Below are 72,089 nucleotides of genomic sequence, written 5' to 3' on the forward strand. Positions count from 1 at the left end.
CTTCGTGATCAGGGTACCGTTGTGGTTAGCTCTCCCTATCTCTCTAGTCTCCGTGATCAGGGTACCGTTGTGGTTAGCTCTCCCTATCTCTCTAGTCTCCGTGATCAGGGTACCGTTGTGGTTAGCTCTCCCTATCTCTCTAGTCTCCGTGGTCAGGGTACCGTTCTGGTTAGCTCTCCCTATCTCCCTAGTCTCCGTGGTCAGTGTACCGTTCTGGTTGGCTCTCCCTATTCTTCTAGTCTCCGTGAACAGAGTACCGTTCTGGTTAGCTCTCCCTATCTCCCTCGTCTCCGTGATCAGGGTACCGTTCTGGTTAGCTCTCCCTATCTCTCTAGTCTCTGTGATCAGGGTATCGTTCTGGCTAGCTCTCCCTGTCTCTCTAGTCTCTGTGATCAGGGTATCGTTCTGGCTAGCTCTCCCTGTCTCTCTAGTCTCTGTGATCAGGGTATCGTTCTGGCTAGCTCTCCCTATCCCCTTGTGTCTGTGATCAGGGTACCGTTCTGGTTAGCTCTCCCTTTCTCTCCAGTCTCCGTGATCAGGGTATCGTTCTGGTTAGCTCTCCCTGTCTCCCTCGTGTCTGTGACCAGGGTGCCCTCCGGGCTAGCTCTCTATCTCAAACGTCTCGCTGGTCAGAGTGCCGTTGTGGTTACTCGTGTTTGTTTCCCCATTATGTGTGTATATTTTCTATAATTTGGGAGCTTGTCATGGTCCTATTTATATTAGCGGAATTAACATTCAGGAGAATATTACAAAATGAAAATGTTTCTAACCTTTATTACTCCGATCTTTGTTGTCTGATTTTCCCATCATTAACATCAATTTAATGACGATTTAAACTGATAACATTATACCTTAGCCTAAGTGGATAAGGAAATCGTTCTGGCTGTATAACTGGCAATTAGCGCAGCGTACTGCGCAGTCTATACGCTCACTCTATACAAACGCTAGTAATAGCTATCGATCGTACACGTAGATAACATCCTCGGATCGAAGTGACAAAATTAGGGTTAAATGAGAAGCTAAATAGGTTGCTTGTCATATTTGGTAAATTATAATAGATTTCCGTAATTGCAGTCATTTCATGATTGGTTGGTTGCTTTTTAACAAAATTTTAACTTGTAACTGACAGGGCGGCATAGAGTCTGTACACATCTCCACCCAAACACACAACGCTAAATTCCACCCAATATATGAAGCAATATCCTAACCACCAACCCCCCAACCTCCCCCCACCCCCACCCCCTCTCCCCCTACGTCATTATGGCGCCCTACTAGTCGGCGCCATCAGACGTCTTACGGAAACACAGACGCACGCCAACAGTCTTGTGCTGGCAAAATAACAATGGCGGTATTTTCAATTTTATTTCATGCTTTTGTGAATTTACAATACATTAGTTATCCATTCATAGTGAAATGTGTCTCTCATCACAGGTTCACTGCGTGAGGAATGTAAACTCTCTTGGCTTGTGGTCAAAATTTGTCTTTTCATCGTGACATTGAAAACAGTTTGTAAGAGAGTGAAAATTTATCCCTGTATATATGATAAGACTCCTTTTATGGATTCAAATTAAGGTCTTTCTAGTACAATCGAGGAGATTAACAGTGACATTTTCAATAAGTGCGAAGGAATACCCAATATAGATCAGGGCGGGGTCGATTCTGAACTACTATACAGATCTTGTGTGAAACTTGGTGTAGAACCCAAGATGTGTGTATCTCTGTTGTGTGAGGGACATCTGGTGTGTGTCCACGGTATGTGAAACTCCTAGTGTGTGATATCCCTGGTGTGTGATATCCATGGTGTGTGATATCCATGGTGTGTGATATCACTGATGTGTGATACCCCTGATGTGTGATATCCCTGATGTGTGATACCCCTGGTGTGTGATATCCCTAGTGTGTGACACCCCTGTGTGATATCCCTGGTGTGTGATACTCCTAGTGTGTGTGACGTCTGATGCCTGGAATTAGAGTCTCTCAAGGGCAGGGTATACCATGCCTGCGTGTTTCATATTTATTTGACAATCCATGTGTTTTGCTATGCGTAACACGGTTGATATAATTATTACCTTTGAGAAACTTCGTAAAAGGTAAAAAGTCAGAACTTTTCGTAACAACAGTAAGATCAGTGCCTTTCTATACAAAATAAAAAGTAACATCAAAGTCAAGAGAAAGCAACTTTCCATTCAACGCCAGGATCAAAACCCCTCTTTGCAAGGTCAAGGGTCAGGAACTTTCCATTCAACGCCAGGATCAAAACCCCTCTTTGCAAGGTCAAGGGTCAGCAACATTCCATTCAATATCAGGATCAGAAACTCTCTTTGCAAGGTCAAGGGTCAGCAGCTTTCCATTTCATATCAGGATCAGAAACTCTCTTTGCAAGGTCAAGGGGCAGCAGCTTTCCATTTCATATCAAGATCAGAAACTCTCTTTGCAAGGTCAAGGGTCAGCAGCTTTCCATTTCATATCAGGATCAGAAACTCTCTTTGCAAGGTCAAGGGTCAGCAGCTTTTCATTTCATATCAGGATCAGAAACTCTCTTTGCAAGGTCAAGGGGCAGCAGCTTTCCATTTCATATCAAGATCAGAAACTCTCTTTGCAAGGTCAAGGGTCAGCAGCTTTCCATTTCATATCAGGATCAGAAACTCTCTTTGCAAGGTCAAGGGTCAGCAGCTTTTCATTTCATATCAGGATCAGAAACTCTCTTTGCAAGGTCAAGAGTTAGCAACTTTCCGTTCAATGTCAGGATCAAAACCTCTCTTTGCAGGGTCAAGGGTCAGCAACTTTCGATTCAATCTCAGTATCAGAAACACTTTGTACAATATCAAATATGATAACCTTTCTATGGAAATAAAAATTGTTAGAGCACTTACATTCGAAAACATGCAATTGTTAGAAACTTCACATACAAGGTCAAGAGTCAGAACCTTTCTATTTAAAGTCAGGAGTCAGAATCACTAAAGGCCATAATTATAGGGGCACTGTATGTACAAGGTTAACAATGACGGGATTTCTAAAGGTAACAGAGCTGTAGGCACCAATTGTAATCCGTGTAGAAAGCTAAGAATGAGGACATTTCCACACAAGGTCAAAGGACCGGAACTGTAGACACATCCTGTACAAGGTTAAGGAGGAGAACATTTCTACACAAGGCCAATGTACCGGACCTGTAGACACATCCTTTACAAGGTTAAGGAGGAGGACATTTCTACACAAGGCCAATGTACCGGAACTGTAGACACAGTCGGTACAAGAATAAGGATGAGGACATTTCCACACAAGGTCAAGGGACAGGAACTGTAGACACATCCTGTACAAGGTTAAGGAGGAGGACATTTCCACACAAGGCCAATGTACCGGAACTGTAGACACATCCTGTACAAGAATAAGGAGGAGGACATTTCCACACAAGGTCAAAGGACCGGAACTGTAGACACATCCTGTACAAGGTTAAGGAGGAGAACATTTCTACACAAGGCCAATGTACCGGACCTGTAGACACATCCTTTACAAGGTTAAGGAGGAGGACATTTCTACACAAGGCCAATGTACCGGACCTGTAGACACATCCTTTACAAGGTTAAGGAGGAGGACATTTCTACACAAGGCCAATGTACCGGAACTGTAGACACAGTCGGTACAAGAATAAGGATGAGGACATTTCCACACAAGGTCAAGGGACAGGAACTGTAGACACATCCTGTACAAGGTTAAGGAGGAGGACATTTCCACACAAGGCCAATGTACCGGAACTGTAGACACATCCTGTACAAGAATAAGGATGAGGACATTTCCACACAAGGTCAAGGGACAGGAACTGTAGACACATCCTGTACAAGGTTAAGGAGGAGGACATTTCCACACAAGGCCAATGTACCGGAACTGTAGACACATCCTGTACAAGAATAAGGAGGAGGACATTTCCAAACAAGGTCAAAGGACCGGAACTGTAGACACATCCTGTACAAGGTTAAGGAGGAGAACATTTCTACACAAGGCCAATGTACCGGACCTGTAGACACATCCTTTACAAGGTTAAGGAGGAGGACATTTCTACACAAGGCCAATGTACCGGAACTGTAGACACAGTCGGTACAAGAATAAGGATGAGGACATTTCCACACAAGGTCAAGGGACAGGAACTGTAGACACATCCTGTACAAGGTTAAGGAGGAGGACATTTCCACACAAGGCCAATGTACCGGAACTGTAGACACATCCTGTACAAGAATAAGGAGGAGGACATTCCCACTCAAGGTCAAGGGACCGGAACTGTAGATACACTCTGTACAACGTTACGGTAATAGAGGTAACAGCCTGTTTATAGCACTATCCAGGACCTTAGCTTTACAAAGGTTAAAACCAGTTTATACCAGTGACCGAGACCTCGTCATAACATCGGTTAAAACCAGTTTATACCAGTGACCGAGACCTCGTCATAACAGCGGTTAAAACCAGTTTATACCAGTGACCGAGACCTCGTCATAACAGCGGTTAAAACCAGTTTATATCAGTGGCCGGTTACAACCTGTTTATATCACTGGCCGGGATCTTATGACAAACATAAACATGTTGACCAGCTTTGTGTTTTGAAGTGAATGACTAGGGAGAATCTTTCAGACTTCACCAATTAATCGTCACCGCACGGAAGTAACATATACTCGCTCAACAACTTGCTATCATTAAATTTGATCTAGTCAACATTTTGGCAGGGGCAGTCAGACTCGGAATAGACCAGCTTCACAGCATGTCCATGTCTGACAAAATTGAAGCCAACTCGTTATCGGGGTCCACATTTATTATGATAATTAGTTAATGCCAAGGTGACATACAAGAGAATTTAACGTTGTTGAACAAATCTAAATATTGCTGAAAACGAATAATTATCTCCACTTTACCTCGATGTCTGTTCATGGTACATCTATGTTTTCTTTCCTTGAAGAAACGCCATTTTTAGAATTATGAATGGTATTCAATGTCAACGTTGACTTCCCGAAGGTGCGGCGTTGTGAGAATTATTAATGATATTCAAAATGTCGGCGCTGTGAGCATTCCAGGCGTTGTGTTTACTTTCAGAAGGTATGGATTTGGGTTTGATATCCCGATAATATGGCGCTGTGTTTAAGTTCTGAAAGTATGTCACTGTGTTTGAGCACTCAAGATATGGCATTGTGTTTGAACTCTGAAGGGATGGAGTTGTGTTTGAACTCTGTAGGTATGGCACTGTGTGTGAGATCTGAAGGTGTGGCGTTGTGTTTGAGATCTGAAGGTATGGCGCTGTGTTTGAGATCTGAAGGTATGGCTGTGTTTGAGATTTTAAGGTGTGGCGTTGTGTTTGAGATCTGAAGGTGTGGCGTTGTGTTTGAGATCTTAAGGTGTGAAGCTGTGTTTGAGATCTTAAGGTGTGAAGCTGTGTTTGAGATCTGAAGGTATCGCACTGTGTTTGAGATCTGAAGGTGTGGCGTTGTGTTTGAGATCTGAAGGTGTGGCGTTGTGTTTGAGATCTGAAGGTGTGGCGTTGTGTTTGAGATCTGAAGGTATGGCACTGTGTTTGAGATCTGAAGGTATGGCGCTGTGTTTGAGATCTGAAGGTATGGCTGTGTTTGAGATCTGAAGGTGTGGCGTTGTGTTTGAGATCTGAAGGTGTGGCGTTGTGTTTGAGATCTTAAGGTGTGAAGCTGTGTTTGAGATCTTAAGGTGTGAAGCTGTGTTTGAGATCTGAAGGTATCGCACTGTGTTTGAGATCTGAAGGTGTGGCGTTGTGTTAGAGATCTGAAGGTGTGGCGTTGTGTTTGAGATCTGAAGGTGTGGCGTTGTGTTTGAGATCTGAAGGTGTGGCGTTGTGTTTGAGATCTGAAGGTATGGCACTGTGTTTGAGATCTGAAGGTGTGGCGCTGTGTTTGAGATCTTAAGGTGTGAAGCTGTGTTTGAGATCTGAAGGTATGGCGCTGTGTTTAAGCTGTGAAGGTATGGCACTGTGTTTGAGATCTGAAGATGTGGCGTTGTGTTGAACTCTGAAGGTATGAGGCTGTGTTTAAGCTCTGAACGTGCGGCGCTGTTTGTATTCATTTACGTTGCCTCCGCCCGCTAAGATTCGAACCCAGGATTTCTAGCTTACTTGCCTAACCCGTGTGGTTACTTCGTTTCCTCTTCCCCTAACGACTACCTTTATCTCACCGTCTCGCTTCCCCTAAACGGTTACCTCATTTCCGTCTCTTCTGTAGTTACCTTATAATCAAGGTTACCTCCTCATACCCCCTTTCCTGTGCGGTTACCCCATAGACTCCCTCCCCTATACGGTTAACTCATAACTCCCTGCCCTGTATGGTTACCCCATTCCCCATGCCTTGTCCGGTTTCCTTTACGCTTGTCTCATTATCTCTGCCTAGTATTTTTTCCTTCCCTTTGCAGTGTATGATTACCGCAATCCTCATTTTAGATATACACAAATAGATGAAGTTAATTCTGTCGTGGTAATATTAGCTTTGTGTGATGTATAGAGACGCATCTTTTCTACATTCCAATGTAAATAACAACGTAAATGTTGTCGCGCAGTCTGTCAAATAGTCCGGGTTTTTTCTTCTTTCTTCCTTTTTTGTGGTCCGTTCATCATAGCGAGGTTATATAATCACAAATAATTCCCTGCTGAAGGGAGTTTTGCATAATTTCTGTTGTAATAATTTTGCAGTTAAGTAGGATGAATGTGTGTTCAGTCATACGGATCGACGCCGCTGTGATATTAACAATACATATCGCCGCACACCCTTCGCTTTATCCGCCTACTTCATCGAGAGATTAATTATAGTTCCAGAAGAGACGCTGCTTATTTCTAAAAAAAGACAACTTCTTAACATTAAAATTCACTTTTTTATTAAATGTTATTTTTACATTGATATTAAAATCTCCTGTCTACCGAAATAGTTTACTAGTTCCTTTGTTTTTTTTCTTGAAATCAAAATTGGATGTTAGAGTGAGTGAGCTGTTTGAAACTCTTTGCGTCGTGTACGGATCGGTGACAATGAACGTCTGACATCGGTCGATACATTATTCACAATGTCCCTCGATCCATCAGCAGGATCGCCATACAAACAGAATACCAGGTATTTTCGTTATTTTACAATTCACTATCATGTCACATGACATGTTGATACTAATCGTCTTCTATCATACTTCCTAGCAGAAAAATGTACTTGTTGTCCATATCGTCCCAGTTAAGGACAGTCGTGGTGTCCGTGCATCCCTGTCCACAGTAAATGCTGTAGTCCTTGTCTATGACAATATATGGTGTCTATGTCGTCCCTGTCAATGACAGTATATGGTGTCTATGTCGTCCCTGTCTATGACAATATATGGTGTCTATGTCGTCCCTGTCTTTGACAGTACATGATGTCTATGTCGTCCCTGTCTATGACAGTATATGGTGTCTATGTCGTCCCTGTCTATGACAGTATATGGTGTCTATGTCGTCCCTGTCTATGACAGTATATGATGTCTATGTCGTCCCTGTCTATGACAGTATATGGTGTCTATGTCGGCCCTGTCTATGACAGTATATGGTGTCTATGTCGTCCCTGTCTATGACAGTACATGGTGTCTATGTCGTCCCTGTCTATGACAGTATATGGTGTCTATGTCGTCCTTGTCTTTGACAGTACATGGTGTCTATGTCGTCCCTGTCTATGACAGTACATGGTGTCTATGTCGTCCCTGTCTATGACAGTATATGGTGTCTATGTCGTCCCTGTCTTTGACAGTACATGGTGTCTATGTCGTCCCTGTATATGACAGTATATGGTGTCTATGTCGCCCCTGTCTATGACAGTACATGATGTCTATGTCGTCCCTGTCTATGACAGTACATGGTGTCTATGTCGTCCCTGTCTATGACAGTACATGGTGTCTATGTCGTCCCTGTCTATGACAGTACATGGTGTCTATGTCGTCCCTGTCTATGACAGTATATGGTGTCTATGTCGCCCCTGTCTATGACAGTACATGATATCTATGTCGTCCCTGTCTATGACAATATATGGTGTCTATGTCGTCCCTGTCTATGACAGTATATGGTGTCTATGTCGTCCCTGTCTATGACAGTACATGGTGTCTATGTCGTCCCGGTCTATGACAGTACATGGTGTCTATGTCGTCCCGGTCTATGACAGTATATGATGTCTATGTCGTCCCTGACTATGACAGTACATGGTGTCTATGTCGTCCCTGTCTATGACAGTATATGGTGTCTATGTCGTCCTTGTCTTTGACAGTACATGGTGTCTATGTCGTCCCTGTCTATGACAGTACATGGTGTCTATGTCGTCCCTGTCTATGACAGTATATGGTGTCTATGTCGTCCCTGTCTTTGACAGTACATGGTGTCTATGTCGTCCCTGTCTATGACAGTATATGGTGTCTATGTCGCCCCTGTCTATGACAGTACATGATGTCTATGTCGTCCCTGTCTATGACAGTACATGGTGTCTATGTCGTCCCTGTCTATGACAGTACATGGTGTCTATGTCGTCCCTGTCTATGACAGTACATGGTGTCTATGTCGTCCCTGTCTATGACAGTATATGGTGTCTATGTCGCCCCTGTCTATGACAGTACATGATATCTATGTCGTCCCTGTCTATGACAATATATGGTGTCTATGTCGTCCCTGTCTATGACAGTATATGGTGTCTATGTCGTCCCTGTCTATGACAGTACATGGTGTCTATGTCGTCCCGGTCTATGACAGTACATGGTGTCTATGTCGTCCCGGTCTATGACAGTATATGATGTCTATGTCGTCCCTGTCTATGACAGTATATGGTGTCTATGTCGTCCCTGTCTATGACAGTACATGGTGTCTATGTCGTCCCTGTCTATGACAGTACATGGTGTCTATGTCGTCCCTGTCTATGACAGTACATGGTGTCTATGTCGTCCCTGTCTATGACAGTACATGGTGTCTATGTCGTCCCTGTTTTTGACAGTACATGATGTCTATGTCGTCCCTGTCTATGACAGTATATGGTGTCTATGTCGTCCCTGTCTATGACAGTACATGGTGTCTATGTCGTCCCTGTCTATGACAGTATATGGTGCCTATGTCGTCCCTGTCTTTGACAGTATATGGTGTCTATGTCGTCCCTGTCTATGACAGTTCATGGTGTCTATGTCGTCCCTTTGAAACAGTATATATTGTCCAATTTGTTCCTGTCCATGACAGGAACATGTGGTTATTGTCCACATCCATTAAGTAGGTTATATTCGTGTTGCTTTGTCCGTGACATTACGTGATGTCCATGTTGTCCCTGTTTATGACAGTGCGTGATGTTCATGTGACAGAATTTGAGATTTCGGGGTTTTGGCAGATTTTTAGATATTGGTGCCACCAGAGGACAGAACGGCTGTGACTTATTTACAGATATTGGTGCCGCCAGAGGACAGAACGGCTGTGGCTGATTTACAGATATTGGTGCCACCAGAGGACAGAACGGCTGTGACTTATTTACAGATATTGGTGCCGCCAGAGGACAGAACGGCTGTGACTTATTTACAGATATTGGTGCCGCCAGAGGACAGAACGGCTGTGGCTGATTTACAGATATTGGTGCCGCCAGAGGACAGAACGGCTGTGGCTGATTTATAGATATTGGTGCCGCCAGAGGACAGAACGGCTGTGGCTGATTTATAGATATTGGTGCCGCCAGAGGACAGAACGGCTGTGACTTATTTACAGATATTGGTGCCGCCAGAGGACAGAACGGCTGTGGCTGATTTTTAGATATTGGTGCCACCAGAGGACAGAACGGCTGTGGCTGATTTACAGATATTGGTGCCACCAGAGGACAGAACGGCTGTAGCTGATTTATAGATGTTGATGCCACCAGATGACAAAACGGCTGTGGCTGATTAATAGATATCGATGCCACCAGAGGATAGAACGCATGTGGCTGTTGATAGATGTTGATGCCACCAGAGGACAGAACGCCTGTGGCTGATTTAAAGATATTGATGCCACAAGACTACAAGGCTATTTTCCCGATCTTTTAATGTCTAAACACAATTAATAAAGCTATGGTACTATTACAAACAGAAAAGCTACTACAACGGGATCAGTATCACCCCCACCCTTAACTCTATTCAGTTTACAGCCTTGCCGGGATCATATGTATTCGAACCAGTCCCATTTTCGATGACCAAGGCCGTTCCAATGTTTACCTGCTGAAATGGTGAGAACGGTCAGGGTCATTTTGAATGAACCTACACCTGTATCCGGGCTATCTGACATGCTGTAATAAACCAGCCGTGTAATCTCTAGTGAGGGTTAGCAACAGGTCAACTTCCTAGTCAATGAAAACATGTTTATTTCTCCTAATCTAAATCTGAAACAGTAGGGGGTATACAGCGGGGTCATTAACACAGCAAGCTCGACCTCTGCGTGTATATAGATAGCGGCTTATTGTTTCTGCCTTAAATATACCATCAACATACATTTGTAAATATAATGTTACTTATAGCTACAATATACATCATTGTTTATAGGTACACGCTAAACTTATAGCTACAATATACATCATTGTTTATATATATATAATGTTAATAATGTTACTTATAGCTACAATATACATCATTGTTTATAGGTACACGCTAAACTTATATCTACAATATACATCATTGTTTATATATATATAATGTTAATAATGTTACTTATAGCTACAATATACATCATTGTTTATATATATAATGTTACTTATAGCTACAATATACATCATTGTTTATAAATATAATGTTACTTATAGCTACAATATACATCATTGTTTATAGGTACACGCTAAACTTATATCTACAATATACATCATTGTTTATATATATATATATATATATATAATGTTAATAATGTTACTTATATCTACAATATACATCATTGTTTATAAATATAATGTTACTTATAGCTACAATATACATCATTGTTTATATATATAATGTTACTTATAGCTACAATATACATCATTGTTTATAAATATAATGTTACTTATAGCTACAATATACATCATTGTTTATAGGTACACGCTAAACTTATATCTACAATATACATCATTGTTTATATATATATATATAATGTTAATAATGTTACTTATATCTACAATATACATCATTGTTTATAGATATAATGTTACTTATAGCTACAATATACATCATTGTTTATAGGTACACGCTAAACTTATATCTACAATATACATCATTGTTTATATATATATATATATATATAATGTTAATAATGTTACTTATATCTACAATATACATCATTGTTTATAGATATAATGTTACTTATATCTACAATATACATCATTGTTTACTTATAAACGACGCGTATAAGACATCAAGATATACATATTTATATCTACATGATAACATTGTTTAGATTTACCGAATACCGTTATAATCGTCAACAAAATGATGTTCAGGTTCGCTTAACATTTTGTAAATAAACAAGTTATGTAGATGTGTTCGATAGTATTTAAACTCGTCTACATACTTAGTCACGTCACGTGACAGACAGGTATTCTTTACGTGTCCTCTCTCCGTTGGCATTTTGACAATTTGGAACAATAGTGGTATCACTTGTCCTTGAACCCTCCTGTTCGCTTGATTTTATATCGGTGGTATTGGGCTAACTTCACATGTGTTCACTAGTTTGAATATCAATAAGATTTATCAACGTGTCTTGTTTTTATCATTTCCACTTTCGATTATTTGGATAGCATGAAAAGAATATGGACAAAATTTGAAGGACTATATATTGGTCTTCAGAAATTAGGCGATCTATTGTGACGTGTGTCTTAATCACTTGTTTCTATGTCCTTACGTACGTGATATCTATTGTAACTATGTGATATCTATTGTAACTATGTGATATCTATTGTAACTATGCGATATCTATTGTAACTATGCGATATCTATTGTAACTATGTGATATCTATTGTAACTATGCGATATCTATTGTAACTATGTGATATCTATTGTAACTATGCGATATCTATTGTAACTATGTGATATCTATTGTAACTATGCGATATCTATTGTAACTATGTGATATCTATTGTAACTATGTGATATCTATTGTAACTATGCGATATCTATTGTAACTATGTGATATCTATTGTAACTATGTGATATCTATTGTAACTATGTGATATCTGTTGTAACTATGTGATATCTATTGTAACTATGTGATATCTATTGTAACTATGTGATATCTATTGTAACTATGTGATATCTGTTGTAACAAAAATGAAAACTAATCACATTAATAACCCCACAAGGTGATCTTCCCCCGCGACCTAGGGAAGACACGCGTCCGCCATATCGAGAAAAGCTCTATAACACTACGTAACCATTCGAGACAACAAAACCATTCCTTAACCCAAACACAACCTAGGTTTTATCATTTCATGTCAATATTTACGTTTTGAAGCCTAGGGGTAATGCAGAGAGGTTTCCTGAAAACTTGTAAACAGCTGAGATGTGACCTAGATATGTCTGTAATATCTCTAGACAAGGTTGGGTACAAAACACACACTCGTGTCAACAACACGGGAACTCGACATACCCAACACTGGATTACTCTGGATTAGAGGTTTTCTATTGTCAAATCCTGCAGGAATGATTTCCTGAATAATGCTTCTGACTTGATTTTATAAGGATGAAAGCAAAATCATCATCATCATCATCATCATCATCATCATCATCATCATCATCATCATCATCATCATCATCATCATCATCATCATCCGTCATGAAAAAACTACATTCATCAAATACGTGACCGTTTCCGTACCCTACATCGCCTTAGTGGTATATCAATGTTTGGTCATTATTTTTCTCTACAACACCTGTCACCTTCAAATGTGTCAACTTCTTTACTTTACAACACCTGTCACCATCAATTGTGTCCACGACTCTACAACACCTGTCACCTTCAAATGTGTCCACTACCCTACAACACCTGTCACCTTCAAATGTGTCCACTACTCTACAACACATGTCACCTTCAAATGTGTCCACAACTCTACAACACCTGTCACCATCAAATGTGTCCAATACTTTTCTCTACAACACCTGTCACCATCAAATGTGTCAACTTCTTTACTTTACAACACCTGTCACCATTAAATGTGACCACTACTTTACAACACTTGTCACCATCAAATGTGTTCACTACTCTTCAACACCTGTCACCATCAAATGTGTCCACTACTTTACTCTACAACACCTGTCACCATCAAATGTGTCAACTACTTTACTCTACAACACCTGTCACCATCAAATGTGTCCACTAACTTACTCTACAACACCTGTCACCATCAAATGTGTCAACTACTTTACTCTACAACACCTGTCACCATCAAATGTGTCAACTACTTTACTCTACAACACCTGTCACCATCAAATGTGTCCACTACTTTACTCTACAACACCTGTCACCATCAAATGTGTCCACTACTTTACAACACCTGTCACCATCAAATGTGTCCACTACTTTACTCTACAACACCTGTCACCATCAAATGTGTCAACTACTTTACTCTACAACACCTGTCACCATCAAATGTGTCCACTACTCTACAACACCTGTCACCATCAAATGTGTCCACTACTTTACTCTACAACACCTGTCACCATCAAATGTGTCCACTACTACACTACAACACTGTCACCATCAAATAACTACACCACACAACACCTGTCACCATCAAATGTGTCAACACCTGTCACCATCAAATGTGTCACTACTTTACTCTACAACACCTGTCACCATCAAATGTGTCCACTACTTTACTCTACAACACCTGTCACCATCAAATGTGTCCACTACTCTACAACACCTGTCATCATCAAATGTGTCCACTACTCTACAACACCTGTCACCATCAAATGTGTCCACTACTCTACAACACCTGTCACCATCAAATGTGTCCACTACTCTACAACACCTGTCACCATCAAATGTGTCCACTACTCTACAACACCTGTCACCATCAAATGTGTCCACTACTTTACAACACCTGTCACCATCAAATCTGTCCACTACTCTACAACACCTGTCACCATCAAATGTGTCCACTACTTTACAACACCTGTCACCATCAAATGTGTCCACTACTTTACAACACCTGTCACCATCAAATGTGTCCACTACTCTACAACACCTGTCACCATCAAATGTGTCCACTACTTTACTCTACAACACGTCACCATCAAATGTGTCCACTACTCTACAACACCTGTCACCATCAAATGTGTCCACTACTCTACAACACCTGTCACAATCAAATGTGTCCACTACTTCCACTACTCTACAACACCTGTCACCATCAAATGTGTCCACTACTTTACAACACCTGTCACCATCAAATGTGTCCACTACTTTACAACACCTGTCACCATCAAATGTGTCCACTACTTTACAACACCTGTCACCATCAAATCTGTCCACTACTCTACAACACCTGTCACCATCAAATGTGTCCACTACTCTACAACACCTGTCACCATCAAATGTGTCCACTACTCTACAACACCTGTCACCATCAAATGTGTCCACTTCTTTACTCTACAACACCTGTCACCATCAAATGTGTCCACTACTCTACAACACCTGTCACCATCAAATGTGTCCACTACTCTACAACACCTGTCACCATCAAATGTGTCCACTACTTTACAACACCTGTCACCATCAAATGTGTCCACTACTTTACTCTACAACACCTGTCAACATCAAATTTGTCCACTACTCTACAACACCTGTCACCATCAAATGTGTCCACTACTTTACAACACCTGTCACCATCAAATCTGTCCACTACTCTACAACACCTGTCACCATCAAATGTGTCCACTACTCTACAACACCTGTCACCATCAAATGTGTCCACTACTCTACAACACCTGTCACAATCAAATGTGTCCACTACACTACTTTACAACACCTGTCACCATCAAATGTGTCCACTCTACAACACCTGTCACCATCAAATGTGTCACTACTACTGTGTACTACTACAACACCTGTCACCATCAAATGTGTCACAACACCTGTCACCACTACTCTACAACACCTGTCACCATCAAATGTGTCCACTACTCTACAACACCTGTCACCATCAAATGTGTCCACTACTCTACAACACCTGTCATCATCAAATGTGTCCACTACTCTACAACACCTGTCATCATCAAATGTGTCCACTACTCTACAACACCTGTCACCATCAAATGTCACAACATCAAATGTGTCCATCAAATGTGTACTACTACAACACCTGTCACCATCAAATGTGTCTGTCACCACTACTCTACAACACCTGTCACCATCAAATGTGTCAACCTGTCATCATCAAATGTGTCCACTACTCTACAACACCTGTCACCATCAAATGTGTCAACTACTTTACTCTACAACACCTGTCACCATCAAACGTGTCCCTTACTTTACTCTACAACACCTGTCACCATCAAATGTGTCCACTACTTTACTCTACAACACCTGTCACCATCAAATGTGTCCACTACTTTACTCTACAACACCTGTCAACATCAAATTTGTCAACCTGTCACTTTACTCTACAACACCTACAACACCTGTCACCATCAAATGTGTCCACTACTTTACAACACCTGTCACCATCAAATGTGTCCACTACTTTACAACACCTGTCACCATCAAATGTGTCCACTACTTTACAACACCTGTCACCATCAAATGTGTCCACTACTTTACTCTACAACACCTGTCATCATCAAATGTGTCTACTACTCTACAACACCTGTCACCATCAATTGTGTCAAATACTTTTCTCTACAACACCTGTCACCATCAAATGTGTCCACTTCTTTACTCTACAACACCTGTCACCATCAAATGTGTCCACTACTTTACAACACCTGTCACCATCAAATGTGTCCACTACTTTACTCTACAACACCTGTCACCATCAAATGTGTCCACTACTCTACAACACCTGTCACCATCAAATGTGTCCACTACTTTACTCTACAACACCTGTCACCATCAAATGTGTCCACTACTTTCATCAAATGTGTCAAATGTACTTTACTCTACAACACCTGTCACCATCAAATGTGTACAACACTACAAATGTGTACTCTACAACACCTGTCACCATCAAATGTGTCCACTACTACTCTACAACACCTGTCACCATCAAATGTGTCAACACTCACCATCAAATGTGTACTCTACAACACATCAAATGTGTCACCATCAAATTTGTCCGCTACTTTACTCTACAACACCTGTCACCATTGAATGTGACCACTACTATACAACACCTATCACCATCAAATGTGTCCACTACTTTACTCTACAACACCTGTCACCATCAAATGTGTCAACTACTTTACTCTACAACACCTGTCACCATCAAATGTGTCCACTACTTTACTCTACAACACGTCACCATCAAATGTGTCCACTACTTTACAACACCTGTCACCATCAAATGTGTCCACTACCTTACACTACAACACCTATCACCATCAAATGTGTCCACTACTTTACTCTACAACACCTGTCACCATTAAATGTGTCCATTACTTTACAACACCTGTCACCATCAAATATGTCCACTACTCTACAACACCTGTCACCATCAAATGTGTCCACTACTCTACAACACCTGTCACCATCAAATGTGTCCACTACTTTACAACACCTGTCACCATCAAATGTGTCCACTACTTTACTCTACAACACCTGTCACCATCAAATGTGTCCACTACTTTACTCTACAACACCTGTCACCATCAAATGTGTCCACTTCTTTACTCTACAACACCTGTCACCATCAAATGTGTCCACTACTCTACAACTGTCACCATTAGATGTATGATCACTACCTTTCTCTAGCACACGTGTTCATTATTAGAAGAAAGTCGAATCGTGTTTTTAATGTTTTTATTTGCGATTTATAAAAATAAAATCAGTAAAGACAAAATAACCATAAATAACAACAAAATAAGATCACCGTTCACATCGTAGTCCTAGTATTCCATTCTCACCAATCGAGGATGTTATAGTCTGTTTCTGATTTCTCCAGGTACTTCAGAACGATCCGTACCAAATGGAATGTTAGGATTCATCTACGAGCATGCAACCCTTAATCCCACGAAAACTGGTCCAGACCAACGCTTAACGTTGGGTGAGGTGGATAGGGTCATCGTAATTCTCATTGCCCAAATATTCAATTATCTTTGAATCCAGTCGGATCCAGTGTCGGTTACATGACGTCATCAGGACGTTCGTCTTGCTTTAATAAGCTCTAAACGTGAAATATTTTGGAACTCCTCTCGGGCGTTCCAGAATGTATTGAGGCAGTGTTTTATCGCACAGCGACGTACTCTCTCTTATGGGAACAGTTACTCCACACATCGTCCACATTTGTTCCACACCTATGTCTACGTTCTGCCTTTGTAAATGCGCACTTTGGGAATCGTTGGGACATTACATTACCTCGAAAGAGGAAACTACAGATCGAGGTCAACAGGATTGGTCTGAAATGATATTTGAGAGAGAGAATGTATATGAAAATGACCAAATCAGCAATGGAATAGGAGTATTCTGCCCGCGTGCTCATATTGACACGATCAGTGGTGAGACAATGATGCGAAACTGGAGTGGTCAGGACGAGCCTGATGCGCGGGCATCCATTCAGGTCATATGGGACCGTGTTGACAGGACGGCGCCACTTCCTTGAGATCAGAGGTTTTCCTATGAGGAACCACTCGAAAACTGAAATAAATAGTTTTTCAAGATCAGAAACTGTATCGCCAACACAAAAAAACAAGATTATCATCACGAGAAACATGTTTGGGATATAAGAAACAACAATTTTGTCAACACGAGAAACAAGTTCATCAACACAAGAAACAGTCAATAAGGCTTCATTAGCTTCTAAAAATAATTGAAGGCAGTCACGAGAACTGTCTGTATTACTACCACTGTAAAACACTATCCATCCTTACATCGGTGGATACTATGATAAACGATGTCATGGTGTGAATTACTTACAAGCATCTTACCTAGCCATTAAACTCTTTTCTAACAATGCCTCTCCTCCGGCTCTTCGATCTCTTCTTGTTTTTTCGTCTCCTACTAACACTCCGACTTTTCCTCATGCACTGTCTCTTGCAATGTCTGCGTTTCCGGAAGTAGTTACCGAAAGAGGACTTGCAAGCCTTGACCCTTACGCACGAGCCCTTTTCAAGACTGAAATGCCACCTCATAACGGTCCTGCCTCTGCATCGGCTGGAGTCTTCTAATGCGAGAAGGCATATGTTGGTCTCGTTACTGGTTTCTCTGGAGGGTATGCGGTTGAGGTTGGCAAAATTTCCTTCAAAGTAAGATAGGAAAACACTAACATTAGAGACATGACAGGAGTTCTACAAAAATATATTTGCATTTGTATTTCACACTGAAAATTATATGAATTCAAATTAGATATCCCCGAGGATACACCCAAGGATCGGGGCCTCTGTCACCCCGAGGATACACCCAAGGATCGGGCCTCTATCACCCCCGAGGATACACCCAAGGATCAGGGCCTCTATCACCCCGAGGATACACCCAAGGATCGGGGCCTCTATCACCCCCGAGGATACACCCAAGAATCGGGGCCTCTATCACCCCGAGGATACACCCAAGGATCGGGGCCTCTATCACCCCCGAGAATACACCCAAGGATCGGGGCCTCTATCACCCCCGAGGATACACCCAAGGATCGGGGCCTCTATCACCCCCGAGGATACACCCAAGGATCGGGGCCTCTATCACCCCCGAGGATACACCCAAGGATCAGGGCCTCTATCATCCCGAGGATACACCCAAGGATCGGGGCCTCTATCACCCCCGAGGATACACCCAAGGACCGGGCCTCTACCAACCCCGAGGATAAACCACAGTATCGGGGCCACGATCAACACATTCTTTGCTAATCAGGTACAGCCGTCCAAGGACGGAATGTTGGAAAATGTACTTTTCGTTTCCTCGAAGAAAACACATTCCGCTGAAGGTCAATGAAATAAATGTTTGTGTCATACCGTGGGTTGAGTTCAATGTTTTTGTTTTTCGTGTAAATGTTGGCGCTGATTATTGCGTAGGATGTGCCCAGTCATGGTATTGTGAGAGAAAACAGAGATGTTTCGCGTGCCTTTCATACCAGGTGATGGAGCGATTTTTTAATGTTGTTTCTGTATTAGTCAAGTTGGACACACATGAGTACATTTGATCCATTCAGTTTGACAAGACGGATAAACACCAACCGGCAAAAATAATAAACAGAAAATTACCACGCGGTCAGTCATGATGGTTATGCTTGTTCTGGTCAGTAAATGTCCAGTGATGACCAAGGGATAGAGAATGACATGGCAAATAATCAAACAGCGAAAAACAAACCTACGTCTCAATTTGAGTGAGAAATAGTGTTGCCACGTTTTTATTGAGGTTACAATCAAGTCAGGTTTGGGTTGCGACCGTAAATATTCAGAGGTTAAACGGTACAGCTTTCATCTTACTTTGCTTTTGAGTGTTTTTCGCCTTTTTAAAATTTTATTTTCATATTTTGTTTGTTTCTTTGTATGTGTGTGTTTATTTATTGTTTTTTTTTTTGTGCATTTTTTCTTTGTTTTTTGTTTTAATTACAAAGCAAGATTTCGAAACATAAACAATTATATATATATAATGTTTAAGTAAGATGAACCAATATAAAAACAATGCTGGGATATATCTACCTTTTTTCGATTTCGATGAAATGCATGTCCTTTTGCAATCTTTCCGACGTCTGAAGTTATTTCCTGGAGTTTGGCATCCACGGAACCTCAGGCACATCCCCTTGTTACTGTTAAAATAGTATCTTTTCTCCTTCCGGTCACACTTCCACGCTTCCGGTGGAGGTTGATCTACACATATATCTATGACGTCAGCAGTACCAGTGCCGCTGATGGAGGTACTGGAATCTTGCTGTAATCCGTCGATATTGAACACCTCATTGGTAATGGCTGACAATCCCATATTGTGTGCCATGGTGTTAGACAAACCACTTGTGGCAGATTTGTCATCTGTGAAAAAAAAATGTATAAAATGATTAATGAAAGCTAACATAATCCCATAAGTTATGCGAGTGCCCACCTGAGAATGAAATAGAAGCTTAATTGGAAGGAGAAAGGAAAACACGTTTATTACATACAGACCTTCAAGATGTTAATTATACACAAACTTGGATAATTTGAACATGTCTGAGATTTTTGCCGTGTAAACAGACTGACTCTCCATTACTGAACGTTCCGGCAGCGTCACAGACCACCAGACATACAGTGTATATGTTACGTAAGTGTTTCTACTTTATAGACATGCGAGATATTACTAATTTGGAGTGAAGGGTGTTCTGCTGAAATTGCTACACTACAAGTGCAAAGGTCACTCACTCCTTTTTTTCGGTTCTACTGACCTTCACACGCAGCCTCATGGTTACAGTGTCCTCCGCGACAGTTTTTGGCTTTTTTTATGACACATACCGTTCCCTCAAAGCAAAAGACGTTCTGAAAGAGAGAAAAGTACACCTGTCAAATACAGATTCTTGTTCATTGCAGAAGGTGTTATCGAATGACCAGACGTCTGATTAAGTTGTCTAAAACATGTCCGGCTGGTCACTCTGTCCACCTGGTATCAGAGGGAAGTACGTCACCTCCGCTACATATAACAATACCCCAGACAGTGTGCGCTGTCAGTTGGAAATTGATTTCTAACACAGTTATTGGGCGAAAGGCTGCATGTAGCGGTCAGATGGTGTGACTGTTTGTAGACAGGGGGCACTTTGTACACGGCGGACCATTAGTAAAGTCAACATTGTGACCGATGCAAAACACGAGAGAAATTCAGACGTAAAATGCCTGACAAGGTCATGAACAAAACATTTCTTCGCAACCCCGCGAGGTCAACAACAGGGGACATCTAAGCACTTACGAGACGAAGTGAATTAATTTCGGATTAAAAGACGTGGCAATTTTTATTTGCAACAGGTTCGAGCCCGCTAACAATTTGACATGTATGGCTGTTTTACGGTAAAGATATGCGGGTCTGCATTATGGTTATACACAAAGATTTACTCATTTCGACATTGTAGATGATCACCCATCAACAACCAATGGGCCCTAACCGCTCTATACACCGGTACAGTCATACAAGAAATAAATTACAGGTATATATATCATCGTAACGGGGACCAATTTGGGGTCAAATCAGTGCACTTGCGTATAAGCTTAATAATCCTATCAAGAAAGTTTCCCCCGTGGAGGAGTCGAAATAAGGGAAACAATAAGCCGATTATCATACGTCACTGGCTGTCAAAACCAAACAAATCCGTTTAATATAATCAAGTTATTTAAAATGCAGATTTGCACAGGAGAACCATCCCTTGCGTTTACCAATAGATCATCATCGTCGCAGATATAATTATGTATTAATCCTGGATTGAACGACAGAGAAACAATAGTAACAACGTCTACAGAAATAATCGTGTAGTCTATCACAGAGTGACAACAGATATAATCGTATAGTCTATCACAGAGTAACAACAGAAATAATCGTGTAGTCTATCACAGAGTAACAACAGAAATAATCGTGTAGTCTATCACAGAGTAACAACGTCTACAGAAATAATCGTGTAGTCTATCACAGAGTAACAACAGAAATAATCGTGTAGTCTATCACAGAGTAACAACGTCTACAGAAATAATCGTGTAGTCTATCACGGAGTAACAACAGAAATAATCGTGTAGTCTATCACAGAGTAACAACGTCTACAGAAATAATCGTGTAGTCTATCACAGAGTAACAACAGAAATAATCGTGTAGTCTATCACAGAGTAACAACAGAAATAATCGTGTAGTCTATCACAGAGTAACAACGTCTACAGAAATAATCGTGTAGTCTATCACAGAGTAACAACGTCTACAGAAATAATCGTGTAGTCTATCACAGAGTAACAACAGAAATAATCGTGTAGTCCATCACAGAGTAACAACGTCGACAGAAATAATCGTGTAGTCTATCACAGAGTAACAACGTCTACAGAAATAATCGTGTAGTCTATCACAGAGTAACAACAAATAATCGTGTAGTCTATCACAGAGTAACAACGTCTACAGAAATAATCGTGTAGTCTATCACAGAGTAACAACGTCTACAGAAATAATCGTGTAGTCTATCACAGAGTAACAACAGAAATAATCATGTAGTCTATCACAGAAAAACAACAGAAATAATCGTGTAGTCTATCATAGAGTAACAACGTCGACAGAAATAATCGTGTAGTCTATCACAGAGTAACAACAGAAATAATCGTGTAGTCTATCACAGAAAAACAACAGAAATAATCGTGTAGTCTATCACAGAGTAAGAATGTCTACCTGATTATCAGCAGAAGTCTTTTGCTTACGTGCCGATGTGTATTGACTACCTTTCTCGGTAGGTGAAAATCACATTAAAGCTTTGATAGCACTAAATACATGTCTCGTGTCGAGCACACCTGAGCTCTCGTGACAGGAACCAATCAGTGTAACCATTACAACGTTGATACAGGTAATAATTATCCCATTATAAAACCATATGGTGTGAAACAAGAGAGGCTATTCTGAATGGCTTTCCATTGTCTCTCTTCTGTATGCACTATCCCTCTCCATACCTATCAAATACCTCGACACATATTTATTTAATTACTTGGGTTATAACACTGGAGACGGTGTCCGAACAGGTGCACGAGGAAAATCATGGTGTTCAACATTAAGTGCAATCCGTCAATAATAGCTACAGGGGTTAAAGGAGAAACTATCGTAATTGTGACTGGGCATACCAAAGACGTCTCCGCATGCAGGTGCACGTGGTTGTGTTGATATATCTCCTAGATGAAAGGAACATTCAAATATAATACTATGCATCACAGTGCTGTGCGAAAGGTTTTATTTATATCTACATCCGTCTTCAATGTCAATGTGGGGCGAAAACCCGTTTGAATTACATATGAGTAACCTTAAACTACATTCGGTATTGCAACGTCTGAAGCAGCCCCTCGGTCGGTCTCGGTTTGATTGAAAGAAGGGTTGTTGTGAAATCCCATTGTGACTAATACATCACTATAAATATTTTCTAATGTAACTTTACTCGATCTGAATTTCCTTTCAACCATTCTGCTTTAGAACGTTATCATTACTGTAAACACCATCGTAAGCGCTGCTGTCTCTCTGCACGCGGGTTTCAACACTGGTAGAGTTCTAGCCTACATTCGCTCATGCCTATAAGCTTAGACCCAGTCCCACACTCTCATTCATGTCTCAAACATTAGCCGATCTCCCAGACACACACTCTCCTCCATGTCTCAAACATTTCCCGATCTCCAAGACACAAACTCTCCAACATTAGCCGATCTCCCCGACACACACTCTCATCCACGTCTCCAACATTAGCCGATCTCCCAGACACACACTCTCATCCACGTCTCCAACATTAGCCGATCTCCCAGCTACACACTCTCATCCACGTCTCCAACTTTCATCCCCCTCTGGTTTACATTACACAACTAGTCTATTATTGTAACAGAGGAGCAATCCAAATGCCCCATTGATAAACTATATTTAAGTATTTATCCCCGCCCACTCCTATTGCAATTTAATGCTGGGTTTTCGTTTTTCCGAACACCCTACTACATCTCCATCGTCTTATCTAGGATCTCAAGTGAAAGATATATATGCAAAAACAAAGCGACGAAATCCCATATACAGAACAAAAAAAATAAGAAATTTTCCTTCTGACATCCGAAATATCTATCTTTCTTGAAGAAGATCGTTATCTAGAAAATTTGAAATAACAATGTGAAATCAACAATAGTAAAGTGTTTTTTTTAAGTTGATGTGAAGATCTGTACCCAAACTTACAACTCAAACTATTGACAAGCAAAAACATCGTCACAGGCAACAATGGAAACAACATCGAACCACCTACCATTTTCTAGTCTAATTCTGTCCACGTTACAACGACCTCAAACTATTCCTGTCAGCATCAAGATGTTTACAAACTATTCCCGCCAAATTTACGGTGGTCACAAACTGTCCTTGTCAACATTACGACGTTAACAAACTATTCCAGTTAACATTACGACGTTCACAACCTATTCCTCAAAATCATGGCGTCCACAAACTATTCTTGTCAACATAACAACAACAGACATCTTATTTTTGTTTACATCACGACGTCTATAAACTATTCTTGTAAAGGATCGGTTCTTATAATGTCCACATACCAATGAACTCCTTACAGTATCTCCCCCAGACGTAACTGTAGTGAGCTACACTTACCCTACATGGGTTCTGACATTTACAGATAGGCCCTCCCTCCACGTCCGTGTCGTAACCGTATGGACATTGTAGTCCGCATTTCAGCTTGAAGTGTTTCAATGCCAAGGATCCACGACCGGGAAAACTGAGGACGACGGCAGATGAATAAACAGGATACAAGACCGTCTGTCCAAAGAAAGTATTACAAATACATTGTAGTATCGACTGTTAGTGCAAATGTCAAAATGGTTCTAGACAATTTATTGCACAATTTCTTCAAATGAGATTCTTTTATAAAAAGCCTAGTTTTGATAATTTTAATGAAGCTTGCAGTCAAGGCCATGGGCTGTGTAACAGTAGCATGGTAACGGAGCAATGGCTAAGCTACAAGTGTCCAAACTCCTGACGTAACTAGGTCAAGGAATACAAAATATTTCGAATGTAAACAATCAGGGATAGGTGTCCCTAATACAGCTATTATGCACTGAGGAAGAGGTGCTTATAATATTATTGTTACACAATAAGGGTGAGGGGCCCCTGATATTGATATTACACAATAACGGAATCTTCATGTTACACAATAAGCGTCCCTTTACCGAGTTCACACAATCGGAGAGAAGTGTCAATAATATTAATGTCATACAATAAGGGAAATGTGCCCCTAATAGTTATATACACAATAAGGGACAGGAACCCCTAATAGTGATATACACAATAAGGGACAGGAGCCCCTAATAGTGATATACACAATAAGGGACAGGAGCCCCTAATAGTGATATACACAATAAGGGACAGGAACCCCTAATAGTGATATTACACAATAAGGGACAGGAACCCCTAATAGTGATATTACACAATAAGGGACAGGAGCCCCTAATAGTGATATACACAATAAGGGACAGGAGCCCCTAATAGTGATATACACAATAAGGGACAGGAACCCCTAATAGTGATATTACACAATAAGGGACAGGAACCCCTAATAGTGATATTACACAATAAGGGACAGGAACCCCTAATAGTGATATACACAATAAGGGACAGGAACCCCTAATAGTGATATACACAATAAGGACAGGAACCCCTAATAGTGATATTACACAATAAGGGACAGGAACCCTAATACTGATATTACACAATAAGGGACAGGAACCCCTAATAGTGATATTACACAATAAGGGACAGGAACCCCTAATAGTGATATACACAATAAGGGACAGGAACCCCTAATAGTGATATACACAATAAGGGACAGGAACCCCTAACAGTGATATACACAATAAGGGACAGGAACCCCTAATAGTGATATACACAATAAGGGACAGGAACCCCTAATAGTGATATACACAATAAGGGACAGGAACCCCTAATAGTGACATACACAATAAGGGACAGGAACCCCTAATAGTGATATTACACAATAAGGGACAGGAACCCCTAATAGTGATATTACACAATAAGGGACAGGAAACCCTAATAGTGATATACACAATAAGGGACAGGAACCCCTAATAGTGATATACACAATAAGGGACAGGAACCCTAATACTAATATTACACAATAAGGGACAGGAACCCTAATAGTGATATTACACAATAAGGGACAGGAACACCTAATAGTGATATTACACAATAAGGGAAAGGTGCCCCTAATAGTGATATTACACAATAAGGGACAGGAACCCCTAATAGTGATATTACACAATAAGGGAAAGGAAACCCTAATATCTATGTCATACAACAGCCGCCCGAAATTCCAATGATATACAATAAGTGATAGGAGCCCCTAAATACCGAGGTTATAGGAAGGTGAAAGTTAATGCATACCATTGAAATATGAGCGCCGTGCGATGTATAGAACGAATCTATCAGATTATTACAACTAGCACCGCTAAACAGGCCATCTACATAGACGGTTAGTGTAGCGATTTCAAATTACAGCTCTGTGACTTTAATGAGTAAGTATTGGGTGGCGATTGTGTTGATGTGATCAATCTGCCGAGTCACCGTGCCCTTACATCACCACTATCTACCTGTCACCTTATTTTAAGATTATGATATGTTTAAATATAGTGTCGTCACGCAGGCTGAGGACAAGATTGATGGGACAAAATAGGATCGTCCACAATAACACCGTTAACGACTTCATCTCAATAGACTTGGTGATCTAACTCCGCGTTAAATTAATCGACAGATAAAATTCGTCTCCTCGTCCATTCTAATCCGCGTATGATAACTATCAGTTAAAAACTGTCCTAGTCTTCCTCCGCGGGTGTTTACAGTATCAGAATGTATACGCTTCAAAATTGGTGTAAAGATAGGATAGATTTAAAGATTTACTCACCAACAGTAAACACAATCCGTGGTAGTAACTACAAACATTAGCCGGCTTCATACTGACAAGTTAAAATAGCACCACGTGTATATCCCACAAAACAGATCTCACCGCCACCAATCTCGGTTCACAACTTAATATTGGCATCTCAGAGCCGTACACAGTAATTTATAGCTGCCTGGCGATTACGTCCTCGCCGGCTTTGGAATGTGTGGGTCAATTTAGCCACTAAAACAGGATGTTTTCCGCAAGTACTGCGACGCGCTTTAAAAGCCACACCCCCAGTCTAGGTCGATTCATACTTTTATCCATATATGTCACATAAGTGAATGACATACAGATGTCAGTTGGATTGAGCTTTTCTGTGATTGGTTGGCTGTAGAAGGCGTAACAAAATATAGTGTCAGAAACTCAACGTGCCAGAACCAATAGTAAACATGTAGTAGAGCTGTTCATGTGTATATATATTTAATGTGTAGGTATATATATATATACCACTGTATTGCTGAGAAGTGACCTTACTAACCAGTGACCCACATCAGCCTCGGCGCCTGTTTACGCGAACTATACAGCGGTCGAGCAAAACAACACCAATGAAGCTAAACCACGGAATTTTGAGTCACTACGAAGTTTTTTTAGGCCTTGTGGAACTGAGAGACGGGAGGAGAATGTTGTCAGTTGTGAGGAGATTCGGAGAATTAGGCCGATGTATGCCAATTGTGCGTTATTAGCATCACACGATGTTGGCCGCTGTTAGGGAAGTCTTGGGGATCATTGGTGTGACGGGTTTGGCACAGAACTGACGGCTGTCGAATAGAAAATTATCTAAATACACCCGTCATTCTCAAGCCTTCTATTTAGGCTAGGTCTTGCGTGAGTACAGCGTTGAGGACATGGCAAACACAACTGTACTCTAGTGTTATATCTGCAAATAGACTGCAGAATCTATTTTAAACATTGCAGACTCGCATAGTTTCCACTGTATCTTTCTACACGTGCCTAATTTCACGTGCATTTCTGACGTACACATGACAGCAGGGCCCTCGTGACACTTGGCGAGTATTGATGAATCGTGCCATCTGGATAGTATGTTACTAAATAAATCTTTCGGACGTTTCCAGTCGGATCCTCTTGGTTTGCACGTGTTTAATTACTATTTTGTATTGCCTTTATGAACAGATCCAGGATTTTTTTTTTGTAATTGCTTGTGTCAACTCCGCCCCAATAAAGTATGGCACAGTCGTAAGATACCGGTTGGCCAGAAGCGAGCCTGTCAGAGCCGAGATATATAACGGGGACACAAGAATTTATTGTAGTTTATTTAGAGAATTTGCTCCAATACGTATTTAACGGACGTTCAAGTATCGAGATGGTTCCTTAATATATCTATAGTCACATCGCCAAGTCTGTATACATCTCAAGGTTATCGACACACTGTTCAGTAACACTTTAATAGCGTTCTAAAAGTGTATTACATTCCTTGAGAAGATAACAATATTTTAAATTGTATTCATAAAGAATAACATTTTTGAAGTACAATTCTTAAAGACTTTTCATAAAATTAAAACGCCAAAATGCATCATATTTAACAATGAATAGTAAACGAAGCATCAGGGGGTAACACGCGAGGTAATCGCCATCCATAAAGAACAATACTAGACGAAAACAGTAAAATATGTCTTCACACTCAGCAATTTATTATTAATACAAATAGATTTTGATCCACCTCTCTCTCCTCCCCTCCTCACCTTCTGTCTTTCCTTCTCGCTCTCTTTCTACTCTCTCTTTTCATCTCAGCAGAACTCATTTTCTATAACATATTTTAAAAAACCACCTTGAATATGTATATTTTGTAAATATGTTGTTGGGAAAGGGCTTAATATAAGTTGGATAACTTGTGCCCAATCCCTTGTATATAACTGATAAACAAAACAATACTTCCAAAGTACACTGTGGGCAAAACACGCTAAAGTACACTGTGGGCAAAACACGCTAAAGTACACTGTGGGCAAAACACGCTAAAGTACACTGTGGGCAAAACACGCTAACGTACACTGTGGGCAAAACACGCTAAAGTACACTGTGGGCAAAACACGCTAAAGTACACTGTGAGCAAAACACGCTAAAATACACTGGGTAAAACATGCTAAAGTACACTGTGGTCAAAACACGCTAAAGTACACTGTGAGCAAAACACGCTAAAGTACACTGTGGGCAAAACACGCTAACGTACACTGTGGGCAAAACACGCTAAAGTACACTGTGGGCAAAACACGCTAAAGTACACTGTGAGCAAAACACGCTAAAGTACACTGTGAGCAAAACACGCTAAAGTATACTTTGGGCAAAACACGCTAAAGTACACTGTGGGCAAAACACGCTAAAGTACACTGTGAGCAAAACACGCTAAAATACACTGGGTAAAACATGCTAAAGTACACTGTGGTCAAAACACGCTAAAGTACACTGTGGGCAAAACACGCTAAAGTACACTGTGAGCAAAACACGCTAAAGTACACTGTGGGCAAAACACGCTAAAGTACACTGTGGGCAAAACACGCTAAAGTACACTGTGAGCAAAACACGCTAAAATATACTTTGGGCAAAACACGCTAAAGTACACTGTGGGCAAAACACGCTAAAGTACACTGGTCAAAACACGCTAAAGTACATACTAAAGTACACTGTGGCAAAACACGCAAACTGTGAGCAAAACACTAAAGTGCTAAAGGCAAAACACGCTAAAGTACACTGTGGGCAAAACACGCTAAAGTACACTGTGAGCAAAACACGCTAAAGTACACTGTGGGCAAAACACGCTAAAGTACACCGTGGGCAAAACACGCTAAAGTACACTTTGGGCAAAACACGCTAAAGTACACTGTGGGCAAAACACGCTAAAGTACACTTTTTTATTCTAACGATGGGTATTAGTTTTGGATAAGCACACTATTCGCACATAGTCACGAAGAAACTACAAAATACAAAAAAATGCACAATCATTAAGGGGGTATTATAATTAACAAAGTACACTAACAATTTAAGATGGTATTTTAAATTCTAGAGTACAAGAGTGAAACGCCAATGTGCACCTTGTTCCGTAAGAGAAACTGCTTAAAGCAAAATACATTTTATATATTTAAAGACAATTGAAACTGCTAAAGATAAAATACATTGTATGTGTTACGAGGCAAACGAAACTGTTTAAGTTAAAATACATTATATGTATTACGAGACAATTGAAACTGTTAAAGGTAAAATACATTGTATGTATTACGAGACAAACGAAACTGTTAAAGGTGAAATACATTGTATTACGTGACAAACGAAACTGCTAAAGGTAAAATACATTGTATGTATTACGAGACAAACGAAACTGCTAAAGGTGAAATACATTGTATTTATTACGAGACAAACGAAACTGCTGAAAGTAAAATACATTATATGTATTACGAGACAATTGAAACTGTTAAAGGTAAAATACATTGTATGTATGTATTACGAGTATTACGAGACAAACGAAACTGCTAAAGGTAAAATACATTGTATGTATTACGAGACAAACGAAACTGCTAAAGGTAAAATACATTGTATGTATTACGAGACAAACGAAACTGCTAAAGGTAAAATACATTGTATGTATTACGAGACAAACGAAACTGCTAAAGGTAAAATACATTATATTTATTACGAGACAAACGAAACTGCTAAAAGTAAAATACATTATATGAATTACGAGACAAACGAAACTGCTAAAGGTAAAATACATTATATGTATTACGAGACAATTGAAACTGTTAAAGGTAAAATACATTGTATGTATTACGAGACAAACGAAACTGTTAAAGGTGAAATACATTGTATTACGTGACAAACGAAACTGCTAAAGGTAAAATACATTGTATGTATTACGAGACAAACGAAACTGCTAAAGGTAAAATACATTATATGTATTACGAGACAAACGAAACTGCTAAAGGTGAAATACATTGTATGTGTTACGAGACAAACGAAACTGCTAAAGGTAAAATACATTGTATGTATTACGAGACAAACGAAACTGCTAAAGGTAAAATACATTATATGTATTACGAGACAAACGAAACTGCTAAAGGTAAAATACATTGTATGTATTACGAGACAAACGAAACTGTTAAAGGTGAAATACATTGTATTACGTGACAAACGAAACTGCTAAAGGTAAAATACATTGTATGTATTACGAGACAAACGAAACTGCTAAAAGTAAAATACATTATATGAATTACGAGACAAACGAAACTGCTAAAGGTAAAATACATTGTATGTGTTACGAGACAAACGAAACTGCTGAAGGTAAACACTGTATTACTCCACTGGTCTGGTTTGCATACTTTTTGCTGTTTGGAAAACAGACGTCGCCAGAAGTACATCACTCAAAGAGAAAACAATTTAAAGAAAATGGAAAGAGTGTGATGGATATGTAGATACGTTATCCGTTAAGTCGCCAGGCCTCACTAGAGACTCTGCACTACAGCTTTTAAAGCTCAAAGATATTACTTGAAAGGGAAGGCATTAGTTGGCCCAGCAAAACGGTCCAATCTGATGTAACAATGCGCGTTATAATTCTACTCTAATAACTAAGCCTGTATCAGATGGTTTATTCAACAAGGACTTCCGGTCTGTAACTTCCTGTCTCAAGCATATATCTGACAATGATCGCACGAGAAAAGACTAAAGGATAAGTTCAAGTATAGGACAAGCCAAAATGACATGTTTTCAATAACACAGTTCTAGATGACAGACAGCTTACCCTGTAAAACGTTAATTATCATGATCATGGACAAAGTCCGATTGCCCAGAAACACAGATAATTATCATAATGATAAACAACGCGCTGATTACCCAACAATGAAAACAATTATTATGTTTATAAACAACGGTCGGATTTGAATTAGGGTAAAATTATGGCAGCAAAATTATGAAAAATATGTTGCTTTTAACAAAAATGCTATTCTAAAAAACTTGGTATTTAGCCTTTGCCAGAGGTACCAGCGATTGTAAAGCGGGGTAGTTTGAGATGGAACTGGACCGTTACAACACTACCGTTATGATGAGGTCTGTTTACATAATCGCTTGGTCACTTCGTAATAACTGAGAGCAGACAGCCCCTACTGTCATAGTAGACAGAAATCGTTATAACATTCTCAGTAGACAGCCCTTACTGTCATAGTAGACAGAAATCGTTATAACATTCTCGGTAGACAACACCTACTGTCATAGTAGATAGACATCGTTTTAACATTCTCGGTAGACAGCCCCTACTGTCATAGTAGACAGAAATCGTTTTAACATTCTCGGTAGACAGCCTCTACTGTCATAGTAGATAGAAATAGTTATAACATTCTCGGTAGACAGTCCCTACTGTCATAGTAGACAGAAATCGTTATAACATTCTCGGTAGACAGTCCCTACTGTCATAGTAGACAGAAATCGTTATAACATACTCGGTAGACAACCCCTACTGTCATAGTAGATAGAAATAGTTATAACATTCTCGGTAGACAGCCCCTACTGTCATAGTAGACAGAAATCGTTTTAACATTCTCGGTAGACAGCCTCTATTGTCATAGTAGATAGAAATAGTTATAACATTCTCGGTAGACAGTCCCTACTGTCATAGTAGACAGAAATCGTTATAATAAGTCCCTACTGTCATAGTAGACAGAAATCGTTATAACATACTCGGTAGACAACCCCTACTGTCATAGTAGATAGAAATAGTTATAACATTCTCGGTAGACAGCCCCTACTGTCATAGTAGATAGAAATCGTTATAACATTCTCGGTAGACAGTCCCTAGTGTCATAGTAGACAGAAATCGTTTTAACATTCTCGGTAGACATCCCCTACTGTCCATTACACAGATTTTGCTACCGCATATCGGTTATGTGTAAGTGACGCCTGCATCAGCGTAATACGACAACCTTCTCTATGATGACGAGCTGTGAGATAGACAGGTATTGTCCTTACCGCGATAGTTTGACAGAAATCGTTTACTGTACTTGTTAATACTCCCTGTGTGGGGATGACAGGGAGACATAGAGGCGATCGATTCTGGAACCAGTCCCTCTCCGATGACTTTGGGGAGATTGGGAGGGGGTGTCTTTATGTTATAGAAACACGCAAATTTGAAGAAATATGTTTACCCAAGATGTACTTTGAAGAAAGAAGAAGGCTATGGAACGGGTATTTGTCGGAGGTAGAACTTTATTATCCCCTTTAACCCCTCGCAAACGGAGTTTGGGGGTTATATTGAATTCAACCCGTACATGCTTATGTGTTGCAGTTTTTGTTAGTGCTCAACAGTATTTCAAGAAAATCCGTAACCCGCGCCCCTTTATTCCAAAGTTATTGCCTTAAGTTTATTTCACACTTTCATTTTGTGTCAGCGCTTTCACGTGTTTATTGTTAAACATACATTTTTTTCGAAATTTCATCGTTTACTGTGGCAAGTCCTTACTTCTCTCAAAATGCCTGTCCAACAGTTTATATCGTTACGGATCTCATACAACACCCCGAGGATTTTAATCACTTTTGATGCCTTGTTTTTTATTATAATGTGATCCTAGATATGTTCGCTACAAGCTCGATCTGTGGAACATATGATTAGCAAGCCAGATGTCCTAACGGAGGTAACGAGATGTTGACTTATAAACAGGGCCATGATTTAATGACCATCAATTTCAGTATGAAAATTCTTATTTTCTTTTTTTAAAGACCTTGTCGTACTCCACGAAGTGTTACCTTTGGTGTTTGTCGTACTCCACGAAGTGTTACCTTTGGTGTTTGTCGTACTCCAAGAAGTGTTACCTTTGGTGTTTGTCGTACTCCAAGAAGTGCTACCTTTGGTGTTTGTCGTACTCCAAGAAGTGCTACCTTTGGTGTTTGTCGTACTTCAAGAAGTGTTACCTTTGGTGTTTGTCGTACTCCAAGAAGTGCTACCTTTGGTGTTTGTCGTACTCCAAGAAGTGTCACCTTTGGTGTTTGTCGTACTCCAAGAAGTGTTACCTTTGGTGTTTGTCGTACTCCAAGAAGTGTTACCTTTGGTGTTTGTCGTACTCCAGCAAGTGTTACCTTTGGTGTTTGGTGCCGTATACTACCACATGATATACTCAACGTTAACATGGATTATAATGGAGTGCCCTGATCTGTAACAAAACACAAGTTTGCTTTGCCATGTTAAGTAGTGTTTGCACGTGTACTGCTGGTAAATCATACATGTGTTCATAATGTATTTAAAAATGCTGAAAGATGGCAAGTTCTGGAATGGTTCAGGTTGAGATAAAGGCAAGTAGCTGCACATTATGATGTCAGCCATTCTGTTATTTCTCGGTGTATTCAGCATCGCATCTGATCCCACCGGTCATGCTGACGAGCGTGCCATGGCTGGTGTTCCTCGAAAGACTACAGACAGAGAAAACAGACTTCTGTGTAAACAAGCAAGACGAGTCATATTCACGTTAGCCGGCGTACCGTCAACAGATGTTTGCACACTACGCGACATCACTCTCGGCAACAAATAAAACGTCCTCTGTTGACTCAAAGACACAAACAAGCAAGACTGACACGTGATCACCGACATGGGATATTAGGTCTTGGCGAAGAGTCCACTGGTCTAATGAAAGCCACTTTTTACTTAGTCCGACCTTGTTTTGAAACCAGGATATACGGCTTACCATGAGAGGCCCATTCTGGCCACGACATTTGGTTGTTGCAGTGGTATCATTTGAGGATGATTTGATATTCTACCTTTAGTTTTTCCGCAATTCGATACTCATCTATTGGTAAATCGGTCTATCTTAATGGATGACAATGCAAGACCACACAAGAGCCCGAGTAGAGCCAAACTTGCTTCATCAAGAAGTGATGGAGACGCACCCGTGATATGAAATGTCACCAGACATGAACTTATCTAAGCATGTGTGAGACTCGGACAAAAATGTGAACACATGTGATCCCAAATGCCAAGCAATCGGAGAATTATGGGCTGCATTGATTCAGTAGTGGCAGAGGTGGTTTCCTCACGACAGGCGTGTGGTCAATGGTATGAGACGACGGACACAAGAATTGTACCAGAAGCAAAGTGTCTATACTGTTATTGTCATTTTCAAACGCTAAATAATTCGTTGATTAATAAATCTTTTTTGAGCTAGCAACATGTTTTTTATTGTGATTTGAGAACGAATCTGTTGATAAGAGATAGTTAGTCAAACATTTATTTTTTAGAAATGTTTTTTAAAACGAAGCAACACTTCCAATACCGTAAATTTTCATTTTATAGAGTGTGTATAGTTTTGTTAATAGCCTTAAAGCATTCCTATTTATCCTCTTGAATTGTCTTTGATTTTTTAATATAGCAAACAAAACTAAGCCGAACCTAAGGTATTGGTGCTCCATAACGTATGGCTAAGTGTTACAGTCATGTTATTGTGGCAATTCTTCATCGTTTCATTTTGTCACATATCAGTTTATTCTTTATTGTCACATGCTTATCCATTCATTATTGTCACGTGTCGAGCGATTCATTATTGTCACGTGTCAACCCATTAATTATTGTCATGTGTCAAACCAATCATTATTGTCACATGTCAATCCCTTCATTATTGTCACACGTCAATCCATTCATTATTGTCACTTGTTAATCTTTTCATTATTGTCACGTGCCAATCTATTCATTATTTTCGGGTATCAATTCATTCAATATGTCACTTGTCAAACAACTTATTATATTTTCATGTACCAGTTCATCCATTATTATGACAAAGGAGTAAATTCATAAACATCACTTTAGTTACCATACTTATTCTTGTGATCCCAATGTGTCTCGCTTTTCATTGTCACTTTATTTTTCTCGGTATGCTGACGCTGTGCCTACTAATATATCGTGCTGGTCATGATATTGAACCATCACAACAGCACTTTCAGCAAAAAGTTGGTCAAAAAGAGAAAATTTCGAACGTTCATATTTACAGGATAATACTTATAGATATATAAGATTAGAGAGTTTTCCCTTTCAATACCTGGTGTTCGATTTGTATATTTATAGATGTTCATTATAAGTCATTGCTTATAGAGCTCAACTGATAATTTATTATACTTACCTTGATGATTATCAGCTAACAGTGATATGAATTCCTCGATCATTGACTGATAGGTATGCTGTACACGCTATGGCGGCATACAGTTTTATCGGCTGATATATACTTTAATACATGTTCCGTTAATTAAAAAGGACGATAAAATGTAAAAAAAGAAAAGGTTAGTGATTCCGATCGGGAAGATGAACGTGCAATATATATTTCGATCCGGTCATTCGTAATGACGGCCGTAACATTACGGACAATCATACGATCACGAGTTTCCTTCCATGCCTGGCAATATACCTGTCAGAATAATAGTCGGAGATAGAGCGATGTACGGACATTAACAAAGACATTTATCAATATTTATCTATTAGTACGTCGCATAACTATCACACGTTATCGACCTAACAATTCTTCATTGTATCCTGTCCTCACAACGGCGTGTCGCCGAATCTCTGTCCTCCCAACGGCGTGTCGCCGAATCTCTGTCCTCACAACGGCGTGTCGCCGAATCTCTGTCCTCCCAACGGCGTGTCGCCGAATCTCTGTCCTCACAACGGCGTGTCGCCGAATCTCTGTCCCCACAACGGCGTGTCGCCGAATCTCTGTCCTCACAACGGCGTGTCGCCGAATCTCTGTCCTCACAACGGCGTGTCGCCGAATCTCTGTCCTCACAACGGCGTGTCGCCGAATCTCTGTCCTCACAACGGCGTGTCGCCGAATCTCTGTCCTCACAACGGCGTGTCGCCGAATCTCTGTCCTCCCAACGGCGTGTCGCCGAATCTCTGTCCTCACAACGGCGTGTCGCCGAATCTCTGTCCTCACAACTGCGTGTCGCCGAATCTCTGTCCTCACAACGGCGTGTCGCCGAATCTCTGTCCTCACAACGGCGTGTCGCCGAATCTCTGTCCTCCCAACGGCGTGTCGCCGAATCTCTGTCCTCACAACGGCGTGTCGCCGAATCTCTGTCCTCACAACGGCGTGTCGCCGAATCTCTGTCCTCACAACGGCGTGTCGCCGAATCTCTGTCCTCACAACGGCGTGTCGCCGAATCTCTGTCCTCACAACGGCGTGTCGCCGAATCTCTGTCCTCACAACGGCGTGTCGCCGAATCTCTGTCCTCACAACGGCGTGTCACCCAATTTCCGTCCTCACAACGGCGTGTCGCCGAATCTCTGTCCTCACAACTGCGTGTCGCCGAATCTCTGTCCTCACAACGGCGTGTCGCCCAATTTCCGCCCTCACAACGGCATGTCGCCGAATCTCTTTCCTCGCAACGGCGTGTCACCCCATTTCCGTCCTCACAACGGCGTGTCGCTGAATCTCTTTCCTCACAACGGCGTGTCTCCGTCTTTACAACGGCGTGTCGCTCTAAATCTGTCTTCACAACGACGTGTCGCCCTATCTTCGTCCTCACAACGACGTGTCGCCCTACCTCTGTCCTGACAATGGCGTGTCGCCCTATCTTCGTCCTCACAATGGCGTGTCGTCCTATCTTCGTCCTCACAACGACGTGTCGCCCTACCTCTGTCCTCACATCGGCTTGTCGCCCTATCCATGTCCTCACAACGGCGTGTCGCCCTCTCTGTCCTCATAACAGCGTGTCGCCCTACCTCCGTCCTCACATCAACGTGTCGCCCTAACTCTATCCTCACAAATCGAACGTCGTCCTTATCCCTGTCCTCACAACGGTGGGTCGTCCTGTCTCTCTCCTCACAATGATATGTTGTCCTATCTCTGTTCTCACAATATGTGGCGCTTACCAAACAACTGTCTTCCTATGACTCATTCTCTTTACGTCAAGCATCTCTTATTTCCGTCTCAATTTGTCCCTCTCTCATAACATCTAGTGACTTCTGTCCTACATCTCATTCTGACAACTCCCAACGACAATGACTTCTGTCCTACATCTCATTCTGACAACTCCCAACGACAATGACTTTTGTCCTCCATCTCATTCTGACAACTCCCAACGACAATGACTTCTGTCCTACATCTCATTCTGACAACTCCCAACGACAATGACTTCTGTCCTACATCTCATTCTGACAACTCCCAACGACAATGACTTTTGTCCTACATCTCATTCTGACAACTCTCAACGATAATGACTTTTGTCTTCCATCTCATTCTGACAACTCCGAACGACAATGACTTTTGTCCTCCATCTCATTCTAACAACTCCTAGTGATTGCGAAGAAGTAGTGACCACTAGATGTTAAGTATTGACCACTAGATATTAAGTAATGACCACTAGATATCAAATAGTGACCACTAGATGTTAAGTAGTGACCACTAGATGCCAAATAGTGACCACTAGATGTTAAAGTATTGACCACTAGATGTTAAATATTGACCACTACATGCTATGTAGTGACCACTAAATGTTAAGTATTGACCACTAAATGTTAAGTATTGACCATTAGATGTCAAGTAGTGACCACTAGATGTTAAGTATTGACCATTAGATGTCAAGTAGTGACCACTAGATGTTAAGTATTGACCACTACATGCTATGTAGTGACCACTAAATGTTAAGTATTGACCACTAAATGTTAAGTATTGGCCACTAAATGTTAAGTATTGACCACTAGATATTGAATAGTTGTTATCAGTTGTTAAATGTTGAATCACCACTAAAAGTGAAGGACTGACTGATAATTAGAAACAAGATAAGTGGCCGGTGAACGCGTGTTATGTAGTGAGGTAGACTAGATAAAGTAGAACTGTGGCTAATAAGTGATCTACCCACACGAGGTGTTGTTGACCTTGAGTGGTGGTTAGCCTCGGGTAGTATCAGAATTAAGGGAAAAGATGAGGGGTTTGGTGTGAAGTTGTTATGTTGTGTGTGTACCCTTAACACACTATCCATGACTGAACGCGACAACATTGAAGGTAAACATGACGCGGTAGTGGACAAAGTTACGCATTATCTCGGCTGGGTTTAAAGTCTAATCTTAAGAACGCGTGTTTGTCTCCTTTCAGTTTCATTGTCATCAATTCTACATGTTGATAAACTTGTTATTATATATAGTTGTTTATCAGCACAATTCTTATCCGAGATCGACTAATGTGAACGGCACGTGGTCAGGAATGGTCGTTCGTTTTACTTTCTTAACATAAAATGTCAAGAATGAAGTTGCTGCAAATAGCAATATCTGCTGGACTTAACACTGTGGATGATGAAGAGAGAAGGAGAGAGGTAAACTTGAATCCAGTGAATTCGTTTAAGAGAGCGGCGGTAGATATTTTATGGTAGACAAAGATCGTTGGAGAGAGTGCCGGTAGATATTTTAGGGGTAGACAAAGATCGTTTGAGAGAGTGCCGGTAGATATTTTATGGTCGACAAAGATCGTTTGAGAGAGTGCCGGTAGATATTTTAGGGGTAGACAAAGATCGTTTAAGAGTGCCGGTAGATATTTTAGGGGTAGACAAAGATCGTTTGAGAGAGTGCCGGTAGATATTTTAGGGGGTAGACAAGGATCGTTTAAGAGAGTGGCTGTAGATATTTTAGAGGTAGACAAAGATCGTTTGAGAGAGTGCCGGTAGATATTTTAGGGGTAGACAAGGATCGTTTAAGACTGCCGGTAGATATTTTAGGGGTAGACAAAGATCGTTTGAGAGAGTGCCGGTAGATATTTTATGGTAGACAAAGATCGTTTAAGAGAGTGCCGGTAGATATTTTAGAGGTAAACAAAGATCGTTTGAGAGAGTGCCGGTAGATATTTTAGGGGTAGACAAAGATCGTTTGAGAGAGTGCCGATAGATATTTTAGAGGTAAACAAAGATCGTTTGAGAGAGTGCCGGTAGATATTTTAGAGGTAGACAAAGATCGTTTGAGAGAGTGCCGGTAGATATTAGGGGTAGACAAAGATCGTTTAAGAGAGTGCCGGTAGATATTTTAGAGGTAAACAAAGATCGTTTGAGAGAGTGCCGGTAGATATTTTAGGGTAGACAAAGATCGTTTAAGAGAGTGCCGGTAGATATTTTAGGGTAGACAAAGATCGTTTGAGAGAGTGCCGGTAGATATTTTAGGGGTAGACAAAGATCGTTTGAGAGAGTGCCGGTAGATATTTTATGGTCGACAAAGAGTGTTTGAGAGAGTGCCGGTAGATATTTTAGGGGTAGACAAAGATCGTTTGAGAGAGTGCCGGTAGAAATTAGGGGTAGACAAAGATCGCTTGAGAGAGTGCCGGTAGATATTTTATGGTAGACAAAGATCGTTTGAGAGAGTGCCGGTAGATATTTTAGGGGTAGACAAAGATCGTTTGAGAGAGTGCCGGTAGATATTTTAGGGGTAGACAAAGTTTGTTTTAGAGAGTGCCGATAGATATTTTAGGGGTAGACAAAGTTTGTTTTAGAGAGTGCCGATAGATATTTTAGGGGTAGATAAAGACCGTTTAAGAGAGTGCCGGTAGATATTTTAGGGGTAGACAAAGATCGTTTGAGAGAGTGCCGGTAGATATTTTAGGGGTAGACAAAGATCGTTTAAGAGAGCGGCTGTAGATATTTTAGGGTTAGACAAAGATCGTTTGAGAGAGCGGCTGTAGATATTTTAGGGTAGACAAAGTTCGTTTGGGAGAGTGCCGGTAGATATTTTAGGGTAGACAAAGTTCGTTTGGGAGAGTGCCGGTAGATATTTTAGGGGTAGACAAAGTTTGTTTTAGAGAGTGCCGATAGATATTTTAGGGGTAGACAAAGTTTGTTTTGGAGAGTGCCGATAGATATTTTAGGGGTAGACAAAGTTTGTTTTGGAGAGTGCCGATAGATATTTTAGGGGTAGACAAAGTTCGTTTGGGTGGCGAGGGGATTAGACAATGTTTGTTTGAGAGAGCGGAAGTAGGTTCCGTATGACTAGAGTTCGTTTTGCCTCTGTGACATAGGATTTCTGAATAAAGAAAAAATCCTTTTTGTGTGAAGCTTAGGGCACCTACACAAGTCTCGCCTATATCTACTTATAAAGATATCTATTTTAATGTAAGCCGATTTATACATAGAGTTGAAATTCGACAATACATTAAAAAATTAAATACCACCATGTCTCCTTAATTAATATGATAATTCAACCAGGTGTTTAAGACCACATGGTTTATCGGTGCTGATATTGGCCCACGCTGTGATCTCTGATACCTTGATGTCCTTAAACATTTATCAACTGTTTCGTTTGATGATTGCTTCCTCTCTCGAAAAAAATCGGACCAAAATGTCTGTTTTGACCGGTTTGAATTACTACTGTCCATAACTCTACGTACCGATCTCTACATACTAATGGTGATATCGTCCATATCTGTGACGTCATCGATCACCAAAGTGTGTCTCTGTTGCACATTCTGATACTCCGCTGATCACAGATATTAATTAATTGTATTACACAATGATCAGTGTTAAACCCGCATGTACAATATTGTCCTGTAGGTCTACTTAGTCATACCGTCCTCTGTCCGTACTAAAGCCGACTTTAATTCGACCACTGACTGCTTTCCACGAATCTGCAATGATACGGTACAGCCGACAAACCTTGGGCTGCTAGCCGCTGACATACAGGTATGTGTGAGCTTGGCACGCAATAACAACACGTCAAAACAGCCAGATTGTCACTCGAATCAATATAGTTGACACTTGTAGCGGGATTACTATATTTATAACGGGGTGGACACTTAATCAGATTAAGGCTAACAAAAGAAGACATCAACATCACACAGCTTAAACGTGAAAAGAAATCATTTAAGTTTGGGTATCAAATGTCCAACCTACTCCAAGTTAGTAACTTTGTAAACCTCTACAGAACTTGTTAATAGTGCCTAGTCAGGACCAGCAGTGATTGGCCACCTAACACTTTCTATACTGTAGCATAATGAATTATTACGTTTTGTTCAGAAGTACTTCATGAAAAATACAGTTTCGGAATGTTTAATACAAACGTGAAGTTCCTTGACCTTGCGTTGACGACCTTGGTAGCTCGTGCCGACACTGAGTGACACATGTTAATTAAATATAACACGATAACCTATTTATCGTCACTTAAACACCTTCTTATCTCAAATGTAGGCAAATCACAATCAATTTTATCAAATGTCAGTAGATTAATGTCGTATCCATCGAAAAGGTTTCACAATTCCTCCCAGTATCTGACATGTCCTGTCGACAGGTGATAGACAGGCTCAGTGCGAGACTAACGGCACTTCTACATGTAACCACACATTAGTCGAAGATTAGCTGTGTTGTGAAGGCAAAATCTTAACTCTTAATACTAGAGATAACAGAACGAAACATAAACCTTAAATCATAATATCAGAGATAAGTGGATTAAAAGATTTACAAAGGAGAGGTAATCCTAACATCACAGATTAACAAAGGAGATGTAATCCTAACATCACAGATTAACAAAGGAGATGTAATCCTAACATCACAGATTAACAGAAGTGAGGTAATCCTAACATCACAGATTAACAGAAGTGAGGTTATCCTAACATCACAGATTAACAGAGGCGAGTAAACCATCTAATTAGGCAACACTAGGTAACCGTAACACCATTTATTAGACAACACGAGATAGCCATACCATCATTAATTAGCCAACACGAGGTAACCGTACCATCATTAATTAGCCAACACGAGGTAACCGTACCACCATTAATTAGCCAACACGAGGTAACCGTACCACCATTTATTAGCCAACACGAGGTAACCGTACCATCATTAATTAGCCAACACGAGGTAACCGTACCACCATTAATAAGCCAACACGAGGTAACCGTACCACCATTTATTAGCCAACACTAGGTAACCGTACCATCATTAATAAGCCAACACGAGGTAACCGTACCATCATTAATTAGCCAACACTAGGCAATAATATCAATCATTAATTAGACAAAACGAGGTAACCATAGCATCATTAAGTAGCCAACACTAGGTAACCATATTGATTATTGATTAGCCAAAATGACATAACCTTAAATTAACTAAGAAGCCAAGATTGTTTTTTCTCAACAAACGTGCATGTGAAATGTTATACACATTTAATGTATGGCTGGTATCCTCGGACTAATTTGATATCACTTTATGTGTCTGATTAATGTTGGTTTTGTTGCTCCTCTGTCAGCCAGGACAGGAAAGGAAGTTGCTCACACAGGCAATGAGTGGGCGGATGTTTGTATTTTTATTGTTATTGGTGATATTATTTGAAGTTATATGCAAATTGTCACGACTTTGATTGGAATTGTAACCTACATAGACAGAGGCGGATGTATGTTTGTCATGACATCTGGAGATCGTGGACCAACACGTTCACACGATACTGGAAGAATGGTTGGCAATGGGCTAGGAAGGCGGCCTTGTGCTGTGTTTATCTGTGTTTGATGGAATGGTCTGGCACTACAAAAATGCCTATTATACAACCATTACTGGGTCGCTATTACGACGTAACACTTAAACTTTCCCTAACCTGAAACTTTCTAAATACAGCGTCACAGTTCAACTTTCCCTCACCTCAAACGGTCTAAACATGGCGATACAGTTGAAATTGGCCTCACCTTAAACGTTCTAAAGACGATATCACAGATTAACCTTCCCCCAACTCAAACGGTCTAAACACACCGTCACACTTCAACTTTCCCCACTTCCAACTAACTATACACGACGTCACATTTTAACTTTCCCTCACTTCCAACTAACTACACATGACGTCACAGTTCAACTTTCTCTCGCCTCCAACTAACTACACACGACGTCACAGTTCAACTTTCCCTCACTTCCAACTAACTACACACGACGTCACAGTTCAACTTTCCCTCGAATCCAACTAACTACACACGACGTCACATTTCAACTTTCCCTCACTTCTAACTTACTACACACGACGTCGCAGTTCAACTTTCCCTCGCCTTCAACTAACTACACACGACGTCACACTTCAACTTTCCCCACTTCCAACTAACTATACACGACGTCACATTTTAACTTTCCCTCACTTCCAACTAACTACACATGACGTCACAGTTCAACTTTCCCTCGCCTCCAACTAACTACACACGACGTCACAGTTCAACTTTCCCTCACTTCCAACTTACTACACACGACGTCACATTTCAACTTTCCCTCACTTCCAACTAACTTCACACGACGTCACAGTTCAACTTTCCCTCACCTCCAACTAACTTCACACGACGTCACATTACAACTTTCCCTCGCCTCAAACTAACTACACACAACGTCACAGTTCAACTTTCCCTCGCCTCCAACTAACTTCACACGACGTCACATTTCAACTTTTCCTCGCCTCCAACTAACTACACACGACGTCACAGTTCAACTTTCCCTCACCTCCAACTAACTACACATGACGTCACATTTCAATTTTCCGTCACATCAAACGGTCTAAACATGACGTCGCATTTCAACTTTTCCTCACCACCGACTGACTACAAACGACGTCACATTTAACTTTCCCTCGCCTCCAACTAACTAAATATGACATCAAAGTTCAACTTTCCCTTACCTCAAACGGTCTAAACATGACGTCACAGTTCAACTTTTCCTTACCTCTAACAGGCTACACACGACGTAACATTTTTTCCTTATCTCGCTACAAAATGATACTAAATACAGTAGTGTATATTAAGTATGTAATGCACAATTAAGGAGGAACGAGAGGTGTTTGTAAGTGGTGGTATTTTAACAATCACCAGCACCTCATTCACAAATTCCTGAACGGTCGGGGCGAGCTGAGAATGCACAAACATGTTGACATAGACATGTATGTTATCCGTGTCTGTTTGTTTTTACTCAAATCTGTCTAAATGATTCATACCGATTGTATTAGAGGGACTGGGGAGCCCCGCCCACAACCGCGGCTATGGTCAGCTGTTTTGTTTATTTTGTTTATTACTTAACTTATTATTTAACGGGATTTTATTACCACCATTACGTCCTTTCGGCGGACGAGGTCAGTTGTTATGTGCTGCCCGGCGGACAGCTTGTTTATTTCCGAGGTGTGGTTGTTTGTTATTGAAAGGCATCGTTAGAATGTTTTTGCTACTAACCATCTCCTACAGTTAGTTTTTGTAACGAAACATAACCAAATGTGTGGCTGGAATGTTATCCAACAGGGTACTCATTACATACATCTATATATATATCGGGATTTACTTAACTGTTGATATTTAAATCATTCTACCCCATTAAAACGAAAATGAAATTGTTAAAGATGTTCTAAATTCAATAGCTTTTATTTAGGCCATATTCCCCCTTAACTTTGTCGGTAATTGAGATTTTTCGTAAGGCACATTGACAATCTGCCAATGTGGCTAGGAATAACACAAGCATGCCTTCACTGGCTAAACGTTGTAACTATGATACTGACAACTCATCCCATTTACAATTCACATAAAAACTGTACTCTACAAACAGTTGATAACATAACGTTTACATTGGTGAAGATTTCATTAATAGATCTCGTTTGAAAGGTTTGAAAGGCTGTTTCTCAATGCCATTTTGTTGTTGGGTTGTATGTCGTCTTCACTAGATCTAGAGAGACTATCATCAGCTTGTTTCCTCAGTTAGTTCCCATTCAGCCAGAAAGTCGGCGGCGACAACAAGCAGACGTCAAGATCAGAACTATGTCTGCTTCCACTCAAACACATCATAGCCGACTGCAATATATGACGTCAAAATCTGAAACCCACTTAAATCTGGGCTTTTTTTTACCTGCGTTATAAAGCTAGCTATTATTCAATTAAATTGTTTTCCACGGCCGTCGATGATAAGGTTTCGATTGTATGATTGTGAACACTCGTGTGGAGTTCACGACCGTGTAATATACGGTTCTGGCTGCAGTAGAAACATCAGTGTTCCATACATTATCAGTTAATTGCTGATTTGTCCAATAGGTCCAGTGGCAGTGGTCAATTACAAACAGGTGCCCGCCACGTTACAGACCAACTGCAGCCCAGACTGACGGCGACTGCATTGTACCCAACAAACAATGGTCTACATGGAAGTAGGTATAGAAAAACAATGGTCTACATGGAAGTAGGTATAGAAAAACAATGGTCTACATGGAAGTAGGTATAGAAAAACACTGGTCTACATGGAAGTAGGTATAGAAAAACACTGGTCTACATGGAAGTAGGTATAGAAAAACACTGGTCTACATGGAAGTAGGTATAGAAAAACACTGGTCTACATGGAAGTAGGTATAGAAAAACACTGGTCTACATGGAAGTAGGTATAGAAAAACACTGGTCTACATGGAAGTAGGTATAGAAAAACACTGGTCTACATGGAAGTAGGTATAGAAAAACACTGGTCTACATGGAAGTAGGTATAGAAAAACACTGGTCTACATGGAAGTAGGTATAGAAAAACACTGGTCTACATGGAAGTAGGTATAGAAAAACACTGGTCTACATGGAAGTAGGTATAGAAAAACACTGGTCTACATGGAAGTAGGTATAGAAAAACACTGGTCTACATGGAAGTAGGTATAGAAAAACACTGGTCTACATGGAAGTAGGTATAGAAAAACACTGGTCTACATGGAAGTAGGTATAGAAAAACACTGGTCTACATGGAAGTAGGTATAGAAAAACACTGGTCTACATGGAAGAAAGAAAAACAATGGTCTACATGGAAGTAGGTATAGAAAAACACTGGTCTACATGGAAGTAGGTATAGAAAAACACTGGTCTACATGGAAGTAGGTATAGAAAAACACTGGTCTACATGGAAGTAGGTATAGAAAAACACTGGTCTACATGGAAGTAGGTATAGAAAAACACTGGTCTACATGGAAGTAGGTATAGAAAAACACTGGTCTACATGGAAGTAGGTATAGAAAAACACTGGTCTACATGGAAGTAGGTATAGAAAAACACTGGTCTACATGGAAGTAGGTATAGAAAAACACTGGTCTACATGGAAGTAGGTATAGAAAAACACTGGTCTACATGGAAGTAGGTATAGAAAAACACTGGTCTACATGGAAGTAGGTATAGAAAAACACTGGTCTACATGGAAGTAGGTATAGAAAAACACTGGTCTACATGGAAGTAGGTATAGAAAAACAATGGTCTACATGAAAGTAGGTATAGAAAAACACTGGTCTACATGGAAGTAGGTATAGAAAAACACTGGTCTACATGGAAGTAGGTATAGAAAAACACTGGTCTACATGGAAGTAGGTATAGAAAAACACTGGTCTACATGGAAGTAGGTATAGAAAAACACTGGTCTACATGGAAGAAAGAAAAACACTGGTCTACATGGAAGTAGGTATAGAAAAACACTGGTCTACATGGAAGAAAGAAAAACACTGGTCTACATGGAAGTAGGTATAGAAAAACACTGGTCTACATGGAAGTAGGTATAGAAAAACACTGGTCTACATGGAAGGTATAGAAAAACACTGGTCTACATGGAAGTAGGTATAGAAAAACACTGGTCTACATGGAAGTAGGTATAGAAAAACACTGGTCTACATGGAAGTAGGTATAGAAAAACACTGGTCTACATGGAAGTAGGTATAGAAAAACACTGGTCTACATGGAAGTAGGTATAGAAAAACACTGGTCTACATGGAAGTAGGAAGAAAAACACTGGTCTCCATGGTATAGAAAAACACTGGTCTCCATGGAAGTAGGTATAGAAAAACACTGGTCTACATGGAAGAAGAAAAACACTGGTCTACATGGAAGTAGGTATAGAAAAACACTGGTCTACATGGAAGTAGGTATAGAAAAACACTGGTCTACATGGAAGTAGGTATAGAAAAACACTGGTCTACATGGAAGTAGGTATAGAAAAACACTGGTCTACATGGAAGTAGGTATAGAAAAACACTGGTCTACATGGAAGTAGGTATAGAAAAACACTGGTCTACATGGAAGTAGGTATAGAAAAACACTGGTCTACATGGAAGTAGGTATAGAAAAACACTGGTCTACATGGAAGTAGGTATAGAAAAACACTGGTCTACATGGAAGTAGGTATAGAAAAACACTGGTCTACATGGAAGTAGGTATAGAAAAACACTGGTCTACATGGAAGTAGGTATAGAAAAACACTGGTCTACATGGAAGTAGGTATAGAAAAACACTGGTCTACATGGAAGTAGGTATAGAAAAACACTGGTCTACATGGAAGTAGGTATAGAAAAACACTGGTCTACATGGAAGTAGGTATAGAAAAACACTGGTCTACATGGAAGTAGGTATAGAAAAACACTGGTCTACATGGAAGTAGGTATAGAAAAACACTGGTCTACATGGAAGGTATAGAAAAACACTGGTCTACATGGAAGGTATAGAAAAACACTGGTCTACATGGAAGTAGGTATAGAAAAACACTGGTCTACATGGAAGTAGGTATAGAAAAACACTGGTCTACATGGAAGTAGGTATAGAACAACACTGGTCTACATGGAAGTAGGTATAGAAAAACACTGGTCTACATGGAAGTAGGTATAGAAAAACACTGGTCTACATGTAAGTAGGTATAGAAAAACACTGGTCTACATGGAAGTAGGTATAGAAAAACACTGGTCTACATGGAAGTAGGTATAGAAAAACACTGGTCTACATGGAAGTAGGTATAGAAAAACACTGGTCTACATGGAAGTAGGTATAGAAAAACACTGGTCTACATGGAAGTAGGTATAGAAAAACACTGGTCTACATGGAAGTAGGTATAGAAAAACACTGGTCTACATGGAAGTAGGTATAGAAAAACACTGGTCTACATGGAAGTAGGTATAGAAAAACACTGGTCTACATGGAAGTAGGTATAGAAAAACACTGGTCTACATGGAAGTAGGTATAGAAAAACACTGGTCTACATGGAAGTAGGTATAGAAAAACACTGGTCTACATGGAAGTAGGTATAGAAAAACACTGGTCTACATGGAAGTAGGTATAGAAAAACACTGGTCTACATGGAAGTAGGTATAGAAAAACACTGGTCTACATGGAAGTAGGTATAGAAAAACACTGGTCTACATGGAAGTAGGTATAGAAAAACACTGGTCTACATGGAAGTAGGTATAGAAAAACACTGGTCTACATGGAAGTAGGTATAGAAAAACACTGGTCTACATGGAAGTAGGTATAGAAAAACACTGGTCTACATGGAAGTAGGTATAGAAAAACACTGGTCTACATGGAAGTAGGTATAGAAAAACACTGGTCTACATGGAAGTAGGTATAGAAAAACACTGGTCTACATGGAAGTAGGTATAGAAAAACACTGGTCTACATGGAAGTAGGTATAGAAAAACACTGGTCTACATGGAAGTAGGTATAGAAAAACACTGGTCTACATGGAAGTAGGTATAGAAAAACACTGGTCTACATGGAAGTAGGTATAGAAAAACACTGGTCTACATGGAAGTAGGTATAGAAAAACACTGGTCTACATGGAAGTAGGTATAGAAAAACACTGGTCTACATGGAAGTAGGTATAGAAAAACACTGGTCTACATGGAAGTAGGTATAGAAAAACACTGGTCTACATGGAAGTAGGTATAGAAAAACACTGGTCTACATGGAAGTAGGTATAGAAAAACACTGGTCTACATGGAAGTAGGTATAGAAAAACACTGGTCTACATGGAAGTAGGTATAGAAAAACACTGGTCTACATGGAAGTAGGTATATAAAAACACTGGTCTACATGGAAGTAGGTATAGAAAAACACTGGTCTACATGGAAGTAGGTAAAGAAAAACACTGGTCTACATGGAAGTAGGTATAGAAAAACACTGGTCTACATGGAAGTAGGTATAGAAAAACACTGGTCTACATGGAAGTAGGTATAGAAAAACACTGGTCTACATGGAAGTAGGTATAGAAAAACACTGGTCTACATGGAAGTAGGTATAGAAAAACACTGGTCTACATGGAAGTAGGTATAGAAAAACACTGGTCTACATGGAAGTAGGTATAGAAAAACACTGGTCTACATGGAAGTAGGTAAAGAAAACACTGGTCTACATGGAAGTAGGTATAGAAAAACACTGGTCTACATGGAAGTAGGTATAGAAAAACACTGGTCTACATGGAAGTAGGTATAGAAAAACACTGGTCTACATGGAAGTAGGTATAGAAAAACACTGGTCTACATGGAAGTAGGTATAGAAAAACACTGGTCTACATGGAAGTAGGTATAGAAAAACACTGGTCTACATGGAAGTAGGTATAGAAAAACACTGGTCTACATGGAAGTAGGTATAGAAAAACACTGGTCTACATGGAAGTAGGTATAGAAAAACACTGGTCTACATGGAAGTAGGTATAGAAAAACACTGGTCTACATGGAAGTAGGTATAGAAAAACACTGGTCTACATGGAAGTAGGTATAGAAAAACACTGGTCTACATGGAAGTAGGTATAGAAAAACACTGGTCTACATGGAAGTAGGTATAGAAAAACACTGGTCTACATGGAAGTAGGTATAGAAAAACACTGGTCTACATGGAAGTAGGTATAGAAAAACACTGGTCTACATGGAAGTAGGTATAGAAAAACACTGGTCTACATGGAAGTAGGTATAGAAAAACACTGGTCTACATGGAAGTAGGTATAGAAAAACACTGGTCTACATGGAAGTAGGTATAGAAAAACACTGGTCTACATGGAAGTAGGTATAGAAAAACACTGGTCTACATGGAAGTAGGTATAGAAAAACACTGGTCTACATGGAAGTAGGTATAGAAAAACACTGGTCTACATGGAAGTAGGTATAGAAAACACTGGTCTACATGGAAGTAGGTATAGAAAAACACTGGTCTACATGGAAGTAGGTATAGAAAAACACTGGTCTACATGGAAGTAGGTATAGAAAAACACTGGTCTACATGGAAGTAGGTATAGAAAAACACTGGTCTACATGGAAGTAGGTATAGAAAAACACTGGTCTACATGGAAGTAGGTATAGAAAAACACTGGTCTACATGGAAGTAGGTATAGAAAAACACTGGTCTACATGGAAGTAGGTATAGAAAAACACTGGTCTACATGGAAGTAGGTATAGAAAAACACTGGTCTACATGGAAGTAGGTATAGAAAAACACTGGTCTACATGGAAGTAGGTATAGAAAAACACTGGTCTACATGGAAGTAGGTATAGAAAAACACTGGTCTACATGGAAGTAGGTATAAACAAACACTGGTCTACATGGAAGTAGGTATAGAAAAACACTGGTCTACATGGAAGTAGGTATAGAAAAACACTGGTCTACATGGAAGTAGGTATAGAAAAACACTGGTCTACATGGAAGTAGGTATAGAAAAACACTGGTCTACATGGAAGTAGGTATAGAAAAACACTGGTCTACATGGAAGTAGGTATAGAAAAACACTGGTCTACATGGAAGTAGGTATAGAAAAACACTGGTCTACATGGAAGTAGGTATAGAAAAACACTGGTCTACATGGAAGTAGGTATAGAAAAACACTGGTCTACATGGAAGTAGGTATAGAAAAACACTGGTCTACATGGAAGTAGGTATAGAAAAACACTGGTCTACATGGAAGTAGGTATAGAAAAACACTGGTCTACATGGAAGTAGGTATAGAAAAACACTGGTCTACATGGAAGTAGGTATAGAAAAACACTGGTCTACATGGAAGTAGGTATAGAAAAACACTGGTCTACATGGAAGTAGGTATAGAAAAACACTGGTCTACATGGAAGTAGGTATAGAAAAACACTGGTCTACATGGAAGTAGGTATAGAAAAACACTGGTCTACATGGAAGTAGGTATAGAAAAACACTGGTCTACATGGAAGTAGGTATAGAAAAACACTGGTCTACATGGAAGTAGGTATAGAAAAACACTGGTCTACATGGAAGTAGGTATAGAAAAACAATGGTCTACATGGAAGTAGGTATAGAAAAACACTGGTCTACATGGAAGTAGGTATAGAAAAACACTGGTCTACATGGAAGTAGGTATAGAAAAACACTGGTCTACATGGAAGTAGGTATAGAAAAACACTGGTCTACATGGAAGTAGGTATAGAAAAACACTGGTCTACATGGAAGTAGGTATAGAAAAACACTGGTCTACATGGAAGTAGGTATAGAAAAACACTGGTCTACATGAAAAACACTGAAGGAATATAGAAAAGAAAAACCGATGTCTGGTAGACGCTGTGATGGAGATCGATGTCTGTAGACGCTGTGATGGAGATCGATGTCTGTAGACACTGTGATCGAGATCGATGTCTGTAGACTCTGTGATGGAGATCGATGTCTGTAGACGCTGTGATGGAGATCGATGTCTGTAGACACTGTGATGGAGATCGATGTCTGTAGACGCTGTGATGGAGATCGATGTATGTAGACGCTGTGATGGAGATCGATGTCAGTAGACACTGTGATGGAGATCGATGTCTGTAGACGCTGTGATGGAGATCGATGTCTGTAGACACTGTGATGGAGATCGATGTCTGTAGACGCTGTGATTGAGATCGAAGTCTGTAGACGATGTGATGGAGATCGATGTCTGTAGACACTGTGATGGAGATCGATGTCTGGTAGACGCTGTGATGGAGATCGATGTCTGTAGACGCTGTGATGGAGATCGATGTCTGTAGACGCTGTGATGGAGATCGATGTCTGTAGACGCTGTGATGGAGATCGGTGTCTGTAGACGCTGTGATGGAGATCGATGTCTGTAGACGCTGTGATGGAGATCGATGTCTGTAGACGCTGTGATGGAGATCGATGTCTGTAGACGCTGTGATGGAGATCGATGTCTGTAGACGCTGTGATGGAGATCGATGTCTGTAGACGCTGTGATGGAGATCGATGTCTGTAGACGCTGTGATGGAGATCGATGTCTGTAGACGCTGTGATGGAGATCGATGTCTGTAGACGCTGTGATGGAGATCGATGTCTGTAGACGCTGTGATGGAGATCGATGTCTGTAGACGCTGTGATGGAGATCGATGTCTGTAGACGCTACATCTGTAGAGGTTGTTGAGTATTTGTTGACGTTGTTACGTTGCTGTGTTTTCTATGTACTGTATATCTACGATACACACCTAGAAATAATGACAGATACATTTGTCAGAGCCATGAAATGTAGTGTTTTATTATCTGTTTTTATCTTTCTGTTCTATAAACAGGATCTAGACTCAGGATTGTATCAAAGACAAACAGAAACAATCTTCTGTGTCTACAATATACTGTGTCTACAATCGTTTCTCTGTTGATGTTAACCAGGGGATATCACACATGTAGTAAAACATCAGCTCCATTCACAACGTGATGCTCTACACATTGTAACCATCAAGGATTCAAAGTAGACAGCCATGTTTTGTTCATTCACTCAATTTGTTTGGTGAAGAGAAAACACGACTGTAGACGTTATTGCGGCGCGCTGGGTAAGAGAGCACTTAATCATGTGTTATTTATAGAATCACTTAAGTAAAATTAGGTTCTTCTTTCTAAACATAATCATCATAAACGAATATACATAGAAAAATGTGTGTACTTCAAATACCAAGCCTAATTACTGTAGAGCCTTGCGGATCCTATCAACCGGCTTTTAAAACATAGGGTCTGAAAAGTTGATGTGGATGTGCTGACAGGGAATGCGGTACCGGCCTTGGACCTGCCTAAATTCCACCGTCATTGAGAAACCGGCCTATAAGACCTGCCTAAGTCCCGACCTCATGCAAAAGGAGGTGAGATACCAGCTCGGACCTGTCTAGGTTTTCATCTCATCCGAAAGGGTGCAGGATACCAGCTAGGACCTGCCTCGGTTCCGATACCATCAGACAGGATTGAAATACCGGTTAAGACCTGCTTAGGTCCCGATCTCAACCGACCAAAGTGAAGAAACATATAGGACCTTCCATGTTAGATAGGCCGTTGGCTTTACACGAATTTATCCTCAAAAAATAAAGATTATTATTACTACTGTCATCATTAGGTCCGTACCTCGTCCGACAGGATGTGAGATACCGGCTAGGTCCTGCCGCCGTAGGTACCGATCTCATCCTACAGGGTGTGAGATACCGGCTAGGTCCTGCCGCCCTAGGTACCGATCTCATCCTACAGGGTGTGAGATACCGGCTAGGTCCTGCCGCCCTAGGTACCGATCTCATCCTACAGGATGTGAGATACTAGCTAGGCCCTGCACACCTAGGTAACGATTTCAAACGACAGGATGTGAGATACCGCCTAGGTCCTGCCGCCCTAGGTACCGATCTCATACGACAGGGTGTGGAATGCCGCCAAGGTCCTGCCGCCCTAGGTACCGATCTCATCCTACAGGGTGTGAGATACCGGCTAGGTCCTGCCGCCCTAGGTACCGATCTCATCCTACAGTCTGTGAGATACCGGCTAGGTCCTGCAGCCCTAGGTACCGATTTCAAACGACAGGGTGTGAGATACCGACTAGGTCCTGCCGTCCTAGGTACCGATCTCATACGACAGGGTGTGGAATGCCGCCAAGGTCCTGCCGCCCTAGGTACCGATCTCATCCTACAGTCTGTGAGATACTAGCTAGGTCCTGAAGCCCTAGGTACCGATCTTATCCTACAAGGTGTGAGATACCGGCTAGGTCCTGCAGCCCTAGGTACCGATTTCAAACGACAGGGTGTGAGATACCGACTAGGTCCTGCCGTCCTAGGTACCGATCTCATACGACAGGGTGTGGAATGCCGGCTAGGTCCTGCCGACCTAGGTACCGATCTTATCCTACAGGGTGTGAGATACCGACTAGGTCCTGCCGACCTAGGTACCGATCTTATCCTACAGGGTGTGAGATGCCGACTAGGTCCTGCCGACCTAGGTACCGATCTTATCCTACAGGGTGTGAGATACCGACTAGGTCCTGCTGACCTAGGTACCGATCTTATCCTACAAGGTGTGAGGTACCGATTTCATACGACAGGATGTGAGATACCGGCTAGGTCCTGCGGTCCTAGGTACCGATCTTATCAAACAGGGTGTGAGATACCGGCTAGGTCCTGCAGCCCTAGGTACCGATCTTATCAAACAGGGTGTGGAATGCCGGCTAGGTCCTGCCGACCTAGGTACCGATCTTATCCTACAGGGTGTGAGATACCGACTAGGTCCTGCCGTCCTAGGTACCGATCTTATCAAACAGGGTGTGAGATACGATCTTATCCTACAGGGTGTGAGATACCGACTAGGTCCTGCTGACCTAGGTACCGATCTTATCCTACAAGGTGTGAGGTACCGATTTCATACGACAGGGTGTGAGATACCGGCTAGGTCCTGCCGCCCTAGGTACCGACCTTATCCTACAGTCGTTACTATCTCGTACAGTTCATAACTACGCAGATGTTTTGGTCATGGTTAGAAATATAGTAAACAATTCAAGGTCATAGTTGAAGTAAGCATATCAAGGTTAACATGTATCTGGATGGAATGCGGTTCTTTCGCCTGTCTTTATTGTATCAAAGCAATATTAACAAACAAAAGATATAAGTTGGTAAACAACATTTACAATGAAAAAGATAAACACTTTCCTGCACTTTTAGCGTTAATGATTATGACAATCCTAGTAAAACAAACAAATCATGAAAGTGAGAATTTCATCAACATATACACGTGATGATGGCGATGATTATATCGACATATACACGTAATGATGGCGATGATGACATCGACATATACACGTGATGATGGCGATGATTATATCGACATATACACGTGATGGTGGCGATGCTTATATCGACATATACACGTGATGATGGCGATGATTATATCGACATATACACGTGATGGTGGCGATGGTTATATCGACATATACACGTGATGATGGCGATGGTTATATCGACATATACACGTGATGGTGGCGATGGTTATATCGACATATACACGTGATGGTGGCGATGGTTATATCGACATATACACGTGATGGTGGCGATGGTTATATCGACATATACACGTGATGGTGGCGATGGTTATATCGACATATACACGTGATGATGGCGATGGTTATATCGACATATACACGTGATGGTGGCGATGATTATATCGACATATACACGTGATGATGGCGATGATTATATCGACATATACACGTGATGGTGGCGACGATTATATCGACATATACACGTGATGGTGGCGACGATTATATCGACATATACACGTGATGGTGGCGACGATTATATCGACATATACACGTGATGGTGGCGACGATTATATCGACATATACACGTGATGATGGCGACGATTATATCGACATATACACGTGATGATGGCGATGGTTTTCTCGACATATACACGTGATGATGGCGATGATTATATCGACATATACACGTGATGATGGCGATGATTATATCGACATATACACGTGATGGTGGCGACGATTATATCGACATATACACGTGATGGTGGCGACGATTATATCGACATATACACGTGATGGTGGCGACGATTATATCGACATATACACGTGATGGTGGCGACGATTATATCGACATATACACGTGATGATGGCGACGATTATATCGACATATACACGTGATGATGGCGATGGTTTTCTCGACATATACACGTGATGGTGGCGATGATTATATCGACATATACACGTGATGATGGCGATGGTTTTCTCGACATATACACGTGATGATGGCGATGGTTTTCTCGACATGTCCAAATGAATGAAATGACGAGTATAATATTTTAGTAGAAACTATGGCGATAACTAGACACTCGTCTCAAGAACAGAAGAAAGAGATTTGGACGATTTTGACATTCTTAATTTGGTGACCCCAAGAAAGAGAGAGGTAACCTACGGTAACTTTCTTCAAGTTTAGAATTGATCCTAGATGTGCATGTAGGTGTTGTCTGACGGTTGTCTTTGACTAGCTTGGTTTTAACGTACGCCTGACTCTGCTAGTGTCACGAAGACTGTGATCAAACAAATAAAGCCCTGATATTTGATAAGGTTGCCAACTAACGATTGTGGTCTCTCCTTGCACTGTCAGCTGTGACTATTGAGTCATCTTTCCCTTTCAGATGATGAGGCATCTTGACTTCTGTGGTTTGAAACACATCCTCACTCATTTTGCCGTCTTCTACAAAGCAGCCAAACCTGGCCACACTTGCCTTTGTTCCTGTCGTGATGGCCAGCAACGTCCATAGATCGTCTGTTTGGTCTGATGTTTGTATTTGTCTTTAAGCCTCTGATATCTAATCTCGCTCTCTCTTGCCTTTATCAGCATGTTCATCCCAATAAGGAAGAGGATGACCGATACATTTCAGCCAGTCATTATTCCTTTCTCCAATCTTTGCCACGATGTCGTGAAGTATCCAAGTAGCTGATGATTCTGTGTATAGTTTGGTAGCGTTCCCCTATCAGTTTGTGTTCGCCATGTCTAGCCAGACGAAAGTCAGGTCTCTATTCACCTTTGTTCCCTCTCCTCATACAGAGAAGCCTGGGGTTCCTCTTTTCGGACTGATGTGTCCACATAATGGTTGGACGTTATGTATGTTATCAGGCGCCTCGTCAGCAGATCTTCTTTTCCACATTCAGCAGAGATATTGTCCGGAATTTCTCGAACCTCTTAGAGTTTTCCTCTTTCGGTACAAGATATCCCTCCGTTTTTCTCCAACAGTCAGGTATGCCTCTATTCCTCCAAGTGAAGACCTAACAAAAGTCACAGCCTTCACAGTGAATGGCTCAAGTGTATGTTAACAAACTCCTTAAAGCAAGCAAGTATTCCCTCTTGAACTCTAGAAGTAAACCAGTACCTGCTAGCAACGATAGCAACAGCTCCCTTCTTTCTTCTATCTCTTCGCTCCTTGCGTATTCTCTCTACTTTCATATATCTCTCCACTCTTTGCGTATTCTATCTACTTTCATCTATATCTTCGCTCTTTGCGTATTCTATCTACTTTCATCTATCTTTCCACTCTTTGCGTATTCTATCTACTTTCATCTATCTCTCCACTCTTTGCGTATTCTATCTACTTTCATCTATCTCTCAGCTCTTTGCTAATTCTCTATACTATATAGGTGATGAAAAACTACCGGCCGGTATCAAACCTGCCATTATTATTATTATTATTATCATTATTATTATTATACTTTCATCTATCTTTCTGCGCTTTGAGTTCACTTTAATAATATGTCCTAGTTCACTCTAGTACACGATAGTATGTTCTAGTTCACTCTAGTACACCATAGTATGTTCTAGTTCACTCTAGTACACCATAGTATGTTCTAGTTCACTCTAGTAAACCATAGTATGTCCTAGTTCACTGAGTACACTCTAATATGTCCTGGTATGTCCTAGTTCACTCAAATACAGCCTAGTATGTCCTAGTTCACTCAAATACAGCCTAGTATGTCCTAGTTCACTCTAGTTCATCCTATTATGTCCTAGTTCACTCTAGTACACCTTAGTATGTTCTAGTTCACTCTAGTAAACCATAGTATGTCCTAGTTCACTCTAGTACAGCCTAGTACGTTCTAGTTCACTCTAGTACACCTTAGTATGTTCTAGTTCACTCTAGTACACCATAGTATGTTCTAGTTCACTCTAGTAAACCATAGTATGTCCTAGTTCACTGAGTACACTCTAATATGTCCTGGTATGTCCTAGTTCACTCAAATACAGCCTAGTATGTCCTAGTTCACTCAAATACAGCCTAGTATGTTCTAGTTCACTCTAGTACACCATAGTATGTTCTAGCTCACTCTAGTACAGCCTAGTACGTTCTAGTTCACTCTAGTACACCCTAGTATGTTTTACTTCACTGTAGTACAGCATAGTATGTTCTAGTTCACTTTAGTTCACCCTAGTATGTTTTAGTTCACTCTAGTACACCCTAGTATGTCCTAGTTCACTCTAGTACACTCTAGTATGTTCTAGTTCACTCTAGTACACTCTAGTATGTTCTAGTTCACTCTAGTACACCATAGTATGTTCTAGTTCACTCTAGTACACCATAGTATGTTCTAGTTCACTCTAGTAAACCATAGTATGTCCTAGTTCACTGAGTACACTCTAATATGTCCTGGTATGTCCTAGTTCACTCAAATACAGCCTAGTATGTCCTAGTTCACTCAAATACAGCCTAGTACGTCCTAGTTCACTCAAATACAGCCTAGTATGTCCTAGTTCACTCTAGTTCATCCTATTATGTCCTAGTTCACTCTAGTACACCTTAGTATGTTCTAGTTCACTCTAGTAAACCATAGTATGTCCTAGTTCACTCTAGTACAGCCTAGTACGTTCTAGTTCACTCTAGTACACCTTAGTATGTTCTAGTTCACTCTAGTACACCATAGTATGTTCTAGTTCACTCTAGTAAACCATAGTATGTCCTAGTTCACTGAGTACACTCTAATATGTCCTGGTATGTCCTAGTTCACTCAAATACAGCCTAGTATGTCCTAGTTCACTCAAATACAGCCTAGTATGTTCTAGTTCACTCTAGTACACCATAGTATGTTCTAGTTCACTCTAGTACAGCCTAGTACGTTCTAGTTCACTCTTGTACACCCTAGTATGTTTTACTTCACTCTAGTACAGCATAATATGTTCTAGTTCACTTTAGTTCACCCTAGTATGTTTTAGTTCACTCTAGTACACCCTAGTATGTCCTAGTTCACTCTAGTACACCCTAGTATGTTCTAGTTCACTCTAGTACACCCTAGTATGTCCTAGTTCACTCTAGTTCACCCTATTATGTCCTAGTGCACTCTAGCACACCTTAGTATGTTCTAGTTCACTCTAGTAAACCATAGTATGTCCTAGTTCACTCTAGTACAGCCTAGTACGTTCTAGTTCACTCTAGTACACTCTAGTATGTTCTAGTTCACTCTAGTACACCATAGTATGTTCTAGTTCACTCTAGTACAGCCTAGTGCGTTCTAGTTCACTCTAGTACACCCTGGTATGTTTTACTTCACTCTAGTACAGCATAGTATGCTCTAGTTCACTTTAGTTCACCCTAGTATGTTTTAGTTCACTCTAGTACACCCTAGTCTGTCCTAGTTCACTCTAGTACACCCTAGTATGTTCTAGTTCACTGTAGTACACCCTAGTATGTTCTAGTTCACTCTAGTACACTCTAGTATGTTCTAGTTCACTCTAGTAAACCCTAGTATGTCCTAGTTCACTGAGTACACTCTAATATGTCCTGGTATGTCCTAGTTCACTCTAGTACATCCTAGTATGTTCTAGTTCACTGTAGTACACCCTAGTATGTTCTAGTTCACTCTAGTACACCCTAGTATGTTCTAGTTCACTCTAGTACACCTTAGTATGTTCTAGTTCACTGTAGTACACCCTAGTATGTTCTAGTTCACTCTAGTACACCCTAGTATGTTCTAGTTCACTCTAGTACACCCTAGTATGTTCTAGTTCACTGTAGTACACCCTAGTATGTTCTAGTTCACTCTAGTACACCCTAGTATGTTCTAGTTCACTGTAGTACACCCTAGTATGTTCTAGTTCACTCTAGTACACCCTAGTATGTTCTAGTTCACTCTAGTACACCCTAGTATGTCCTAGTTCACTCTAGTACACTCTAGTATGTTCTAGTTTACTCTAGTACACCCTAGTATGTTCTAGTTCACTCTAGTACACCCTAGTATGTTCTAGTTCACTCTAGTACACTCTAGTATGTTCTAGTTCACTCTAGTACACCCTAGTATGTTCTAGTTCACTCTAGTACACCTTAGTATGTTCTAGTTCACTGTAGTACACCCTAGTATGTTCTAGTTCACTCTAGTAAACCCATAGTAGTTCATTCCAGTACATTTATTACGATTATTTTTACACTTCAATATTACAAACGTTTTTCATCTGCTTAACATAAGAAGTATACGTGATATAGTGTTGCCTGTCAGAAGGAGACCGCGCTCATAACAGAAGATTGTGAAATATTTCGAACCAATCCCATGAATTTCAACACACAGTTCACATACATGTTGTAATACGCGTGAGAGCTACCTTGACCGCCCGATCCCTGTTCAATTAGTGTAGCGATATGAGGATCCAATATTGGCCACTGGCATGTAAGATATTTGGAAATTGACCCAAAAATTTATTTAATGTGGGACTTAACTGTCGTTTATAGAGCCGTAAATCTGTAGGTTTGTGTGTAGTTGTGTGAAGGTTTTCTGACCTGTTCCGTAATACTATATTGTAGAGGTTACCGTTTTATTGTTTTGTTTTGACAAACACTCTTACACACGAGAAAAAAATGCAATCAAATACAGTAATTCAAGTATGGTAGGATAGGGAAAAGACATTTCTTTTTAAACAGCGTAGGAGGAAATGATTGGCTTCTTAAAGAAACAAATCTCTGTAGTGTTGATGAAGATGGTTCCAACCGTCTATAGCCGTATTTAATTTCATCGCTTCCTGTTATTGGGTTGTTCACGCGGGTCGTGGCACGGTTTACGTGATACCAAAACACATATCAATAGACTCATTCTCTTTCAATGGTCAATAGACAGAGTTAAACGCTGTGTTAGGTCGATACAAACAAAATGATTTAATAATAAGTACAGAGTCAACAGATAAGACAGCAGTCTGCCTCTTTAACAACGAGAAGGATGAACAACAGATGTCTGCCTGCCATCAGTGAAACTAGCCATGTACTGTTGAGCCCCTTACTTATAAAACATATTACACATCATCACTGAACAAAGTCGCTGACGATCGAGGTGAGACGGCACTAATCAGAAACACAAAAACACCAGAAACCGGGGTCACCACCTGTCAAAGGTCGAATCCTTCAAACGCGATCATCACTTGTGAAAAAAATTAACGAAATATTAAAGAGGAAAAAACTTGTATTAAATGTTCTATTGCACGTGCCAAGGTCATGGCCGTACAACAAAGACCTAGGCAGATGAAAAACATCCAATAAAAATGGCTACACTTACAAAGGTCATAGCTTTTGAAAAGCGACCTCAAAGATTTAGACAAATAAATTCCCTAACTGAGCCAGTCTGATACAGAATTTACCATGATTGTAGTGCTACGTAAGGAAGAATGGTAGTATTCATCATTCAAGATCGGTATTTCCTTTAAAACAACAACATGTCGGCGCCTCACCGTTTACCGCTTATCTATAATTAACCACAAACACTCTTGATTAATGACGGTCCTAAACAGTTCGTTAAGGAAGGCCAAAGTCGTGTCTATGTTATTGGGTTTTTTCCGTTGAAGTACATGCTATGTCCTTAAGAAAACTTTCGTCGGCTTTATATAGCAAAGCGTTTCCGATAGGAAAGCCCAAAACGTGCATGGTATTTCCCCCGTAATAATGATTTTAATTAAAGGAACAAATTAACCCGAACCCACGGCAAAGAAGGTCATTGATTTGTCTAGTTAATTAACAAGCGTCTTTATTTTTAATTTTACAGTGGGAATGTTAGCATTATTTGCTTGTAAATCACGTGGTTGGTCCTCGCTAGGCTCCCAACAGTACAACACGTTTCACATGGACCTGCTGCACGTGTTGTGTGGTGACTTTCTCATGGCCCTATCGGGGATTCAGTATCTTAGCACAGATTAAGGATAAACTAATTGTTTCATCGTAACTTCCTCGTGATAGCAATCCAAAGTATGCGGAGTATACAGCTAGTAATTCTACTCATCCCCGGTATGACAGGGCTTTCCTACCAAACGCTTAATAGATTAGTGCGTTTCTGATTTTAAATCATCCGAGATCGAGAATGTTTGTGGTAAACATGAATCTATTTCAGTAAGCAGGTTGAAAAGCAAAGCAGATTCTGCTAAAAAATAATAAAAAAAAACAATAAATTTTGAGATGGTAATATTCTTCTCGTCAGATACATATTAGATATTGTTTATAGTCGCTAAAAAAAGTGATTCACTTGCAATGTGGGGTCGCTATTGAAACCGATTTCGTGGTAGTTTGTGGTCGCTATAGAAAGTGAGTACGGTGTAATGTGTGGTCGCTATAGACAGTGCTCCTGTAGTAGCGCATCATTGCTTTAGGAAGTGGTAATGTTGTAATCTGTTGGCGCTGTAGAAACCGATTCCGATATAATTTGTGACCGCTATAAAAATAATCATGGTGTATTGTGTGGTCGCGATAGAAAGTGATTCTGTCGTAGTTTATGGTCGCTGTAGAAAGTAATTCTATTGTAGAATGCGGTCGATAAAGAAAGTGATTATGGTGCAGTGTGTGGTCGTTATAGGTAGCGTAATTTCGTAGTGTTCGGTCGCAATAGAGATAAATTATGGTGCAGTGTGTGGTCGCTATAGAGAGTGATTATGGTATAGTGAATGGTCGCTATAGAAAGTGTTCCTGTAATAGCGTATGAACGATATAGAAAGTGGTACTGTTGTGATCTGTGGGCGATATAAAAAACCGATTCCGTTGTAGCTTATGGTAGCTAAAGAAAGTAATTCTATTGCAATGTGCGGTCGCTATAAAGTTATTATGTTGTATGTGTTATCGCTATAGATACTGGTACAGTTGTAATCTGTAGGCGTTGTAGAAAGTGATTCTGTTGTAGTTTATAGTCGTTATAGAAAGTGTAATGTTGTAGTGTTCGGTTGTAATAGAGATTAATTATGGTGTAGTTTGCGGTTGCTATAGAAAGTGATTACGCTGTAGTGTGTGTGGTCGCTATAGACAGTGATCCTGTAGTAGCGTATCATCGCTTTAGGAAGTGGTACTGTTGTAATCTGTTGGCGCTGTAGAAACCGATTCCGCTGTAGTTTGTGATCGCTGTAGAAAGAGATTATGGTGCAGTGTGTGGTCGTTATAGAGAATGTTAATGATGTAGTGTGTGGTCGCAATATTAAGTGATAATGTTGTAGTGTGTGGTCGCAATAGAAAGTGATATTGTTGCAAGCTGAAGAATGTGATTATGGCGTAGCGTATGGTCGCTATAGAAAGTGATCATATTGTAGTTTGATGTCGCTATAGAAAGTGACCCTGTAGTAGCGTATGGTCGCTGTAGAAATTAATTCTGTTGTAATCTGTTTGCGCTGTAGAAATCGATTCCGTTGTAGTTTCTGGTCGGTATAGAAAGTGGGATGTAGTATGTGGTTGATAGAGAAAGCGATTATGATGTAGTGTGTGGTCGCTTAAGAAAGTGATTATTAGTGATAGGAATCGGAACGGAAATTTACAATCGATTATCGGAAGGAGTACTGTCAACGATTAATCGATTAATCGGAACAGTATCTATCCTCACTACTTTTAGAACCACATGTCATTGATAGTGTGTCATTCAACACTTAATAGTGTAATTAATCCCTAATTATAACTGTTATTGTAATATATGTCTTATTCTATTGTTAACTTTTTTATTTGTGGCTAGAAGATGGAATTAAACTTTGACATGAAATACTTGTGTTGCTTTGTTGATTTCACTTTTTTTATTGCTAATTTGATTTGTTAGGCGGTCCTTCTCTACCTTCTTTTTTCTTAAACGCAAAATACTTGGTACAGCTCATTATCAGCCGCCATTTTGACAACCTGCTCTTACGCCGTATTTTCGTACTAATGTTTAAAAGTTAAAATCTAAAGTTTTCTTGATTTATGAATATACTTTCCTTTTCTAAAAACAAATGAAATCCAAATTTTAATTTACTAGTGTAGATTCGCGTCAGTTTTTTAATTATAAATACTGAATGAAATCTACGAAACGTATGCCACACACTGGTTGCTTCAAATACTGATACACTAGGCCCGTTACACTACGTTGGTTTGGTACGTCCCCGTCCTGGACCGGGAGGTTGTTAACCTTTTTTATCGATTAATCGAGGTTACAAAAACTTAGTCGAGCGATTTTCGACTTTTTTCGACTATCGGAACACCACTAGTAATTATGGTGCAGTATGTGGTCGTTATAGAAAGCGATTATGGTGAAGTATGTGGTCGCTATAGAAAGCGATTATGGTGTAGTGTGTGGTCGCTATAGAATGTGATTATGGTGTAAACTGTTGTCGTTTTAGATAATGATTATGGTATAGTGTGTGGTCGCTTAAGAAAGTGATTATGGTGTAGTGTGTGGTCGCTATAGATAGTGATTATGGTGTAGTGTGTGGTCGCTATAGATAGTGATTATGGTGTAGTGTGTGGTCGCTATAGATAGTGATTATGGTGTAGTGTGTGGTCGCTATAGATAGTGATTATGGTGTAGTGTGTGGTCGCTATAGATAGTGATTATGGTGTAGTGTGTGGTCGCTGTAGATAGTGATTATGGTGTAGTGTGTGGTCGCTGTAGATAGTGATTATGGTGTAGTGTGTGGTCGCTGTAGATAGTGAACATTTAATTTTCTTATTTAAATATGCTTTTCCTCTTCGCCAAACATTCGTTTTAAATAACCAAGTATTCTGATGTTCTTCATCCAGATATACGATATTGTGAAGCGTGTTTCCTATGGGGACATGTTGTCTGATGTAAACGTCGGCACTTAGAAGTGAGTTTTCGGTAATGACACAGGTCGAATACGTCTCGATTTTGATTAGATATATCGCAAAGTTAAGTATGTAAAACACCTATAGGTCAGCATGTAGTCTTTTTTTTTATCAGGGCATAGATCGTATATGTTTCTCTATAAGCGACCTACATCTTGACTTTGGTTTGCTTCGTCACCATGTAGTGTTTTCCCCAGTTGAAGTCGCAAATCCCGCCTGCGTTTGCGGAGCGTGTTAGATTTCAATAGACAACGCTCATTAATTACAGACGTTAATTGATGTCTACTCTATCCCTGCGCAGTAAGTGACACTATTACACATGTCAATCATTCCCTCCCTCCAACACCGGAGAGCTCTCACCTGTGTACACAAGGCTGCAACTAACTGCTCTATAACGGTTGTTTTTTTATCACATTCCTCCGTTACTAGACTTTAATTACTACAAGCTGTAAAACAATAAGAGAGAAAGAAGAAAAAACAGCGCCGTTAACAAGAGAATTCGGTCATTGACTTTCTGCACTCCAGGTTAGTGATCTACATTTCTAAAGAGTCATTTGAATTGATTCTCAAGAAAAACGTAGATGCTTTCTCAACACTTCCACGTAAACAAAAAAAATCACATGAAAGATTAAAACTTACTTGCCAGAAAACAAGCAAACGCTATTAGCATCACCGAGTAGGCAGTAGGCTTTACCTAACCGTCATTCCAAGTCATGTGTTACGTTCTCAAAATAAAAATGACAACGACAATATCTTTTATCCAACAAGGATAAAGAATACTTTCCAACGATATGTAATGCTTTGTCACAATATTCATTACCCTGTCAACATGGGTAAAACAGAGGTAAGTCTAATGCTTTGTCACAATATTCATTACCCTGTCAACATGTCCTTGATATCCAGACTCACTTGTCTAACCCCTGTGTCCTTGATGTCCAGACTCACTTGTCTAACCCCTGTGTCCTTGATGTCCAGACTCACTTGTCTAACCCCTGTGTCTTTGATGTCCAGACTCACTTGTCTAACACCTGTGTCCTTGATGTCCAGACTCACTTATCTAGCCCCTGTGTCCTTGATGTCCAGACTCACTTGTCTAACCCCTGTGTCCTTGATGTCCAGACTTACTTGTCTAACCCCTGTGTCTTTGGTGTCCAGTCTCACTTGTCTAACCCCTGTGTTCTTTATGTCCAGACTTACTTGTCTAACTCCTTTGTCCTTGATGTGCAGACTCACTTGTCTAACCCCTGTGTCCTTGATGTCCAGACTCACTTGTCTAACCCATGTGTCCTTTATGTCCAGACTTACTTGTCTAACTCCTATGTCCTTGATGTAACTCCTATGTCCTTGATGTCCAGACTCACTTGTCTAACTCCTATGTCCTTGATGTCCAGACTCACTTGTTTAACCCATGTGTCCTTTATGTCCACTTGTTTAACCCATGTGTCCTTGATGTCTGGACTCACTGTGTACGTTTACCCTGTAGTAAACATGTTTATATACCAATACATTGTCTGTCTCGCATACGTTGACCACCTATCTGACGCGGTGTCTTCCATCTGCGTCAAAAAATGTCTGAAATCTCGAGCTTTATTCTGGTGACGACAGTAAATGGGACAGTAGTCATTTGTCAGTTACGATGACCAAGTTCTGACCAGGACCAATTAACTGCAATGATTGTCGACAACATTCTTCGCGGCCAGGACAGGACAATTCGCTACTCAAACTTGCACTGTCAATAAAGGAGTGATAATTGTTTACCAAATGGTCGGCAAAGAATAAAAATACGTGCCAAATAGACATGGTCTTTAATTACCTTCTGTCAAACTCAAATTTATATAATTGACAAGATAAAACATACACAACGACATTGAAACACTATTTGTACGGTCAATAGAGAGGTCAAACAAAATTTCCTATATAATGGTTAGAGAAAAGAGAAAAATGCCCATCTGATGGTCAGTAAAAGACAACGGGAAAATCTATGGTCAGTGAAGAAACGGGAAACATCCTCTCCACTAGTAAGTAAAGAGGACAGATAAATAGGACAGAAATATCCTCCCCATTGACCAGTAAAATGGCCGGAGAAAACGTCCTTTCTAGTGGTCGGTGAAGAGGCCGAAGAAAATGCAAGCTCTAATGGTAAGTAAGAAGCTAGACAAAATGTTCCCTCTAGTGGTCAGTGTCGTTGACGTAGATAGAACGTCAAACACCTATACTAACAGCAGCTGTGTGTGTGATTGACGTTATCACGTCAGAACAGTCAAGGTAAACTGATGCGTGATGTGCCCCATGTAAAATATCTGACGTTGTTTACTTTGTTATGTCGATTTAGTTTGTCATCTGTGCTAGCTCTATCAAAAATTTGATTACTGGTCCTGCCTTGGACATTGTTTATTCCGTAAGCGAAAAATCTGAGAACAAAACACCTCTCCATTAATATAAGATGGTAGAATTAGCCGAGATTCCAACAGAGGAGAATTCTCTATCTCTAAGATCAAAGGCAAGAATGTTTCCTATCCGATTAAAGCGTTTTTGACAGATCGAAATTTTATAGTAAAACCCGCGTCGGTTGAACGCTTAAAATTGGTCTCTATTCTATCAACCGATATCATGGTGATTTTATAGGTATGAAATCTCGGACAATGATCCTCTCGTCCTGTCATTAACGCCAGTGTCACTGCCAGGACGGGTTTTGTTGTCCCGGTGTCGTCTGTGTGTCGTCTACTCCAGGTATATTTGTTTTCAGTGAAATTCCAACCCTATGTCACACTGAGTAGGCCTGACATGGTCAGAGATGGAAAGTTTTCATTTTCACAAATATATATTCTGATATTTCATACTTTTGCTCGCTTTATTTTATTTTTGAGATGATTATCATATTAAAATTGTAATTGAAAACCAGTCTATCTGAACCCAGACGGGATTCGAAAATATTCAGAATACCTGAAATGTTGTAGAGTAAATAAAAGAACTGTGTACTGTTTAAGACAATTTTAATACACGTTTGGTCTTTTAAACGGATATGAAGATGGTTGTAGAATCCTGACAGTAATGTATCGACATAAGCGCTAGCTGGTTATAGAACGAAGTCATGAAGTAAGCATAGGTCACTAATCAAGGTCACTGTTAATATCAAATAGCTTTGTCGGCTTTAGCTACTAACCACATATGTCCGCAGTATTCGCAAACTCGCCTCCCAATAACCGCTAACAGTCTGGTTCTTGATCCCTGTACGCACCTGAACCGCTAACAGTCTGGTTCTTGATCCCTATACGCACTTTAACCGCTAACAGTCTAGTTCCCTGTCAGCGGAATAAGCACTCAGCCAATTTCACTGCCCTAATCACTAGCTGTCAGATTCTCTGTTAGCACATTAACCGCTAACAACCGGGATTTCTGTCCGCACCTCAACCGTTAACCGTACAATTCTCTGTCCGCACCTCAACCGTTAACCGTTCAATTCTCTGTCCGCGTGTCAGCCTTTAACCGTACAGTTCTCTGTGCGCGCCGCAACCGTTAACCGTACAGTGTTCTGTCCATGCTGTAACCACGTATCATTGGGTCCGTACCGTGACAGCGAAACTTTATCGCGGTCTATTATGTAAGGATAGATTTCGGCTGGTTTTAATAAATATGACCTCCGGGAAAAACATCCGACGTACGTGTGGCATTCGCGAACACGTGGTACAAGAACAAATGGCTCCCGAGGGGCATTCCTGAGAAACATTTAAATGTTTGAAGGAGGAAGCACAGCTCCGGCGGTAACGTAGTATGGCGGACACACCAACAATCTTGTTGTCTATGTAAATACCCGCCATCCACTGGCCTTGTAAATTGCAGAGCTCTCGTGCCAAATGTGTAAGTGAGAACTATTAAATGGAATTCCATGTGAGCTTATGATGGTATTTCATGGTTATCTTTAGAAAGCTTATCCGTTATCCTTTGAACTTTCGAGCTGGAAACTTTAAGTATGTTTGTGCGGCAAGTTAATCTCTCATAATATATAGTATTTTTGCGCGTCCTTTTTACGCTGTCTACAATTACCATCTCGTATTCCGTCATACTGTAGCACAGATGTTAGTGCTAAATTGACATAGATGTTAGCGCCAAATTGACATAGATGTTAGCGCCAGACCGACGTAGATGTTAGGCCAGATTGACACAGATGTTAGCGCCAGAATGACACAGATCTTAGTGCCAGAATGACATAGATATTAGCGCCAAATTGACACATATGTTAGCGCCAAATTGATATCGATGTCATGTGCTCCAGAATGTGTTGTTAAATAGCGCATACTCTATTAACGTTACAGGGAACAAATCTTGCACTGGAAAAAACAAATCCTAGTCGCATGTTTTCTGTTTGGCAACATAAGATTCTCACACCCGTCTTATCAAAACAAAGACCCTTCCAATCATATATTTAATGGGCTTAGTGTGGTAACCGAACTCTTTCCGCGCCTCTTTATCTTATCACGCGAATGGTAATGAAATAGTGCCGTTATAAATAGGCAACATTTGTCATATTTCCAAGTTGAGAGATTTCGTTTGATTCCAAAATAGGCTATAATCTTTGTCGCCGCAACAGTAATTAGGACATCTACTGTAGCCTTTAACCGGATTTTTCCGCGTACAAATTACGTCCGCACCGCAAGGTTTAACCGTACAATTCTCTGTCCGCACCTCAACCGTTAACCGTACAATTCTCTGTCCGCCTGTCAGCCTTTAACCGTACAGTTCTCTGTCCGCACCGCAAGGGTTAACCGTACAATTCTCTGTCCGCACCGCAACCGTTTACCGAACATGTCTCTGTCCGCGTATCAGCCGTTTACCGTATAGTTCTCTGTCCGCGCCGCAACCGCTAACCGTACAGTTCTCTGTCCGCGCCGCAACCGTTAACCGTACAGTTCTCTGTCCGCGCCGCAACCGTTAACCGTACAGTGTTCTGTCCATGCTGTAACCACGTATCATTGGGTCCGTACCGTGACAGCGAAACTTTATCGCGGTCTATTATGTAAGGATAGATTTCGGCTGGTTTTAATAAATATGACCTCCGGGAAAAACATCCGACGTACGTGTGGCATTCGCGAACACGTGGTACAAGAACAAATGGCTCCCGAGGGGCATTCCTGAGAAACATTTAAATGTTTGAAGGAAGAAGCACAGCTCCGGCGGTAACGTAGTATGGCGGACACACCAACAATCTTGTTGTCTATGTAAATACCCGCCATCCACTGGCCTTGTAAATTGCAGAGCTCTCGTGCCAAATGTGTAAGTGAGAACTATTAAATGGAATTCCATGTGAGCTTATGATGGTATTTCATGGTTATCTTTAGAAAGCTTATCCGTTATCCTTTGAACTTTCGAGCTGGAAACTTGTCAAGTATGTTTGTGCGGCAAGTTGATCTCTCATAATATATAGTATTTTTGCGCGTCCTTTTTACGCTGTCTACAATTACCATCTCGTATTCCGTCATACTGTAGCACAGATGTTAGTGCTAAATTGACATAGATGTTAGCGCCAAATTGACATAGATGTTAGCGCCAGACCGACGTAGATGTTAGGCCAGATTGACACAGATGTTAGCGCCAGAATGACACAGATCTTAGTGCCAGAATGACATAGATATTAGCGCCAAATTGACACATATGTTAGCGCCAAATTGATATCGATGTCATGTGCTCCAGAATGTGTTGTTATATAGCGCATACTCTATTAACGTTACAGGGAACAAATCCTAGTCGCATGTTTTCTGTTTGGCAACATAAGATTCTCACACCCGTCTTATCAAAACAAAGACCCTTCCAATCATATATTTAATGGGCTTAGTGTGGGAACTCTTTACCTCTTTATCTTATCACGCGAATGGTAATGAAATAGTGCCTATAAATAGGCAACATTTGTCATATTTCCAAGTTGAGAGATTTCGTTTGATTCCAAAATAGGCTATAATCTTTGTCGCGCAACAGTAGATTAGGACATCTACTGTAGACCGGATTTTTGTACAAATTACGTCAGAATAGAACTCGATTACAGTTATCAACTTCTAATTAGAGTGCCAATAAGGGAGTCGACATCAAACCTTCAACCTTTTTTCTCTTTTATGTATAAACAAGTATATCAGATAGTAGATACGCTTGTCACAACCTCGTCCAAAAATCCACGAAACACTTCTTATCTTTGCTTGGAATTTCAAGATTCAGCGAATTTAAATAGATCATTGTTTCTTTTGTATTCAGAAAATCAGGACTGAACTTATCATCAGTTAATAAGTACTGACCTTGTCCTCGCTAAATTGGTACTGACCTTGTCCTCGCTTAATCGATACTGACCTTGTCCTCAGTAAATCGGTACTGACCTTGTCCGCAGTAAATCGGTACTGACCATCACCACAGTAAATCGGTACTGACCTTGTCCTCAGTTAATCGGTACTGACCTTGTCCTCAGTAAATCATTACTGACCTTGTCCTCATTAGGTTGCCTAGGTAGGTATCTACCGTGTCTTTAGTAGATAAGTGACAACTTCTTTCTCAGTAGATCAATTATAGTAGATATTTAATTCTAATCACCAATGTTACAATAAACAACTCTGTCATGGTCAAACAAAGATAATTGTCATTTCAGCAAATCAATGTTCGGAAATTCTTCATAACATGACCACATGTAAACACTATGAAAATTTCACTTCCTGTAAAGCTAGATAATTTTACCTCTTTCCCAGTAGATCAACAGTAGATAATTGCCCAAATAGTAATCTCCAACACAAAGTTAGTATAAAATATTATCCTGAAAAAAATGAAACTACCACATTGTCCA

At 40.4% G+C, this 72,089-nt stretch overlaps 1 protein-coding gene across 1 annotated transcript; it reads right to left on the bottom strand.

Annotated features, from left to right (window-relative positions):
- Positions 1–16,953: 16,953 nt before the first annotated feature.
- LOC132550521 (tissue factor pathway inhibitor-like) lies at positions 16,954–26,921 on the bottom strand. Its single transcript, XM_060214605.1, has 6 exons — positions 26,745–26,921; positions 24,422–24,586; positions 20,520–20,610; positions 19,804–20,130; positions 18,097–18,407; positions 16,954–17,806 (listed from the first exon to the last, which is right to left on the bottom strand). Exons 1-5 carry the CDS (start codon positions 26,793–26,795, stop codon positions 18,097–18,099), a joined length of 945 nt encoding a protein of 314 aa, XP_060070588.1. The 5' UTR covers positions 26,796–26,921; the 3' UTR covers positions 16,954–17,806.
- Positions 26,922–72,089: the final 45,168 nt, after the last annotated feature.

This window comes from Ylistrum balloti, unplaced genomic scaffold (genome assembly GCF_031769215.1).
Source record: "Ylistrum balloti isolate Yb309-2 unplaced genomic scaffold, AGI_CSIRO_Ybal_v1 Utg370126, whole genome shotgun sequence".
NCBI classification, from domain to species: Eukaryota; Metazoa; Mollusca; class Bivalvia; order Pectinida; family Pectinidae; genus Ylistrum; species Ylistrum balloti.

Coding starts and splice junctions, on each gene's coding strand:
- LOC132550521 (XM_060214605.1), bottom strand. CDS start 26,795: ATGAAGCCGGCTAATGTTTGTAGTTACTACCACGGATTGTGTTTACTG. Junction 24,587..26,744: donor ACGGATTGTGTTTACTGTTG/GTGAGTAAATCT, acceptor TTCTTTGGACAG/ACGGTCTTGTATCCTGTTTA. Junction 20,611..24,421: donor AATGTCAGAACCCATGTAGG/GTAAGTGTAGCT, acceptor TCTCTCTTTCAG/AACGTCTTTTGCTTTGAGGG.